The 72089-nt window shown below is 37.6% G+C and overlaps 2 protein-coding genes across 2 annotated transcripts; both read left to right on the forward strand.

Annotated features, from left to right (window-relative positions):
• Positions 1–27399: 27399 nt before the first annotated feature.
• On the forward strand, positions 27400–31603 carry LOC111894317 (uncharacterized). The gene is made up of 5 exons (XM_052770010.1): positions 27400–28411; positions 28512–29408; positions 29773–29843; positions 30939–31046; positions 31345–31603. Exons 2-5 carry the CDS (start codon positions 29295–29297, stop codon positions 31385–31387), a joined length of 336 nt encoding a protein of 111 aa, XP_052625970.1. The 5' UTR covers positions 27400–28411; positions 28512–29294; the 3' UTR covers positions 31388–31603.
• A 4517-nt stretch (positions 31604–36120) lies between these two features.
• On the forward strand, positions 36121–38178 carry LOC111894315 (ethylene-responsive transcription factor CRF2). Its single transcript, XM_023890397.3, has one exon. The coding sequence runs from the start codon at positions 36808–36810 to the stop codon at positions 37876–37878; it is 1071 nt and encodes a 356-aa protein (XP_023746165.1). The 5' UTR covers positions 36121–36807; the 3' UTR covers positions 37879–38178.
• Positions 38179–72089: the final 33911 nt, after the last annotated feature.

Genomic DNA, 72089 nt, shown 5'->3' on the forward strand with positions numbered 1-72089 from the left:
TATATCATTTTATGGAAAAAAGGTACTTAATTAGCTTAATATTTCAATTTCAGCCATAAAATACATGCTCGGAGGGAAAAGGAAGCGGAATTGGCGATTGAAAGCTTGGATCTTGAATTTTGAAGAAGAAGGATGTTGCTGGACAGCTTGACCCATCGTTAGTGTTTTGGCCATATCTCATGAACCGTAACTCCGATTGACGAGATTCAAAATGTTCTGAAAACTGGACACAATTTTGGACGACTTTCGTGTTTTGAGAAAATGTTGATCCCGAAAAAACTCGACGATTTGGGCCTAAACTCGACGAGTTTTGTCAGAATGTTCCAGATTTGATGATGCCTTGCCGTACACGCTGTATACGCGGACTATCGAAAAAAACTCGACGAGTTATTCTTAAAAACTCATCAAGTTGACGCTGTTTTCAGAATTTATATATAGAAACTCTTCTCATTCGAACCTTGACTTTTGCTGGAGGCTAGCTGCGACTTTTGAAGACCAGAAGGGTTCTTGGAGCCGATATTTTCGAGATTTCAACATAAGAGACAATTTCAAAGAGAATCAAAGGCAAATAATCATTCTTCTTTTCTTAATCTTTGTTTTGAACCATGTTTAAATCATTATATTTTGATTTTAGATTATTACTTGTTGTAGATATGAGCTAAAAGCTTTTTTACTTCTGTTTGGATGAGATAATCTTATGAACATGGTTTGATTGAGTGGTTGAATTAATATTAATTTGGTTATTCATCTTGTTAAGCTTATTAAAGATCCTTATGTATTGGTAATAAATGTTTTTAGTTAACAAATAAGTGATTGAGTTGCATGAATATCTTCTTGATTACTTGATTCATATAGTTTTATGAATATAAGATTGTATGCCTAGGAATAGTGAATATGAAACTAGGGTTAACTATAAAATATGTAAATCAATGTGTGAGCATGTGTGATGAACATCTATACATGAGTTGATTGAATTGAAGAAATTTGATTAACTATTATTATAAGTCTTGCTTGATACGAACTGAACACTAGGAAACTTGTTAATTTAATCACTTGATCACTGTTTGAATTAACTTGTCTACTAAAGGATTGGTAATAATGAACATGAGCCCAATCACATTAGGAATCAGTAACCATTGACATATTAATTCATTGCACTTGCCACGAAATCAACCATAGGAATAAGGGAATCGAATCTAAACATAAGTCTCTTTTATCATTGAATCTAGTTGTCCTTTCTTATTCTTCTTAGTTGTTAATTGTCTTTGCTTGAGTTTTAAAGTGCTTGATTAAGTTTCTAGTCTTGAAAAACTAGAGAAAACCCCCTCTTTTATTAATTGTTTTTAATTAGGTAATACTAGTATTTAATTTGATTGTTACCGTTCCCTGTGTTCGATACCCTACTTGCTTAAACTAAACTACTATCGATAGGTACACTGCCTGCGTGTGTTTGTTTACATTTGAGTTTGTTAGGATTAAAACTGGTTTGTTTTAAACACATCACGGATCTATAGACAAAGATTATTCATGGAATCAGCTATTGATGGGGTGTTGTCTTGATGTTGGTGGTTCGGGATCTGGCAGTCAGTGGTCATGGATTGTTTGTGTGTTTCGGCAATGCGATGTAAGTTTTCCTTACTGTACTAACAGGGTTGAAGGCACCAATGCCGACCCTTTGGTTGATATCCTGATATTATTGCTATGCCGAGTACAAAATAAATATGCATGAGTATGCTAGATATTGATATGCTAGTATGGCAGATCTATAGGATTGCCTGTGATATTGTCTGATTATCTGTATAGGATATTATTTGTTATATGTTTCACATATTATGTGGGTTGGGTTGAGGTTGTACTGATTTGTGTTGTAGCCAACAAACCCTGGAGTATTCCAGATATGAGATGAGGGCCAGGGAGGGCATGCCAAACTCATACCGAGGACTCATTAGCATTCCAGATATGAGATGAGGGCCAGGGAGGGCATTCCAGACTCATGTTGTGGGCTTAGAGGCAATCCAGACCTATTCTGAGGACCTAGTAAGGGTATTCCAGTAATGAGTTGTGGGCCTAATGGTCAGGATTATTCATTTAATCTATTTGTGATACTCTCGGTAGGGACGTGCTGATGGGGATCGGAGAACCCATAAATTAGTTGGATTTGATAGGGAACGGCCAAGGGCCGTTGGGAGTGCCAGTCAGGTATCAGAATGAATTTGTAGAATGTGTGCTTTGTATTTTTGTTTATTCACAAGTTGTAGTAAGGGATCAGATGAAATACAGAAGTTCTTGGTTTGATCATCTTCTTTCGTCGGTTCGAAGGTTGGTAATGGCATGGCAAAGAGTCAAATGTTATACTAAGGTTTTGGTGTATAATATGGATTCAAATTGGAAAAAGTTCGCTATCGACCTGTTTGAGGATCTTTTCTGTATGATTTGTGGTATCTTCAGTCAGAAACTTGGGGTGGATTCATGGACGGCCATTTTGGGATGGATTATAGTGGAAACTTGTGTTAGGAATCACAAGTGTATCCGTGTGAGGCATGCACTACGGAGGTCAGAGAGGTAAAGTGGAGAACCTTTTTGGTTCGAGGTGCGAGCTGCGAGTTCCAGGCGGAAGGTGCAAGGTGATGGGTTTTAGCCATAAGAACTTTCCTATGTGCGCATGCAAAACCCTAATGCTTAGATCTAGGCTTTCTAATTAAACATGCTTTGAATCCAAGACTTCTACTGACTATTTAGGAATAAGAACAATGATAAAACAGATCTAGAATCATACCTTTGAATTCCTTATTGCGCTTGTTGTCTTGGAGCTTCTAGAGTCACAATTGTCACTCCTCTAATGGCTTACAAACACCAAATAGCAAGGAGGATGATTTGGGAGAGAGGAGAGGGGAGGAAATTGGCCAGGGTTTCTATGCTTTTGATGAAGTGCCGATTTCCCTTGGCCATAGGGTCTATTTATACTTGTAGACTCCTTAAGGGTTACAACCTAAACCCTAATTGGATAATCTTCTCTTAAGGCTATCCAAATCCATTCCTTAGATAACTCTTGGACGATTTGAGCTATCCTTTAGCTTCTAGAATCCGCCCAATCCATATCTATATGGATTTACAGTCTAAAGTTTAACTATCAAACAATTGACAGTTTATACCGTCTTATTTAATTAATCTCTTTAAGTCACCAAATTAATTCCAATTAATTCTATGACTTATATTAATCAAATAACAATATTATTATTCTTTATATTATTCTCATAATATATTAATAATATTTACTCTCTCTTAATAAATCATCCTATCAAGTTGCTATGGTGAAGGCAACCCAAAAGGACCATGCACAACCGGGTCAAATACTTGCCTAATATAGTTGCAGCCTTAGACATTATTCCAACAGTCTCCCACTTGGATAAGTCTAGTAACTATATGCACAAGTACAATTCGGTTTGCAATCGTAGCTCTCAAAGACGCTGTCAAACTTTGATCTAATTAATCTTGTCCTTTAGATAAGGGATCGTACAGTCCTCTGTTAGATATCATGCTGACAATCCTATGGAATGGTTAGTCAAGCATTTAGGTTTCTCGATCTCTGATTTATTTGACATAGAACTTAATCGAACACATCAATTCAGTTTTGACCGGGCCCGACACATAAGTCAAATCAAATCATCGAGCGGCCGAGATATCGCTTTTACCTTCTTAGATAAAAGTTACAGATAAACTTCGACTTATATGCATTACTTATTCATTAACCAACTATACACAACAATGTGTTTTATAACACCGAGTTACTAATGCGTTTTCGCATTATCAATGTACAAATAACAAACCATATATCTAAGTTTTAAGACTATATGATATTATCGTCTTGCGATCACCCTTTTATATCATATTCCATAAGGTGATTCCAGCAAGCGCGGGTTTGTTCCAATGCTCAAAACTAGTTCATAAGAACTCATGAACGTTGCAGCAACCCATTGCTATGTCTGAAACCATTTAGACAATCTACACACCAATTCATGACAATCTTCATTCATATCTACTTCCAACATATGAACAATTGTGGACAATTTGAACAATTCGATTATTCCCAATAAACTCAATTATTCTGGAAGTCAAAACATGCAAAGTGAAACAATAGTTAAACAATTAACATAAGATAGTAACATTACTCATAAATGTTAATTATATTTATCTATTACACGTTTCTATCACTATCTAATCTATGCTAATATCATCCTTCAGCCCAATACTCCTAGCATGCTGCAAGTGCTTAACCCTACTCAGTCCCTTCGTAAGCGGATCTGCTGGGTTATCTTCTGATGATATCCTCTTCACTACGAGTTGTCCTTCTTCTACACGATGTCTAATGAAGTGATATTTTCTGTCGATATGTCTTGATCTACCATGATTCCTCGGTTCCTTGGTCAAGGCTACCGCTCCTTCGTTATCACAGAAAATCTCCATGGGCTCCTTTATGGCAGGTACAACTCCAAGATCACCGATGAAGTTCTTCAGCCATATTGCCTCCTTCGACGCTTCGCTCGGTGCAATGTACTCTGATTCGCACGTTGAATCAGCTACGGTTTCCTGCTTGGAACTCTTCCATGTCACTGCTCCTCCATTCAGGGTAAAGACCCAGCCCGAATGTGAACGGTAGTTGTCCCTGTCGGTCTGAAAACTGGCGTCACTATACCCTCGCACCTTCAAGTCGTTACTCCCTCCGAGGACTAAGAACCATTCCTTCGTCCTCCGAAGGTACTTAAGGATATTCTTCACCGTAATCCAATGTGCTCTGCCAGGGTTCCCTTGATATCTGCTAACCATGCTCAAAGCGAAGGCTACATCAGGGCGAGTACAAGTCATAGCGTACATGATTGAGCCAACTGTGGAAGCGTATGGTACTCGGCTCATTTCTGCTATCTCAGCTTCGGTACTCGGACTTTGAGTCTTACTCAACTTGGCATTACTTTGTGTCGGTAATTCTCCCTTCTTCGAGTTTTCCATACTAAAACGTTTTAGTACCTTCTCTAAGTAAGTATTCTGACTAAGTCCAATTAGTCTCTTACTTCTTTCTCTTACTATCCTTATTCCCAAAATGTAGGAAGCCTCTCCGAGGTCCTTCATAGCGAAGCACTTCCCGAGCCAGGACTTAACCTCCTGCAGAGTCGGGATGTCGTTTCCTATGAGTAATGTCATCGACATATAGAACGAGGAAGCTTACTATACTCCCACTGGCTTTGACATATACACATGATTCGTCTCCGCGTCGTACAAATCCAAACTCTTTGACTTTCTCATGGAAGCAAAGATTTCATCTACGAGACGCTTGCTTAAGTCCATAAATGGACTTCTCAAGCTTACACACTCTATTCGGATGCTTCGGATCCATAAACCCCTCTGACTGAGCCATGTAAACATCCTCAGCCAACTTTCCGTTAAGGAAAGCGGTCTTAACATCCATTTGCTAAATCTCATAATCATGAAATGCGGCAATAACTAGCATCACTCTAATAGATTTAATCTTCGCAACTGGTGAGAAGGTCTCATCATAGTCAACTTCGGGAGTTTGAGTAAAGCCCTTCGCAACCAATCGCGCTTTATATGTGTGTATGTTTCCATCCACGTCGGTCTTTTTCTTGAAGATCCATTTGCACCCAACGGTCTTACGTCCGGGCACATAATCAACCAAATTCCAAACTTGGTTGTCATACATGGATTGGATCTCGCTATCCATTGCCGCTTTCCACTTCGCAGACTCCGGGCCTGCCATGGCTTCCTTATAGCTATTAGGTTCATCAAGATTTATTAGTGTACCATCACTAATATACGTGTCCCCTTCGGTAGTAATATGAAAACCATAAAACTGGGGATGAACTCTAACTCTATCGGAACGTCTAAGAGGTAAGGAATCGTCAATAGGTTCAACCGGAGTTTCCTCCTCGGGTTGAGTGCCAGCGGTAGAGGTTCCTTCATCTATCGACTCTTGAATCTCTTCAAGCTCGATTTGCCTCCCACTGTCTCCTTGGCCTATGAGTTCTCGCTCTCGGAAAACTCCTCTCCTCGCAACAAAGACAACATTGTCCTTCGGTTTATAGAAGAGATATCCAAAGGATTTCTGCGGGTAGCCGATGAAAATACATTGCTCACTTCGAGGTTCGAGCTTGTCGTGAGTATCTCATCTTACGAAAGCCTCGCAACCCCAAACCTTGATATGTGCCAACGAGGGAGCTTTCCCTGTCCACATCTCGTGAGGTGTTTTGGAAACCTTCTTAGTAGGGACTCGGTTAAGGATATAGGCGGCAGTCTCTAAGGCATACCCCCAAAAAGAGATAGGTAGTGAAGCACGACTCATCATAGAGCGAACCATATCCAATAAAGTTCGATTACGCCTTTCTGCCACACCATTCAACTGCGGTGTCCTAGGAGGCGTCAATTGTGAAACTATTCCACACTCCTTGAGATAATCGTGGAATTCAAGACTTAGGTACTCTCCTCCTCGATCGGATCGAAGCATCTTGATTTTCCTGCCCAATTGATTCTCCACTTCATTCTTGAACTCTTTGAACTTTTCAAAAGTTTCTGACTTTTGCTTGATTAAATAGATATACCCATATCTACTATAATCATCGGTAAAAGTCATGTAGAAGCGGTTCCCATCCTTCGTGGTTGATCTAAACGGTTCACATACATCGGTATGTATTAGGTCCAACAGACCCTCACCCCTTTCACATGTACTCGTGAAGGGTGACTTAGTCATCTTTCCAAGTAAACAAGACTCGCACGTGTCATCTTCCCTAAGGTCGAATGACTCCAACACTCCATCCTTTTGGAGTTGGGCTATGCGTTTCTTGTTGACATGTCCAAGACGACAATGCCACAAGGATGCTTTATCCATACTAGTGGAAGAATCTATGTTCAAAACATCATTTCCTAAGTTATCAACAATCATAACAGTTTCATAAATTCCATTACATGGTATAGCTTCAAAGTAAAAGACACCATTTAGATAAGCTAAAATAGAACCATTCTCATTATTAAAAGAAAATCTAAAACCTTGTCTATATAAACCATGAAATGAAATGATGTTTCTAGCCATTTCTGGCGAATAGCAACAATTCTTCAAATCTAAACACAAATTATTCCTAAGCACTAAAGAATACACTCCAATCTTAGTCACAGGCGATGATCTTCTGTTCCCCATGATTAGATTGATCCTTCCTTGCTCCACATCCCTACTTCTTCTTAGTCCCTGCACATTAGAACAAATGTGGTAACCACAACCGGTATCAAGAACCCAAGAAATAGCATGATTAGAATCGTTAGATTTAATTGTGTATATACCTACGAAAGATGGCTTGATCTTTCCTTCCTTTATGGCTTGCAGGTACTCTGGGCAGCTTCTCTTCCAATGTCCTATCTTGTGGCAGTGGTGGCACTCTGCCTCCTTCGGGTTAGGCCACGGCTTAGCGGGATCAACTTTGGTCCCACTAGAAGAGGCACCATCTCGGGCTTTAACCTTGCGATAGTTCTTAGATGAAGCCTTCCTCTTCTTTCCCTTTCCTTGACCAATAGCCAAGACAAGAGCAGCAGGTGGATTGGGAGTTGGTGCAACAGACTTGTCTTTGAAGTTGCTCTCAGCGACCCTCAATAGAACTTGGAGTTTCCTTAGGGTGACCTCCTCTTTTTTCATGTGGTAGGTCATCCTAAATTGATTGTACATCGGAGGCAAAGAGTGAAGCACCATGTCGATTGCCAAGTCTTCCCCAAAGTCAACATTTAACTTGCGAAGGCGGTCGACATACCTTTGCATCTTTTGCAGGTGCACGGTAAGCGATTCTCCATGACCCATCTTAGTGGAGATCATGTTAGTGAAAATCTCATAACGCTCTTGTCTCGCGTTCTGGTGGTATCTCTCCAATAAGTCTTCATGCATCTCGTACGGGTACACGTCCTCGTAGGACTTTTGGAATTCAGAGTTCATGGTGGCTATCATGATGCAATGTACCTTCGTTGCATCTCGCTCATGAGTTTCAAAAGCGGTAACTTCAGCCGGAGTAGCGATTTCAGGGTTGATTTTCTCGAGCTTCTCATCGAGGACATACTCCTTATCCTCATAGCGAGCAATGGTGTGAATGTATCTTATCCATTCGCTAAAGTTCGTTCCATCGAAGGTGACCTTTTGGCAAAGGCTCATCAACGTGAAAGAACTAGCAGCAGCGTTGCTAGCGTTCGACATCTACAAATAGAAAGGACAAAGATAGATTAGAATAAGAATCCCTAATTATCACCCAATAAGAAAAATTAGGGCTAGGATCCAATAATAACATTTACATACTAGAAAAGGGATGCCGTAATCTAACATGCAAATAAATTGAAGGTAAGTGAATGACGATTCACTAATTCTCCACCACAAAACCTAACTATTAGTCCTAAATGTTTTGAGAATTCCTAGGTTCGGATGAGATTCATTGAAACTATTCAATTGCATGTTTAAATCTCGATATGCCCCTCTTGTTTGTGACTGGGATACCGAGGATCACAAAGCGGGTGTGAATTACCATGCAAATTTACATGGTGCCTACATTATAACGATCACCTATTCGATGTGCCGGTAAACCACACACGCTCCATCGAACTATGATAAACAATGAATCACCCTTTGCCACCTTTGCTTAGAACCAATTAGTGTGCCGGTAAACCACACACGCTCCACTAACTTCTTAGCAAGGGTGCAAAGTGTAATTTCATGGGATTGCATCAATTCACTTTTCCTAAAGTAACTAAGATTGGGAAATTTTAAAAATATGTTTAGTTACTTTGTATTACTTATTATACTTTTAATGAGAGGATGAGGTTGCCCTATCCTACCTGTTCGGCTAACGACCCTCCACCGATCAAGCAAGCGGTGGGTGTGAGTGTACACCCACTAAGCGCCATTTTATAGGCCGCAACCTTATACCCACCTTATAGATCGGCTTCGTGAATGAGGCCTACTAACGGTAAGACTAGCATTTAGTTATACATATATATATATATATATATATATATATATATATATATATATATATATATATATATATATATAATTCTAGTAATATCATATTAGTATAGGGTTGTATTTTAAACCTTTTAAAGCTAGGGTTTGAAATTTAAATTGTCTAAATTAAAAACTTTTAATCACAAAATATAAATTTCAAAACTTGAGGGCAAGTTTTAAACATTTAAAACATGGAGGATCAAATAACAAATAATTTCAATTAACAATTAATTTCCTAATTATCTATATTTGATTTATTCAAGATTTCTTTCAAGATAATTACCAAAATAATCAAAATAATTAATTAATTATCATATAAGGAAATTAAATATTTTATTAGTTGATAAATATCTTTAATTAGATCAAGATTATAGTCATATATATCAAAAAATCGGATTAGGGTTGATCTAATATGATTAAGGTAAGTTTCCATAAGATAATCATGAAGAAATCCCGAATCTGGCCATTCCTGACGCTTGGACTCGCCGAGTGCACAAAGGGACTCGCCGAGTCAGGCCAACTCACCGATTCCACTTTGGAACTCGCCGAGTCCATGACTCAGAAACACAAAAAACGAATTTTGCAGTTTAGTTTCAGACAATTAAGCAACAATTCAATGAAAACCAAGCTAGGCTCTGATACCACTGATGAGTTTTAGCCATAAGAACTTTCCTATGTGCGCATGCAAAACCCTAATGCTCAGATCTAGGCTTTCTAATTAAACATGCTTTGAATCCAAGACTTCTAATTACTATTTAGGAATAAGAACAATGATAAAACAGATCTAGAATCATACCTTTGAATTCCTTGTTGATCTTGCTGTCTTGGAGCTTCTAGAGTCACAATTGTCACTCCTCTAATAGCTTACAAACACCAAATAGCAAGGAGGATGATTTGGGAGAGAGGAGAGGGGAGGAAATCGGCCAGGGTTTCTATGCTTCTGATGAAGTGTCGATTTCCCTAGGCCATAGGGTCTATTTATACTTGTAGACTCCTTAAGGGTTACAACCTAAACCCTAATTGGATAATCTTCTCTTAAGGCTATCCAAATCCATTCCTTAGATAACTCTTGGATGATTTGAGCTATCCTTTAGCTTCTAGAATCCGCCCAATCCATATCTATATGGATTTACAGTCTAAAGTTTAACTATCAAACAATTGACAGTTTATACCGTCTTATTTAATTAATCTCTTTAAGTCACCAAATTAATTCCAATTAATTCTATGACTTATATTAATCAAATAACAATATTATTATTCTTTATATTATTCTCATAATATATTAATAATATTTACTCTCTCTTAATCAATCATCCTATCAAGTTGCTATGGTGAAGGCAACCCAAAAGGACCATGCACAACTGGGTCAAATACTTGCCTAATATAGTTGTAGCCTTAGACACTATTCCAACACAAGGTCATCACGATGGTGTAATTAAAGACTATTGGGGTAGAATGTCCCTGTTTTCCAGGTTCTGGGAACCGGGTGGCTGGACCAGGTGAGAAACTGGTAGTCTCAGCGACGGTTGAGGAAATCTTTGTATCCAGGTTTAGTGAGGTGTCGCGTTGGATCAGAAGATTTGGGTGAAATGCAAGGGTAGGTCCCTGGATCTCGAGTTATGATTTTAGACCCGAGTTATGTATATAATGGTGTTACAATCTAGGGTATTCCATCCCGAGGATGACCGGACCCTATGATCGATGGGACCTGACATGTTTGGCATTCCAACCCGAGGGTTGATTGGGCCAAACATGTGCATGATACGAGGGTATTCCATCCTAAGGATGATTGGACCCGTCGTAGGCGTGCCTGGTATTCCAGCCCGAGGCTGATTCGACCAGGTACGAGTGCTTGTGCTTGTGAGACGATTCTTATATGTATGTTGGATCTGGAGTTAAAGGAAGCATTGTCGTGTCGGCACTTATGGGTTCACCTCCCAGTTTGTCTGCCATTGTTCATTATATCCTCGGAAATTTTGTCATCAGTATTAGCTCTCTCTGGAAGGATTGTCGAATATCTTTGTCTAGTAAAGAGTTTTTGGCAGCAGAATATGATATGCATATCAATTTTCTGGTAGGAACCTCAAGTTTCTAGGGTTGTGTAGTCCGTTTAGGGGATAAAGGGAATGGAATTAACGATGACTATTATGGGCGCTCTGTCAGGGATTCATAACAAATTCAAGTTTCCAGGTTGCTAAATTTCAGGAAGTAGGGTTGTTTTGTTGCTTGCGTTTATGGATTCGACGCCCTCGGATTGAAAAGATCTCTTTTGGACTTTAGTCTCCTTCGAAGGTTGACGAGTATCATGGTCGTAGATGTGCCCTCAGGATGTTGGGTTGTCGGAGATGGTAAGGAGTGATTTTGAGGACGAAATCGAATTTAAGTGGGGGAGAGTTGTAACACCCCATCTTTCAAGTAACTTGAAACCCATCCCTTGGACTTGGAATTGTGTCATTTTGGCCCTTAGTTTGGAAAGAAGTGGCAAAGGGAGGCCCTAGTGGAAAAAAGGATGATTTTGGGAACTTGAGAAGTACGTTAGGCATACATGTGAGTATGCTAAGCGTACTAGGGGGTGCCCTAGTACGCTGGGCGTACACATATGTACGCTAGGCGTAGGAGTGCCAGGATGAAACCCTAATATTTAGGGTTTGGGTGGTATATAAGTGTCCTTATGAGCTCATTACCCTTTATCCTTCCAAACTCCATCGTTTGAGTCGTTTTCCCCAAACCCTAGTCTCTCTTTTGTGTGTGAGAGCTAAAAGTGTGCCTCTTGGGTAGTTGAAGAAGAAGTTAGTGCATTAAAGGAATTAAGGAAGGGATCAAGCTTGTAAATCTGGAGTTTTGATCTTTTGGGGAAGCTTCAAAAGGTATAAAGTTCCTACCTTTGTGATTATATTTCTTGGATCTCATTTGTGTTGCTTTTGGTATCCTTCTTGTCCCAAAGAGTGTCATTTTGTGCATGCTTTGTTTTGGTCGAGTTAAGCTGTCCTTTCAGACCATAGGATGGGTCTTAAGGCATAAAAATGAGGTCCCTTGAGCTAGATTGGTCCTTAGTTCTTTGTAGGAGGTCTTAATGGATTAAGACCATTTATTAAGCTCTTTTTTGGTCGACTGAAGTCTTAAATCTTGAGGCTTTATGGTTCTACAACACATTTGAGTAGTGGATCTGAACTTTGGGCTTAAGTGCTTAAGCCATTAAGCACTAATCACGATTTTGGCCTTTACGAGGGTACACCCCGCGTAAGTTTTGTATGTCCTGCGTTCAGAGTCAACCACCCCAATGGTGGTCAATGTGAGGCGAAGTACGCCCAGCGTACCGAAGGAGTACTCCCCGCGTACGTCCTCTGATTGGATTTCAGACTTGGGCTTCGGGTATTAGGCCATCTGTTGGGCCTTGATGCTTGGGGACCTAATGGACTAACTGGATAAGTGTGTTTTGGACTAAGTAGAGGGTCAAACCTTTGCATAAGGCCCGATAAGGAGTTGGGCCCAATTTGGAAAATTGGGCCAAGTGTGGGCTTGAAGTATTTTGGGCTTTTGGATCATGATTTGGGTTTGGCTTGCATTGGGTTGTGATGGACCGTCTAAGAATTCATGGTTTGGGCTTTTAGCTTGCTGGATCTTCTTGAGTGAAGGCCATTAGGCCCAATTTGGAAAATTAGGCCATAATTGAACTTAAGGAGTTTATTTTGATATTGGGCTTTTGTCATCTATTTTGGGCCTTGGCTTTGGGACGAGCTTGAGGAAGGGTAAGAAGGTCTTTTACCCTAAATTGGACTCATAGTATGTGTCAGTGCCTAGATGTTAATAGATTGTCATTGTGGAATTTGTTAGTACGGGTGTGATAGCGGATCTGCAGTCAGAGATTATTCACGGAATCACCTATTGATGGGGTGTTGTTCTTATGTTGGTGGTTCGGGATCTGGCAGTCAGCGGTCAGGGATCGTCTGTGTGTTTCGGCAACACGAGGTGAGTTTTCCTCACTGTACTAGCAGGGTCGAAGGCACCAATGTCGAACCTTTGGTTGATATCCTGATATTGTTGATATGCCGAGTACATAATAGATATGCATGAGTATGCTAGATATTGATATGCTAGTATGGCATATCTATAGGACTGCCTGTGATATTGTATGATTATCTGTATAGGATATTATTTGTTATATGTTTCACATATTGTGTGGGTTGGGTTGAGGTTGTACTACTTTGTGTTGTAGCCAACAAACCCTAGAGTATTCCAGATATGAGATGAGGGCCAGGGAGGGCATGCCAGACTCATATTGAGGACTCATTAGCATTCCAGATATGAGATGAGCACCAGGGAGGACATACTAGACTCATACTGAGGGCACATTAGCATTCCATATATGAGTTGAGGACCGAGTGGTATTCCAGACTCGTACTGAGGCCTTGAGGTTATTGGAGCAATCCAGATATGAGCTGAGGGTCGGGAACGACATGCCAGACTCAAACTGAGGGCTCATGGGCATTCCAGATATGAGCTGAGGTTCGGGTAGGGCATGTCAGACTCGTATTGTGGGACGGGGAGCAAGTCATACATAATTTGTGGGCCCAGGGGGCAAGCCAGAATTATGTTGTGTTCAGCGGTAATCCAGTCTGTTAGCTGTGGACCCATTGCATGTTGTTATTTGTATATGCGCTATTGTTTCTGTGTTGGTACTTTAGGGGAACTCACTAAGCTTTGTGCTTACGGTCTTAATTCATTGTTTCAGGTGCTTCGGATGTTTAGCAAGGCGAAGGCGTAACCGTACACATCCTCGCGTTTTGGATTTATGGTTTCTGGGAAACTCTAATAATGTGAATGTTTTTGAAAACTATGTGTAAATGATTTCGGTTTTAAATAAATGTTTTGGAAACAACAGTTTTGTAAACACTTCTATAGAAAAAGGATTGTTTTGGAAAATTTAAATTTTGCTGAAATTTTATGGATGTTGAAATGAATAAATAAAATATGCTTGAAGTTTGGATGTTTCTAGGCTTGAAGTTGGTAAAAAAAAGCATCTTGAGGTTTAGCAATAATCTGCGAGACTGCCTTCCCACCCACGCAATGATCTGCGAGACTGTTCTCCCACCCACGCAATGATTTGTGAAACTCCATCCTCACCCGCGCAACTCTACGAGGGTACCCGCGTAAATATGCCACTTCATAAGAAAATTCCTAGCCATTTCATCTTCTTCCTTTTCACGACCAAGTTTTCACCCATATGCATTTAGGCGGCCAAGAACTCCACCCATGCATCATTGCGTGACCCCCGTTTTGTTTACTACCATCCTCGCAGGCCTTCACCACCATGATCCCGGTATGATCCTTCCTTACTCTCATCCTAAGCATTGAGGACAATTCTTGATTCTATGCTTGGAGTGACGTTTATCTATTATTTTGTATGCATTTAGGTTGTTTATAGTTTCATTTAGAGTAATTCATTTAGGACATTCAAAAATAAGTTGCATAAAAATTCCAAAAATATTGCATATGTTATTTCTTTCTTTTCAAAATTTTATACTTTTTAGTTGCATGCTAGCTTAAGTCTTCATGCATTTTTGTTCTCTCTTTTCTTCTCATCCCTACAGGTACCATAGCGTCGAGTCATAAATCATAGATTGGTCTCGGGTCTTGATATGGGATTCCTTTTTTTGGATAAATGGGACACACTTTGAGCCTCACATAACAATTTGAGACTACTTGTATGGGGTCATATTAGGTAGCTTGATTGGGTCTAGATGCGGATGGAAGTGGTTAGTTAGGACGACGTGTGCAAGCAAATATTAGTCCGGTAAGGTATTTTAAGACATCGAAGATTTGCATCTTTGTTTTAGGGGGAATACCACTTTGTACTCCCGAGTCTCGCCTGAGCCTTGATTAGTTAGAATGTCACCACATTTTTAGGATAGGTAAAATTTTATAGGGGTCTAGAGTAGATAATTTGATAGGTTTTGTTCATCACATCACATTGATGAACTTTGAGGCGGGTCCCCTAATTCACATTTTTGGGACCAAGTTTTTTGGTAACACCAATTTTTTGATTCATATCCCACATTTTTAGTAGATCTTGAAACATTGTTAGTGATTATTAGGTGTTCACGTTAGCCTCCATGTATTATTTCATTTTTACATTATTGGAGTGTTTTGTTATATGGTAAAATTTCTTAGACCTTCCAAGAAGAAAGACAAGAAGAAAAAAACAAAAAATGAAGAAAATTGGAAAAGCAAAGAAAAGAAACAATAAAGGAAGATTCAAGAAATGCAACAAAGAAAAACTAAACGAGAAAAGCAACAAAAACAAAGAAGAAAAATGAAGACAAGAAGCAACACAAAAAGAAGAATCCAAGTTAAAGCTCTCTCTTTCTCTCTCTCTCTCTCTCTCTCTCTCTCTCTCTCTCTCGCTCGCTCGCTCGCTCTCTCCTCACAAAAAACACATAAAAACAAAAAAGGAGAGAAATAAGAAAACAGAAGATTGAGCAACAAAGAGACTGAAGACCAAATAACAGAAGCTCAAGAATGAAGATTTAGGTTGAGTAGATTTTTATTTTATTTTTATTTTTGATTTTGGTAATAAAAGGCAATGAAGGTGAGACAGTAGAATGTAAAGGATAGTACAAGGGAGAAACCCTGAAGCCGGATGTTTTCCTGGACTCCGTGCTGAAAAAACCCTATTTCATTATGATACACTTAGCCCGACCAATGTAGGAACCATCGTGTATGAAGATGCGCCTTTCCTTCATGCATTATGGTTTGCATTGTTGTATAGTGCCCCTACTGGGCACATCCCCATGTTTCCTTTGTCTTGTACACTCTACTGGTTGCCAACTTCAGACAGGGTCTATCCGCTTTCAAGTGGTTCGAGAATGTGATTTTTGGCTCTAAAGTGGGGAACATTTGGAAGATATGTAGGATCCATGCAAGACTGACTTTGACCATGTTGAGTAATGTTGACCAAGTTCTATGTAATCTTTCTCTTTCATTTTTAGCTTAGCTCATCCCAAGTTCATTTTAGTGTTGTTATTACTTGAGAACAAATAAGGTTTAAGCTTGGGGTGATTTGATAGTTTATTTTATTTCCTTTTCTTATGGTTTATTTTATAATTTTTAGCCCTTTTTATTAGTATTGCATTGAATATTCTATGTCATTCTTTTTCTTTGATCGTATCGGGTACTTTCTATTTTGCATGAGGTGTTTTACAGGCTTTTGGAATCTCGATGTGGTTTCGGTTTAGCTTGGAGATGGGCTTGTTGCGTTTTCGAGGCATTATCGAGCTTTCCGGATCCATCAATGAAGAAGTGAGATTAAAATGTTGAAGACTTGGATGAAGTGGATTTATGAAGATGGCTCGTGGGCTCTTTTTATTGGGCTTAGACTATCCATTTGAATCTTGAAGATGATTAGATGAATTTGAATTATGTGAGGTGTGAAGGGGACCAAGGGAATCTTGAGTAGTGGAGAAAAGAGCCAATATTGTTTCAACACCATTTGCGAGAAGCCGAGAATGGAGTCTCAATCGTGCAAACTTGCGAGGGTACCCGCGCAACTATACACTTTGGGGCATTTTGATCATTTTTCTCATCATTTACCTTGGGGGGTTAGGTTTAGCAGCCATACATCGATTTTTCCACCGTTAGAGCGTCGTGGAGACGTTTTTGGAGATCTAGAGCTACATTCTTCTAATCCTTCTAGTAATTGCTAGTTTCTTGATGCAAAAAACACTTTAGTGATTGTTATCTTGTTTCCATGAGTGGCTAATCTCTATATTTTGGTTTACTTGGGATAAAACCCTTGGATATTTATGGGTTTTGAAGGATCCATGCCTGATTTTCATTTATCTTATGTTGATGATTCTAGTTCATAATTCTTATGCTTGTTTAATACTTTGATCATGAGCTTGGTACTTGAATGAGAAATTGTTGGTTTATTTCTTTGGTTTAGCATTTAATCATTGAATTTTGTTAGAATACGCACTTTATGATGGCATAAATCATCTCTAGATTATCATGAATCTTTTATGGGTGTGTAAGCATTGACATCCTCTAGGAATTGGGGATTCCTTTATTATTAAGGCTAATCAATTTTCTTAGGTTCCATTGCTTCAATTGAATCATTGATTTCGATTAAGAAGGTGTGTTTTGGGATTCCCCAACCTCCATACTACCTTTGAGGAATCTTCGCATATCGTGCTTCATGATTGTTATAACCAATTTGGGATGAATGATAAGCTTGCATATTGAATCCTAATGATAAACACATAAATGGCCATTGTGTTGAATTGCCTTGGTTGACCAATTTTCTCCAATATTTGAGCATCTCACCATCTTGCTTAGTTACAAGTATTTTCGTTCTTCAAGTCTTCTAGTTATCAAACAATCACAATGTTAATGCATAAAAAGTGAACCTCTAGTAATCCGACCCAAACAAGATCCAAAGTCAATTCCTAGTCTGAGAGGTGAAGAGTTCTAAAGATTGTTTGAATCCGAGATAACGACGTTTCCAAATTTAGTTGATGTGATTGAGTTTTTACAAGCATTAAATGCTTTTTTCTTTATGTTGATTGAACAATTCTTGGACCAAATCAGTAAATCTTTTAAGTGTCAGATTTGTCAAACACTTAATATTAACTAGTCCAAAGAATGTTCTTGGTATGTACCTTGTCTCTCCTTTAATATATAAGGAGATGTTGTTTCATGTATGAAATAATAAGAAAAGCAAGTAATCAAAATATTCTCTTCACATCAATTTCGAACTCTCTTGCAAGTCAAATCTCTTTCACTTATGTTCTACTTGTTCTTAAATTGTCTTTACTTTGTTTATACTCATTTACCTTACTTAGATATTTTGTTGAACACTTTGTTGAATATCATCTTCAAGTCTAGACTGGTTTACCAGACTTGACTGGACCAACATATTAGCAGCAGACATCGTTCTTAAAAGTTAATTCAAGGTTTAAGTTTTCAAACTTTGTCCGCGCATTGATTTTTTTTTTCACAATTGGTATCAGAGCTTGAGTAGTTGTCCTTTGAATCCATAAGAACATATTATAACTGATCTGAGATTACCTTGGTATCTCAATCATTTCTATGTTCAAGATAAAAGTTCTTCTATATACCTCTTCAGCTCAAATACTTTAACTTAAATGGTTGCTCCTAATCAAACTCAACAAATGTATTCGATGCAAATAACAAATAGCATGGGGTGCCCTTCTCATGCCCTATTCTTAGTTGTTGGAGAGTATGATACTAGAAAGTTAGGATGTAGAGATTTTTATTTGGAAATGGAAAAGGTGAAGAAATATGGAGGTCTGTAAAAGAAGGTCCTCATGTTCCGGTTAGACAAACAATTAGAGATGTTGCTGCAACTCTCATAGGACAAGAAGATCCACGTCCAACACCTCTTACTGTTGCAGACATTGAAAAGTTGCATGATGATCGGATTGCATTTTCCGAGTTGGTGTTTGTTGTTCCTCTGTCTCTCTTTGAGCACATTAAGTACAAATCTACAAAAGAGATTTAGGAAACTCTTCAGGACCTGTTCGAAGGGTCCAAGAACACGAAAAGATAAACATCCAACTTTGTTTTTCAACGATTTTGATACCTTCACCACTACTCCAGGTGAATTCTTATCCTCGGCTTCAAATAGGTATCGAATTATTGTGAACAATATGATTGCACGAGGTATAATCAGAACTCCTCTTGAGTACAATCTAAAGTTTATCAATAGACTCGGAAAAGGATGGGGAACATCAAGTCATATCTTTAGAGTAATGGATCTCTGAAGAAGCTGAAGCTTTATCGACTTTTTTACTAACTATAAGGCCATGAATCTAAAGTTGCTCAAACGTTAAGAAAATTGTCAGGAGGTCCTCTTGTCCTAGTTAGTTGTGTTAACCCACTTATTTCGAACCCATCCGTGTCAGTATCCTTCTGAACTATCCCACGTGTTTCTCCTATTCAACCAACTTTTCCTACTCCACCTACTCCACCTATTCCGAACCATTCATAAAATCATGATCTTAATCCAGTTGATTCTGAACTTTGCTTTCAAAAAGAGTTTGCACTATTGTCTATGAAATACAAGCGTCCATGGAATCACATTCATAAACCTTATCAAAACCGATTCAAGCTCCTCATCAAAATAATCCTCAACCATTTCCTAAACCTTCAGAGAACCCACTTGCTTTCCAACCCAACATGTCTTCATCAATTCACTCGTCAGAATCCCATGAAATTCCGAAATAAAAAAAAAACCCAGGGTAGTTTATCAAGTGTGGTCTTGGTAACCATTTTGCCAAATAATGTTTGGCTGAAACCTCTTAGAAGCCGAAGGTTAAAGATTATGCATATTATGCTTGCAGAGCTCAAGAGCTGGCAGCAAATGAGAAAGCTTTTGTTACTACTGTGTCAAGAGATGTTGAAGAGCATTGGTCTTCTGGAGATGAGGATAAAGTGAGAACTAGAAGGAATTCAGACTTTCAAAAATTGACCCTTCTTATTGTCTCTAAGGATTCACGAATTCCTACTTTTTCTAGTCATGGAAAATTGGGCTCCAACTCAAGAAACTCAAGTAAGAAATTAATTCTCATTATGTTAATCTACTATGTAAATGTTATTCTTTCAATGTGTTGTTGTGTTATGTTAGTCTTTGAATGTTTTATGTTGATGTATAAAAGTACATTGTTATTCTATTATTCGGGTTATAGAATCCTACTACGGTTTATTCGGTTATATTAGGTCCTTAATCATCTAGTACATGTTATTTGGGTTAATCAGGTAATATCCGAACCGAATCGATTAATACTTGAACCGAACCGAACCCATATTGGTTAATCGATTTGGTTTTCAGTTCATGCAGTTACCCTTATTCGGGTTCGGGTCGGTTTGGTACGGTTTTGACCCGAATAACATCCCTACACTGTTGAGCTAATGTAACACCTCAAATTTTAAACCATTTTTTTCATTTTTAAATTACCAAAATATTGTCCATAAACCAAGTCATAAAAAACATAAGTGTAAAATACAAATCATCATCACAAAATATTAGAGTATCACAAACTGCCCCAGTAACAAATCTCCTAACGAGTATGTACAATCAGACCTTCGCCTTCCTACGATCCTGAGAAGTACCTGAAACACATATATCAACAACTATAAGCACAAAGCTTAGTGAATTCCTCAAGATACCACATACAACACAACATAAATAAACAACTACGAGTTATCAGCAACCCTGGGGAGTATCAGCAGTCCTAGTGGGCAACAACATGCCATATGGGTTAGTAGCTACCCTAGAGACTATCCGCAGTCTCAGTCACACATAAACAACATAACACAAAATAACAATTAGACCCAACCGTTCATCACAAATACAACTATTCTACCACACATATAAGAATAAGTTAGGAGACTCACCTAATACTGATGACAGATAAATCTCGCACCCGAACTACCAGAAGTAGACTCCGCCTAATAACACAATAATTAACCTTAATTAATAAATAAGGTCCATAACTCAACTCGGGAGTCCAAATCCCACAACTAAGCCTCTTAAGAGCAAAAAGAGCATTTTGCCCCTCCCATGATCTAAAACCCTAAATCTTGACCAAAGGTCAACGACTGTCAACAAAAGTCAAATGCCCAGCGCATATGTTGGGGATACTCTCCTCCTATGTAGGTCGTACTCGGAAATCAGGCGGGATCGGGGTCACTCTTGGCTATGTTGGGCGTAGCCATTAGTACACGAGGTGTATCCCGTCTGACTCCAAATATCACTCCAAAATGGTCTTAATTGTTAAGACATGCATCCAAACATATATTTAACCTTCTTAGAATGTCATAATTCATAAAGTACAAAACTTTAAGCCTTTGCATGGATGAAAAGAGATTAAACTTTAAAACTCTAACTTAATCCATTGTCAACACTACCAAACTCTTGAATGGCTAGAAAGGGGCCATCAAGCAACCATTTTTATGAATCTATAAGACCTAATATGCATGAAAGGACAACTCATATGCTATGGAGTGCTCCATACTCACAAAGGTCAAAGCTTTTGGGAAAAAAGCTCATAAAAACTCATCTATGGAGATTTAAAAGGAAACACATCAAGAAATAAACTTTATACCATCAAAAGAAGCACAATGTGAAGTAGATTTTTGGATCCACAAGCTTGAAAACACCACCACCTTCTTCACTAGTCTTCTTCTTCAACAAAAGCTCACCAAAATCACCACCAAGCTTCAAGATCTTCACTCACAAGGAATACACTTGAGATTAGGGTTTGGAAGGGCGAAGGATGATTACGGGAGGTCCAAGGGTGACTTAATGTCTTTAAATAAGGGTGAAACCCTAAAATTTAGGGTTTAGAGAATAGGCTAGTACGCATGGCGTACCACATGTACGCCCAACGTACTAGTCTGGCTTCTGCGATCCCGGCTTCACACGAGTACGTTGTACGTACCCTCATGTATGCCCATCATACTGGCTGAAAGGTGGAACTTAACCCACAAGGAACCAAATGTGCAAACTTTGATTAGGTCATGGGCTAAAACTGAAAATACCTGATAATCGGATGTTACAGCGAAAACTTAGAAAAATTGTAACTTCCTCTTACAAAGTCAGATTTGGGCGTTTTCTATATGCACGCTCTCAGTTTTATGATTACTATGGTTTTCATTTAAACTACTTAGGCTAATAACCAATCTATCTCCAATTTACTATTTACGACACTCGATGTCGTATCGATTTAATTGCGAAAGTTCAAAGAAGCATAACTTCTTCATACGAAGTGTGATTTCAAAGTTCTTTATATGCTCGAAATCCTTATCACATATACTATAACTTTGGTTAAGATTATGTATCCTAAATAATATTCTATCAAAACTTCATTTTTATCGATTATTATAATTTAATTGACTAACCCGAAGTTGCAGGTGTTACAATTATCCCCCCCCCCTTAGGAAGATTACGTCTTGGAATCATCAGAAAAATAGGGCTGGTCGAATGACTCCACACGTTACCTTTCCATCCTAGGTGCTAATCATAATTACTATGTCTTTCCAAATGAGTTTCTAACTCTTGGACATATTGACTATTGGCGATGCTCAATCCTACGCCTGCTCTTTTTTCTATATTCGATCTCTATTAGAGGCTCCTGCTCCTTCTAGAATTGACTTAACATAAGATAAGGTCTTTACTTTGATAATCGTATCAGACCGATGCACCATGTTCTAATGACATCTCATCGTTTGATGCAATGTCCAGATTCAGGTCTCTTTGACTCACACTCTAGTACAAAAAATACCTTCCTTCATGATATAATCACATTTTAGCATGTTGCACTTCTAGCTATACGCTGCTTAATTTTAACGACAATCATGATACTTTTATTGATTACTTTAATTGTCTTTTCCTTCAATCTAAAGTCGGACGCTACGTCAAAATTTCTTCGTGAATTAGTCGGACTCGATTTGATATGACCGCTAAGGTCGGAATATTTATCTTCGTAGTCATTACCGAAACAAAGGTAATGACGGAAATAAAGAAAATAACTTAACTACTAGTGTCTTAGTAACCTTGTGACTTTCTCCGATCCAAGTGCGAGTCCTATGCTTCCAGTAGTATAGGCCTATACTACCTTGCACACCTACTCATACTTGTCCCAAGTACTGTCTTGCAGTTTGCTAAGTTACCATAAAAGAAAGCCATGCAGAACTTGATACATTGAATAAAGTAATTTAGGAAACTGTATTGCTTCATAGACGATTACATTGTTATTTCAACTTATCCTACATCACGCCTTTATACATAGGTTACATAGGATAATATTACTTTCTTGTCTCCTTCATTCAAATACTTTCGACAAGCAGCTCCAAATTCCCGCCCTCTTGCTTCCTCATCAAGTATGATGTGGTATGCTCTGGCCTTTGCCTTTGGCGACATATTTGGCTTTGTAGCCCCTTCATTCGTTGGACAGTCTTGTTTGAAGTGTCCTTCTTCACCACACTTAAAGGAAACTTATTTCTTGGCCAGTCATTCATTGGCATAGTGACCAGTCTTCCCACATTTAAAACAGGTCATCACTTCAGATCATTTGCCAAAGTGCTTCCTTTTGAACTCGTCACTCCATTTTGCTTCATTGTTACCCCTAGACCCCTTTCTGTTGGGGTCGGACTTCGATAACTTATTCTTCTTTTCAAATCATAAAGGTCCCTCCAACTTCCCTTTCTCTCCTTTCTCTGCTCTCTCTAGACCCTTATCTTATATCTGGGTCTCCACGTTTCTAGCTACCCATATGGATGCTTTCATAGTATTTGCTAGCTTCATCATTGGCTCATAATCTTTTGGTAGTCCCATAGCAAACTTGTTTACCTTGGAAAGTTCAGTTGGAACCAAGTTAGGAACTACTTCATCTTTTTCTGTAAAACTTGTAGCGTACTCGCAGACGCTCATCTTTCCCTTTATCAGATTATGGAATTCGTTGTTAATCCCCATAAGATATTTCTCTAAGCAGTACTACATTTTCAATTACACTAGAAAGTCTTCCCAAGAAATCATACTAGCTTCTCCTGCATGGTATCAACCAGTAATTTCCACCAACTTAATACCCCAACCATCAACTATCTGACCGCGAGAATGGTCTTCTGCCTATTGCTATAGTAGCAACTCTCGAACACCATCTCCATTACAGAGATCAAATCCATGAATTCTACCACTGTTGGGATTCCATAAAGGCTCGGTGGCTTGGATGCCATGAAGTCCTTGTACTTGCATCCACCCCCATTGTTTCCTCCATTTGGTTGGTTTCTTCTAACCACTTTTGGCTCGACTTAGCTAACAATCCGGATGTATTTCCTTCCTTTGACTTTTCTTCTTCTAGATCACATTGTGTAACGGGTACAATAGGTTTATCCTTATTCCATTAAAGTAAATGCCTTGTCTCTTCCATCTGAAGATCTAACATTCCTTGTATCATTGCCAGCGTGATTGGCTCGGGTGGGGGTACTGCCTCTGGTTCACGCTCTATTATACGAGGCTCAAGTTGTCAATTTTCCATTACCATTTCCTAATCCGCTTCGTATTCCCACCAAAATGTTATGTACACCAAAGCAATGTTTAGTGTATCGAGACGAGAATATAGATAAGGAAGGTTTAGACGAATAGTTCTTTTTATCACTCTGAAAAGTTATATGCCAGTTCTAATAACGTAATTAAACATTTAGAAACCTGAACACATAAAATTTCCTAATTCTAGGTCGGAAACAGACTTTAAACCTAATACCATCAATTTAGATATGCCACCAAAGGCATGCTATAATACAAACCATTTAGCACATAAAACAAGTTAGACATCTTGTCCTAAAGTGAATTAGTGCGTGTTTCAATTCAGTTGTACTACCTGAAATATAATAGACATACATACATCTCACAATCATCGCTTAGCATTCTAAGTTTAAGTCTAGAAATCCTCTAAAGTTACTAGTTCACTTAAACTAATGCTCTGATACCAACTGTGAGATCCCCGAATTTCCACGACCATTTTAAAACTTTTTATGTATACTTATTTCAAACATTTGTTATTACATAATTGGTCACAAAATATCCTAGACATGATATAATATCAAAATCCAGGCATTTCAGAAGAAAATTTTGATTTTATATTTTGAAAGTCTGGGATGTCATAGCTGATACAAAACATAAGCATAAACAGAGCTTACATTAATTACACTAATGATTTACATCCCCTTTAATCTCTCAGCATAATGTACCTTCGTATTGTTATCTATGGTATAAGGAAACTTAGTAGGTCAGGTTGGAAAACCTAATGAGTACATAGGGATTTCAATCCCACAATGTTATATATATATATATATATATATATATATATATATATATATATATATATATATATATATATATATATATATACACATACACACACATACCCCTCATATAAGCAATCTACCCCATCCCATCGATCCTCACATACTATTCCTATCCATACTCTCGAATTATCCTCACATACTAATCCTATCCATACTCTCAGATTCAGAAACGAATGGCTTTACCTAATCCATATTCTTAGACCAGGAGTAAATAACTATATCTAATCCATAATCTCAGATCAGGAATGAATGACTATCTCTAATCCATACTCTTAGATCAGTGGCAAATGACTATGTCTAATCCATACTCTCGAACCAGGGACAAATAACTATGCCTAATCCATACTCTCGGACCAGAGACGTATGACTATGCCTAATCCATACTCTCGGACCAGGGGTGTCAAATGCTACTCCCCGTTCATATCTCGTATGTACTCTTAAGAAGATGCTACCCATTATCCAACTTAATTAAACTTAAGCCTCTTTCGTACATCTTTATATTATCTTGGTAAGACTATAATGCTCAACTCCTAGTACCAACTCTACTTAGGCAACACTATCCTACTTCAGTGTATACAAAGTATTTGGGTATTAATAAAACTTTATCCTTCTCCTATTGATACTTATATTGTTTTTATCATGAAATACTTGATATATATCTTAACACATATAGAACCATACTTGGTTCGCATATCATATATTATCAAATATGTTCTTAACACATATTCCAGGCAATAAGCATATTTCTCGCATATAAACTGTTTAACAAATATTTAATACTTTAATTAATAATTGTTCTAAAATTATGTTCACGAAATGGACTATGCACTCACTTGATAAGAGTGGATGCCTCAGAATTTGGGCAGAACTTCGTCTTGGTATTTTTTATTTTTCTCTAACGTGACCTATGTATGAATATCAGTAAGTCTTAGTTTATCATTTCTTATGACTAATGATAGTCTAGATTCCTCAACAATCCCAATGTCAACATCAAGATCTATCAAGCAATGAACAACTAGGTAGGATCATATTGGAGGTAGGGTATGTATGGTATACATAGTATACTATTTGAAAATCCCACTTTAAACACCTCACTAAATCCAACCTAGACATCATCCCTGTAAGTAGATCAATCAGTATAACGACTTGACATCATTGATGAATCTTAATTATAGGTTCATACACTACAAAAAAAGACCCTTTTACGACGCGCAAACCACGACACTCATTGATTGATGTTACGCAAAAGAGAGTGACATTAAAAAAGTGTCATCTCTTCAAAAATTTTAAGGATTTAGGTCACTCATTATTGCGTGCCCTTAAACTAGTGCCATAAGGAAAAAAAATAAAAACACGGAGGGTGCTGTATGTTAAATGCGCGCCCTCTATAAGTCTCGCTTTATAATTTTAATGAACACGCTTTTAGTAGATAGGGGGAAAATGAAATCCCAAAAAAGTTAAAACCCGCCTATTGCGTGTCCTCCTTCTCCTTCTAAAATCATGGTTTAAGAACCCTAATAGAATTGGTTGTCAATCCTTCTTTAAGAAAATCGCAGGGAGTATTCATTGTAGGGATTTTTTTGAAGAACACACAACACACTATCAGCCTCACCAGTAACCTCTGTCTCACCTCACCTCGTCGGTGAGCTCAAGCTCACCTATCCACAAATTTAACTACGATTCCTTAAATCACCCTAAACCCTACCCTTTCTCTCTATTCACGATCCAATAATTGCCGAAAAGAAGATCAACGAAGAAGACCAACTGGTTCGAATTTAACTACGATTCCTTAAATCACCCTAAACCCTACCCTTTCTCTCTACTCACGATCCAATAATTGTGGAAAAGAAGATCAACGAAGAAGACCAACTGGTTCGATTTATCCCTAAAATTGATACAACTTCTCCTAAATCTAACTTCACTCCACGCTCTGAGTTTGTTTTCTTCCTAATCGATGCATCCACCTTCTCGTCTGCCCCCCTCCATCAGGTTTTCTCTCATCTCTCTCCTTCAGAGATGAAGATTCTCAGAGATGTGAAGGGAGTAACCAAAGGAAACCCTCAAACTACTATGATTGCACAAACACTTATTCTCCTGCGACTTTAGGTAAGTCTCTCTCTCTCTCTCTCTCTCTCTCTCTATATATATATATATATATATATATATATATATATATATATATATACACACACACACACATACACACACAACCTGCAATGTTTCTTTGATTGCTAATAAACAGGTTGGGAATGCTTTTGTTCATCAGTACTATCGTATACTGCATCGGTCACCTGGGCTAGCTCATAAGTTCTATCATGATAGCAGTAAAATTGGTCGCCTAGAGGAAGATGGTACTATGGGCGTAACTACTACCATGGATGTATGATATGTTTCTTCATCTTTTTTATTCATAAGTTATGTGTTTAAAGTCATTCCTTTTTTCATGTCTGATCTTAATCTAGTTCCTGATTTGCAGGAAATCAATGCTAAAATATTGTCCCCTCACACAATCTTTCCTTCTCGCCCCTCAAGACAAAGGCTACTTTGTTTTGAATTACATGTTTTGTTACATGGATAAACCTAAACATAATGAAGTTTCCACTGAGGATGTTGTGGTGGTGGGTCCTGTAATCCTTGAGCAAGAAACTGTTGTGATACCAGAAAATAACATCATTGAGGAGGAAGCTCCTGATTCTGATGTGACAGAGGAACCTCAACCAGAGTATAACATCATTGCCTCATTATTTAGATTGCAACCATTTTACATTTCTTTATTTTCATTGAATAGAAAGGCTAGAAGAATAATAGTAAAAGCATAACTTTGTTTTAGAAGGGATAACACTAGTTGGGTGCTGAGTGGTAAAAAGGTAGCATGGCATTTGGAATTAAGCTTTTAGGATGATCTTACTATCAAACACTTACTTTTTCTTCTCTCTAAAATCTAAATGCATACATGATGAAGATTGATGATGGCATTGTAAAAGTTGGTGAAAGTCATTTGACAAAAATCTTGCATTGCAGCAGTTTTAGAGAAACTTCTTGAAATGACAGCAGAGGCTCACTTTCTGGTATGAAGATTTATATTAGTAGAGTGATTTAGCTGATTTTTACTATAAAAGATATTATTATTCTCACTAATTTTCTATTGTAATATGTGGGATGTAACAGCTGCAGAACTATGAAAAGGTGGTTCAAATGTGTGAGAAAACACTTCCTATGTCAGGAAATAATTATGCTAATAATATTAACATTTCAAATGAGGGGCAAAAACAACAATTGAAGCTTTGGAGATGGCATATGATAGCTAGGTCCTACTTTTGAATGGGTAGCTTTGATATGGCCCTTGCATCCCTTGAGAAATATGAGCAACTAGCTTTTGATGAAGTTGTCACAAAATTGGATACCTTAGGAGAAGATTCCTACAAGGACAACACCCTAATCATGCAACTTCTTCATGATAACCTCACCTTGTGGACTTCAGATATGCAGGTGAGTGTTTTACTTCAATATTTACTATTTCTATTTTTTGTAATTTTTTTAATCAATCTTTCATACATTCATACGTAATTGTTGGTTTGAAATAATGCAGGGTGACAGTGATGCAGAAATTAAAGAAGAACTAAAGGCAGATAAGTAACAAAACTCCCTACTCAAGACCTGTTTATGGTTTGTAGTTATTTGCTTTCCAATTGAAAATGCTCTACTTGTTGCGAGTATCAACTCTTTAGATTTAGGAACAAATATTATAGTTGCAGTTATTTGGTAAATCATATATATGTTTAATTCTTATGTCTTGATTGTATTTCCAATTAGTCTCTGAATTGGAATGATGAACCAATAGAAGAACAAGAGGAATTGAATCACCTTCATCAATTATTGATGGCAGCACTACCTGACTCAGGTATGTTGTTTGTTTAATTCTTATGTTTTGATTGTAAATACTCCACTTAGTTAATCATTTTTGGTTTTTATCAAGAAACATAAATTTTTATCAGCGATAAATTCAGGACACCCTTTTGTCCCTTACCTTATGGTTTTCTCTGTAGAAACAACAATATATTATCTAAGAACCGAACTATAAGTACCTACTCAGTGCTGAGATTTTTTTACCAAATGGTTATAGTTAAAACACACATAGAAAAAGAAATGGATATATGATATATATCCAACAAATATACTTCTCTGTTTGCTTCCTATATGATAATAATGACAACCGATTTGAACATTAAATTACAATATGAATGAATCTTTAACGCGTCTTACCCCAGGCAAGTAAGTTTCTTTTTGCAAAACATGTTCCTGCACTCCCAATAAAACCCAGTACTAGTTAGCTCAAATTATGATCATAGAGTGAGGTTCAAAACAGAGGCAAATGGCACAAAAGACATTGTGTTTTTATTTTTATTATTATTATTTTTTTATTTTGACACCGCATTATTTTTTGGTAGGTTGTAAAAAGTTGAAGACACTAACACAAAACATCCAGGTCATGTATTTTTCTTTTCTTTTGGTGGTTGATGTGGTTTGATCACCACTCTTATCACAACATCAAAAACAGATTTTACATTTTTTTGTCAAGAAAAAAAATTGATTAAAAAAAAGATAATTGTAAAAATAATTAAATTTAATGAAAATTTTCATACCTGTTGCATTTTTGAGCTGCATTCAATGTAATTGATAATTGTTGTTTTTATTATGGGATGGTTCATGCAATGACCTCCAACATTATGTTGCATTGGGAAGAGACACTGTATGTTCCGATTTTCCACTTAATAGTTTTTCATTTTGTTGTTTAAATAGATTTTTTGGATCTAAATATTTTCTTTTCCATTTTTCGTGTAATTTTACAGTTGGAAGTTGCTACAGTTAACTTAGTTGTTGGGGAGAAACCTTCTGATGTTTACTCAGAGATTGCAACAAGGTATAATGTGTGGAGAGATTGTTTTATACTTATTTATTATACATTACTTTTTCCTTTTTGACTTTTGAAGTCAAACATTCTTATCTTTGACTTCAAGTATAAAGAACAGATTGAGGTTAGAAGTTGATTCAAAGGTTATTGGGCTAGTTTGTAACTTTAGTCTTAGGGTGTTAAAACTAAATGTGTCACTATAAGCCAAAAGTATAATAAACCCTTCTAGATAACCATATTTAATATATTATATAATTTCAATGTTAATTTGCAAATATAAGCATCATAAAATGTACCTGTGCGGTTTTTATCGGGACTAGTCCAGGATGATCTGCTAAATAACGTTTATCCTCACGAAGATCTAAAAAATAATTGAAAAAAAATTCTGAATTTTCATACATTTTGTTGTAATGTAACTAGTCGTAAGTATGTCTGATAAGCCCCCAAATTTCTGTTATCTTTTTGGCCAGGGGTAGAATGGTCTTTTCTGGTATTATCGTTGTTATTGGTTGTTTTGTTAGTGGGAACAACACCTGATTATATTGGTTGTTATTCACTTTTTTTTGTTTCTAGTGGTAGTATATATAGTCCTTTTGTTTTAGAGAGTCCGTAGCTAAGAATTATTATGAATTGAACTTTGTTCTTTCTTGGAGATACCCACATCTCGAAAACTGGGAATTATCTTAATATCATCACGTAATTCTGTTAGATCAAGGGTTAAAATGCCTGGAGTTTATGATAGATTCAACAAGGGTCTATCAATGTCGTTTGTTTATAAAAGAAAGAGGATAATAATATTACCACTGATGAAAATGAATGGGACAAGCTTCTAGTCAGGTATGCCGTTTGTTTATTATATTATAGCATCCTACATTTAATTTCTTCTTATTAAGGCAAAGGCATTGTATTTTAGAATATTCTACCCAATTACAACAGTGTCATCCTAATCCAAATACAGAGGAGTTTTTTTTATTTTTTTATTTTTTTATTTTTTAAGTTAGAGAGATTATATATTAAAATTACAATGTTGCAAAGAAGAAATAAATGGAAGTACATTGCTATTGTTTGAATGTAGTCATTACTGTGATTATTGTGGATGTTTAGATCGGAGAAGTGCCAAAGTGAAGAGGAAGCAACTCTTGGTCGAGGGAAAAGGGTAAGAAAAGTTGTTTCCTGTAGGGAAGTATATCCCCCCTTCACCCAACAGATCAGGTACCTAACTTTCTCTTTATTAATTATTATTTTTTTTCATTATTTATATTTGTATTGTAACTATGACATTATACGAATATTGAACATAAAGATAAAAATTATTCCATTTTTGGGCATATAATATCTCTATCTAATATATAACCATGTTGACATTCATGTGCGAATTAATTATCTCTTATTTTTCAGAAGTGATTTGAACACCTTCACCTTGCCATATTATGATTTAAAATTTCAATGTTTTTATTATATCTACAGAAAGGTGAATAATACTATAATATATATTTTATTATATCTACAGAAAGGTGAATAACACCAACATTAGAGTTTCATTGGGTGATTGAAGGTGATGTTGGTTCTTGAAACGAGACTCAAGACATCATATTTTGGCATGGCTAGAAGCTTTGGAGGAAACGAGACTCAAGCAAAAGTAAACACACAGAGAGTTGTTGACACATAGTAAGCTAGATGATGCAATTGTATATAAATGAGTTCATTTTTTATAATATTTACTCACTATTGGAATAATTATTTGTATTTGACATATTAGTGAAATGAATTATCTTGTTATTTATGGTATTTTATTTTGTATTATGAGATTTTTAATGTATTATTTAATTTGAAAATTAGTAAATCTATAAATAATATTTTTTTAAACATTTAAAATTATGATACGCAATAAAGTGTGTCATCTTCATTTATGACACGACCTTTCTTGACAGGGGCTTTCTTGATACACATTGCGTGTCATTAACACACGCGTCGTAAGATTACGACACGCAAATTTTTTTTGTCGTCTTCCTTTATGACAAGGCCTTCCTTGATACGCATTGCGTGTCGTAAACGCGCGTTGTAATTGCACGTCGTAAATGAGCGTCGTAAATGCGCGTCGTCTATACACGATGCGCAAAAGCGCGTCATCTCTCTTTATGACAGGGCCTTCCTTGACGCGCATTTGCGCGTCATCTGAGCCTTTTACGACGCGCAATGAGCGTCGTAAAAGGCTGTTTTTCTAGTAGTGATAATAATGACTATAACTATAAATAAAAGTTACACTTGAATAAAATAAGTGTAACTTAACTTACAGAGCTTTCTGATGAAAACTGGGAATTATGTGGGTGGAACTTTGTCATAAGAGCTTTTAATCGTTGGTTATCTGACACCGCAATGCTTCGCCGAAGACTAAAAACTAAGGGAAATTGGGCTAATACTGATAGAAACTCGAGAGAAAACTGTGGAATAGGTGTGGGATTGAACTGGAAATCGACTGTTATTTATACCAAAAAAAGGTAGGTGCGCACCGCACACCCTGTATGTACGCACTGCGAAAACGTTCGGAAGGTTGACGTGTCAGTCATATAGCGGTGACACGTGGCGAGATCTTAGAGGTTTCCAGAGGCGCGTCATGCCCTTTGTCTGTGCGCGTGGTTGCGCGTAGATTTTTATAAAATCTTAGAAAATTTATATCTTCTTCATACGAGCTCCATTTTCGACTGGTTTTATATCTACGCATAACTATCAACAAGATCTATAACTTTCACTTAGACTCCGTCGGCTAATTTTCACTTTATTTTTAAAGTTATATTTTTAACATGCTTAGATTGTTAATGTTCGTTTCATACCTCTCTCATCGGACGTCCGTTCTCGACTGTCTTCATATTGACGGATTCCTATTAGCGAGACATTTGATTCTTGTTTAGATTGTTTTTCCTAATAATTGACTGTTATGAATTTCGATACTAGTATTGCACACTGTTGCGCTGAAACTTAAAAAAATCGTAATTTCTTCTTACGAAGTCAGATTTGGGTGTTCTCTACATGCACACTCTCGGTTTTATGATTACTATGACTTTTGTATAGACTAATTAGTCTAATAAGCAATCTATCTCAGATTTACGATTTACGACACTCGATGTCGTATTCGTTTCATCGCGAAACTTCGAAGAAACATAACTTATTCATACAAAGTCGGATTTCAAATTTCTTTATTTGCATGGAATCGTTGTCACATATAGTATAAATTTTGTTAAAATTATTTATCCTAAATAATCTTTTATAAAAAAAGTTATTTTTATCAATTATTATAATTTAATTAACTAGCCTGAAGTTGCAAGCGTTACACCTACAAATTGGATTTACCGAAGGAGCTCGGCCAAATTAATTGCATTTTCCATGTCTCTCAACTTCAAAAGTGTTTAGATGATGATGCATTTGTGGTGCCATTGGACGGTATTTAGGTTAAAGAGCGCCTAAATTATGTGGAGAGATCGGTAGTTATCTTGGATAGAAAGACGAAGGCCTTGCACAACAAGATGGTGTCATTCGTTAAAGTGAAGTGGCAACATCAGAAAGGTTCAGAGTGGAATTCGGATCCTAAGGCAGAGATACATGAGCACTTCCTAGATCTGTTTGTAATTGTGGATTTCGTGGATGTAATCCAATTCAAGTGGGGGAGAGTTGTAACATCTATTTCCAGGTATTGCTCTTGACACCCAACCATTTTAGTTTTAAGGGTTTTTTTATTGAATCTAGGGGTACAGCGACATGGTGATGAGGCTCACCACGGCGTGGTCGTGCTCTATAAAGGAATGTGTGTTTTTAATCACCACGACATGGTTATGAAATGGCAACGTCGTGGCGGAGGCAAAATGAGAAACCTTAAGTTCGGGTCTTGAGCCCTATTTAAAAAACTTTATGAATAGGGTTTTCTCTCAACTCAACCTCCATCCCTTTGAAAGAAACCCTATAATGTGTGTATGTGTGTGTTCTTAGTGAAAAAGTATGTGTTCTTAGCCTTTCAAGGTTCCTTAAAGAAGGAGAGGGTGATGCAAGCATGTGATGTGACTTTTTGTTGTTGAGGGTTGCTTCTACATCAATCCTTAGGCTCCAGAAGGTAAAGTTTATACCATTCCATTCTATGGATTTCTTATGAAGTGATTAACTCCCATTTTGGCTTTTGGAAATGAATCCTTGAAGTTTGAAGCAACTCCAGGACCTTGGATAAGAATTATGCGAGTTTTTCGACCTTATGAGTTTTCTAGGTCACTTGGTCCATTTTTGAGTTAGGTTTTAATATTTAGGCTTTTAGAGGTTAGAGAAGAATGGAGGCTAAGGTTTTCTCTAAGTCAAAAGGGTTTTCTCTAAGTCAAAAGGGTTTTCTCTTAAAACTCACAAGATCAACAATGGAGGCTAGGGTTTTCTCTAAGTCGAAAGGGAGGTGATGGAGGATGAGGGAGTGCAAACCCTAGCCATCATCACATCCCTTAAATAAGGCACAGAACCCAAAAAATTAGGGTTTTGCATACTGGCCGCCACCACGTCGTGTCCAGGAACTTGCCACATTGTGGTGTGCACAAACGTTGTATGTTTCCTTGATCATGACCATGTCGTGGTGCATCCTTCACCACACCGTGGCCACCACAAACCCACACCTTTAATTCTTTAATTGCCATAAAAATAAATGAACAATTTACCTGAAACAAGTGTTAAATACACATCATCCCACAATCTTATGATTTGAGAGAGATTATGTTTCGATACTCTGATTCTTATAATATGTTATGAGACAATGTTTTTGACGACTCATGGTTATTTAGAAACTACTTTTATTCCACTAAAATGAAAAAAATTACTATGATTTTTTGGGACGTTACATTTTAACGGGAGTAATCTAAACAAAAGTTGTAGTAAACTCAAACACGAACGTGTAGATATAAAGATCGTTAAAATCCGAAATCGTATGAAGAAGTTACGGCATTCATAACACAAGACCTAAGCCAAACCATAAAACTTAAGCAACCAAACAGCCAAGGCCACGGTGACCATAAGCATCAACAACCCTGAATTGACCGAACACCTTATTAATGATTGTCCTACGTAGGATGTCGTGAGTAAACCTGAAGAAATCGGTCATAAATATTGAATGCGTACCAAAAAAAACTTATTTTGCAATAGAAAAATATAATGACTAAATGTGTAAAAAGTGAGAAATATATAACTATATTAAGTCATTTTTTCCTACTTATTTGGAATAGTCGGTAATAAGGATTGGGTGTTTATAATTTAAACAAATTAAAAGGATAAATATAAATTAAAAAAAAAAAACTGAGTGATCAAATATATACAAATCAAAACGAATATTACATTTTAAGTCATTATCTTTATTTTTAGTGCAATTTTATAGAACATAGAGTTATGGAACACATAATTATCGTATATTTTGAACTTAAATTTGAATTGAAAATTTGATTGATATATATAAACCGTTTCTAATTTAGTCAAAATATTATGAAACTATAATGATCTTAATTATATTTTAAAAGAATAAATATATCCGTACTATAAGTTTTTAAAAGTTAGATCGATTGTGAAATCATATTTGATCAAGAAGCTCTTTACAAAAAGTTGTTAATTTTCATAGTAAAACATTTTAAATAAAATATTCAAAGGAAGTAAAAAAATAAAAAATAAAAAATCTATTATAATAAATAAATATAATTTATTCCATGTCAATCTTTAATTAGTTTTGACAATTGTTATTTTATAATAATTTTTAAATAATATATATATATATATATATATATATATATATATATATATATATATATATATATATATATATATATATATATAAAGTATTAAATATAATAATAAATTACAATTAATATATTTTCTTTATTATTTATTTTAAAATTTTATTTAAAAAAATACTTATTATTTATATTTTAAAATTTTATTTCTTTTAATAAACTCATGGCCGGTTCAAACGTATATATGGCTCGGGGCGAAAAGAAAAAAATGGGCTCTAAAGACAAATATAATAAAGATTAAAAGAAATATAATTTATTTTTCATTATAAACGTGTTCAATTAGCAATAATAAGCAAACCAAATTGTTTATTTTTTAAGCTAGTTTAAGTTTGAACCAATTTTAAACCATAAAAATCATTTAGATAATAATTTTTTATATATATATGCACCACATAACCCACAAATTTTGGACCGTAGAGATGTGGGTTCTGAGCGGTCGTTCGGGTTGCCACTATCTGGATCGGCCTTGAATAAACTCATATTTTACCAAGTGAATATTAATTGGGGATTATTTTTTAAGATATTTAAAAAGCAAGTAAAAATTCAGGGTGGCAGGATCCTATAAAGAAGCAAGCCGGGGATACCATTTCCGTCTTCACGGCACTTTTACACACCTTTTATCCTCCTCTTCTCTTCTGCTCTGCCTCTGCATAAACCCTCACAGTTTTCTCTCTCCAAACTCTAAAACCCACCGGAAAACTGATACTTTCAGCCTCTTCTGCTGTTCCTGCTGTACGTTTGTTTCTGCGTACCGGAAATAGCACAGTCAACGACGACCTCTGCCCTGCTCTGCCCTTCTCTTGCGATATATATATATTCCTTGATTCCTCCACCCTTCCTCTCACACTTTCTTTTTTCCGGCAAAAAGGAGTTTTTCTCCTTTCTTCTCACTCTAAACCCGCCTTTAACTCTCTCTCTCTCTAGCATGTGTTCTTCTCGGCAACTTCTTCGGTATTACCATTCATAACTTTTTCAAGCGTTCTCTCTCTTCTTTTTTCGCAACTTTATTTCCCTTTGAGATTTTATCGATGACCCTTTAATCTTCTCTCTCGCACGAGTATTCCAACCTCTTTATTCTTCTATCGTTAACGAATCTACGCTTTTTCAAGTCTCTCCATATAAATTCATCGTCTTCTTCCTTTCAATGTCAATCTGACCAAAATCTGTTGCAGAGAATGGAAACCCCAGCTGTTTTTTCGTCAGTTAAGTTCACTGAACATAAAACCCACATTACAATGCTGAGCAAGTCCTTGTTAACCACCAAAGAAAAGGCATCCAGTCGACGGGATATCTCGGAGGCGAATGGTGCGGTTGCTGGACCTAGAGTTGTGAGGATATCGATGATCGATGAGTATGCGACTGATTCTTCCGGAGACGAAGAGGAAGTTTTCTTTGGCCGGAGAAGAGTGAAGAAATTTGTTAAGGAGGTTACGATTAAGCCTCTTTCCGGCGACGATGTTAACATTCACTGTAATAGGATTGGAAACGGAGATAGGAGCGTGGGAAAGACGAAGGTCAGTCGGAGGAAGAATCCGGATGCTAAATGTGATGCGATGAAGAAACGGTTAAAGGTTAGTTCCGGTAAAAAGTTTCGCGGAGTACGACAGAGGCCTTGGGGGAAATGGGCGGCTGAGATTAGGGACCCGACTCGACGAGTTAGGCTGTGGCTTGGAACTTATGATACCGCCGAAGAGGCTGCAATGGTGTATGATCACGCGGCGATACAGTTGCGTGGTCCCGACGCGCTGACAAACTTCACCGTTCCACCACCGGTAAGTATCCAGTTAACAGACAAGAAACTGTCGTCCGTTGACTCCGATTACAACTCCGGCGAAGAATCACAAACCAACATCAAAGCATTATCACCGAAGTCGGTCCTTCGTTTCTCCTCATCCTCCACCGACGAGTGCGTTGCCGAGTCGACTCAGCACAGCCCTTTACACGATACCATCAATGAACCTTCAGTACTTACAGACACCACCGCTTCAGTCTCCGAGAACTTCTCCGATTTTCGGCCATTCGACGATCCTTTCTGCACCACCGATCTGTTCGACTTCCCCGATTTCGTACAAGACATTTACGACCCGACAAGCTTTTCGGGAACCATGCTTCATGGATCCGGACCATCCGACGTATTCTTCGGGTGTGCCAACGATTTCGGGTTCGGATCGTCATCTTGGCCCGCAGACGATTTCTTCACAGACATTGGCGACATATTCGGATCGGATCCTCTCGTTGCCCTTTAGATAATTGGATCCGGGTCACTTGCTGATTATCAATTTATTATTCAGCAATTTTTTGTACGGAAATATTATTTGATTTTAGTCTTGAAGCGTTTATATGTATAAATATTTTAGTTGGAGAACTCCGTTAACGATAAAGTTAAAGGTAACGGACGAGTTAGATTTGATATAACGGCGTTAAGCCCATATGTATTATGTAATGTAATGCAAGGCACGTGTCATAACACGTGACCCGCAAATGTTAACTACTATGAATTAGGTGAAGAAATGAAATGGAATGAATGCTATATGTTTTATCATGCATCTTTTTAGCTACGTCTATTCAATGCTTAGAATTTTGTACCACATTTAATACATGTGGTACATCACTTGGACTTTTAAGTGCTTTATTAAATATTTAACCATTTTAAAACCATTGTATCTATCTCTTTTGTTCTATATAGAGTTCATGCAAATATTCAATGTTTTGTTTGTGTTTTAAGAGGATTGAGGACTTCTTGGACGACAAGGTTGGGGCACCTGAAGTAGAGGTGGTCTTCAATGTCATACTTATATAATAATAAAAAAACGGTTAATAAATAATATTCATCTAACACATATACACCTATTTTCTTTTAAGTGATAAACATGTATTATTCTTTTCCACTTCTGTTTCAGCAGTGAAGTTATAGTTATATATATATATATATATATATATATATATATATATATATATATATATATATATATATATATATATATATATATATATATATATATATATATATATATATATATATATATATATATATATATATATATATATATATATATATATATATATAGGGAAGGGTTATATGGAAAATAAACAATTAGGGCCACACATGTTGGAACCAATGAAAGCATGATAACACATCACATTGGAATAACTACATAAATAACTTCCATAGTACATTGCTTATGAATGAAGAAATGGACACGTGTCACTTGATCATTGGTTCCAGCATATGTTGCCCTAATTGTTCATTTTCCATTGAACCTACTTTTATATATATATATATATATATATATATATATATATATATATATATATATATATATATATATATATATATATATATATATATATATATGATTTTTCTTGCATGGGTTATACTTGGGGTATGTTTTGCATGCCATAGTTTACAACCCATCTTTCATTATTATTATTATTATTATTATTATTATTATTATTATTATTATTAATATTGGTAAGATAAAAAAAAAGTTTATAACCTAGTTTTCACACTAGTTTTTCAAGGAATTTATGAAACAAATTGATTTTTTTTTCTAAATATTTCATTTATTAGTTATAAAAAATATTCTCTCCATGTTTATTAATTGAAAATAATATTATTGGAAAATATAAAGATTTAACTTTGGTTATTGATTTTTTGTCAAGACTTTATTTATTATTAATTTTTTTTGGAAATGGAGCTTTTTTCTAACCTCGATTCTAGGTCACCTTTGGTGTACCAACTAATCCACAGTTACAAAAATAAGGTTATGTCTCATGCCTTGGAGCCAACCTTCATGGCTACAACCTAATGGGCTAAAATTTGAACAATATGTTATCCGTCATATTTTTTATATGTCTTATCAAATCATCACAACCCAAGTGTTTAACACTCTAATGTTGTTAATAATTGCATTATTTATTTATTTATTACTTAGTTCAACAAGATATATATTTTTTCATTTCGTCATTTTAAAAGAATATAAAGTATCCAACTATAGATGCATATGTTTACAAATTTATCTATTTATTTATCAATGGTGATCGATCGTGAATTTAATAAACATAATCTAGTAAATGATTATTTGATATAAGTCTTTATTAAAAATCATTTAACAATTTATTTAAAAATATTTGCATTGTAAATTTACAATATGTGTTATTTTGAAAACTTAAAAAAACAAATATGATACCATGCAGAATATGAGATTACAAAACATATAAGGTTTTTACATACATATTTATATTTATGTCATTTTAAATGTCTCAACTAACTTATTAGTTAGTTAGTTAGGTTTTATGAAACATCATTATTCATTAGCTAAAATAAATCATTCAAGTATTAACTAAACTATCGGCTATTTTGTCAAACATAACCTCATTGATTAAAATATATTAAATAATATAGATGTTTTAATATTATTATGTTTAGGATTGAAAAATTTACCATCACGATTTCTTATATGATACCCTTGAACCATCACCCCGATATCTTGACCAACCCACTACACCTTACACCCTTGATAATCCTCGACCCACCACACCTCCACCTCATTTCTTCCCCCCCCCCCCCCCCCCCCCCCCCCAACACACACACACACAAAAAACCTCTCATCCTCCCCACTTATCATGGGCTTCTAGTACGTATTACCCACCCGCCTTTATCACTACCTTACTTAGTTACCTACCCACCCTACCTTCTGTTACCATTGTAACCATGCCACCATCACCCTATCGCCCGTCATCGTCCCACACGATGGCCAAATGTGCCACAAGTGATATTAGGAACCCTATCCAACACCTAAACCTAAATGTCGCCTTACTCTCCATCAATAGTTTTATAAACACCACAGGATCCTCAATGACATAAAGCCATACAATAGAAATATCATGCTCTTATTTATAATGCTACATGGATGATCGATATATGCTTGGTAGAAGTCAACGTGATGGGTTCGATGTGGTTATTTAAGAAAAAATAACATGGATGATCCTCTTGCTCGTTATAGTGTTCGACTTCTTGCTAACGACCACAATCAATAACCATTTATCGATTGTGATGATACGTTCAACCCCAGTATAAAGTCGGATACTTTACATAGTCCCATGCTTGCAATTTCCATGTATTGATTGACTCACCAACTAGAAGTGAATAATGTGTTTCTTTACGTTCTTCTTTAAAATCCTAGATACATGCACCAACTATAGGCTTCAATAACATAAAAAACAACATATCAGATATTATATAGTAAATAAAACAAATACTTTCTAATATTATCTCAAGCATATACACACACTCTTCTTTTTAAGTGATAAACATGTCTTTAATATTATCTCAAACATATACACACACTCTTCTTTTAAGTGATAAACATGTCTTGTTCTTTTCTACTTATGTTTCAACACTAAGATTATATATATATATATATATATATATATATATATATATATATATATATATATATATATATATATATATATATATATATATATATATATATATGTGTGTGTGTTATCTTTTGGCTTTGTTTTGCACCTCATTTTTAGTTTTTTCAGTTGTCAAATTTACAAGATCAAAATTAGCTTCTAAATTAGTTATCTAAAACTCGTAGTAGTTTTTCAACAAGTTTATAAAAGTATTTGAAAATTTACTTCATATTTGTTATTTATTAATTGTAAAAATATATTCTTCTTATATTTTTATTGAATATATTATTATTAGAAATATAAATATTCAAATTTGGTTATTGATTTTTCAATTTTTTTGTTAACTCTTTACCTTTACATTGTTAATGATTACATTATTTATTTATTACTTAGTTCTATAAGTATTTTTTTTATTTCATCTTTTCAAAATAATATAAAATATTCAATAATATATATAGTATCATAAAATAACACTATAATAGATTAAAGTCATTTGATATTAAACATTTATTAAATATTGTTTTACAATTTATTTTATAAATAATTACATTATAAATTTACAACATGTGTTGATAAAAAAATATCATTTTAAAAGCTCAGAAATTTTAGCTACTTTATCAACCATAACATTAAATTGATTAAAATATATCAAACAATATATGTTTTTTTAACATTATTGTGTTTTGGATTGAAAATTTTACCTTCACGATTTACCTACACAATCTCTTAGATGATTAAGTTGAATCGTCACTGTTTCTTCATCAATATCTCGACCACACTCAATCCACCACACACCTGTTACAACCCTCGAAATACCACACCTTCACCTCATGCTACCTAGTAGCCCCTATTCAAACTCCCCCCTCACCTTGCTCACCAACTTTATCAATATCGTGCCTGAATACCAACCCTTACCCGACCTTCTATAACCATCATAGGTATGCTACCATCACCCAATCATTGACCATCTTCCCACCTGATGACCAGATGTGGCACAAGCGACATTATGAACCCAATCGAACACTTAAACCTAAATATCACCTCACCCTCCCTAAGTTGAATTTACAAACACTACATGATCCTTACTAACATAAAGCCATGCAATAAGAGTAATGTTCTTATTTCTAATATTACATAGATGCTCACCCATGCCCGGTTGGAGTTAATGTGGTGTGTTCAATATTGTTATACAAAAAAAACATGTATAATACTCTTTCTCTGTATAAGGCTCGAATTGTTGCTAATAAACAAATTAATAACCATAGACTAATTGTGATGAGACATATAACCCCACTGTAAATTTGAATACTATTCATATAGTTCTTAGTCTTGCAATTTCCATACATTGGTTGATTCACAAGCTAGATGTAAAGAATATGTTTCTATACGTTCACCTTCAAGATACTATGTACATGGTGTTGGATAAGGTGTCTAAGTCCGTAACTATATTTGGTATGTACTTGACCCGACCCGGCCTGGTCCATTTGGGTTGCACTTCACTGAAACAATTTGTATGGATAATCTTTTGAGATTAGTATATTTATGATTTATTAATATATTATAGGTTAGAATATATTAATATGAAATCATATTATTTAATTAGTATTGATCAAAAATTAATTTGGAATTAATTTAGTGATCAAAAGAAACTAATTAAATATGAACTCTTATATATATATATATATATATATATATATATATATATATATATATATATATATATAATGAGCCAAAGTTCATTTGGGATGGGCTAAGCTTTCATGGATAGTCCATGGAGTTTTTAACCCATGGATCCTATGGAAATGAAAGGTCATGGGTATTAGGGTTTACATGGATGTAATCCTAATCCACCATACTATATAAAGAGGTCTTTGGCACATGAAATGACACTAGAGTGTGTGATAGGGAAGGTGGTCCGATTTCTAGTGTGCATTACTATTCTCTCAACTTTTCCAAGTTGTGTGGTGATTTGTGATTCTACTTGAGGCATTCACATCATTGGTGCTAGGCTCTCAAAACTCCAAGCAATCAACCACAAGAAAAAGGTATGTCATTCTACTAGATTTTTATGTTACAAGTACACCATAACATGCTAGTTAGGATGAGATCCTTGGAAAAATCAAATTTGCATGTATATTAGAGAAAACATAGATCCAAGATTTCTAGGGTTGCATGTACACCATAGGAGTGTTAGAATGCTCAAAACTCTTCAGCGGTATCAGAGACTAGGTTTGTTATCATTATACTTGATGCAAATTGCTGAAAAAAGTCAAAATTGTGCTCACTGTTTAGTGAACTCACCGAGTCCATGGGGGGACTCGACGAGTCCAAATGAAATCTCATCCTACTCGACGAGTAGGTTCTTGCACTCGGCGAGTAGGAGGCCCTGTGTGCAGAATTTCGAGTTTTGTTGCTGGAATTGGACTACGATCATTACCCTAAACTGTTTTTAGATTGTTAAACTTGTTTTTGAAGTGGTAATGATTGTGATTATCCAATTTCAATGATAATTATCAAAGTTTCAATTTTTATTGTAACAACGTGAAAGTTTAATACAAAATTTTCATTTTTAAAATGCATACTTTTCATAACACTTGTAAAACAATCTCATTTGTTCAATTTTCTAAACATAACTCCATATTTGAATAATTAATAATCCAGGATCCTCAAAACATAACTCTTCCTCTAGTGTGTACAATCAAGTCAGTGCCGTCTCGCTAACCTGAAAACCTGAAACACATAACACATAACACTGTAAGCACGAAGCTTAGTGAGTTCCCCAAAATACCACATATAACACATACTAGCCACTCGAGGCTATAACCCTGTGGACCCTCCGGTCCTAACTCTGTGGACCCTCTGGTCCTAACTCTGTGAACCTTCCGGTTCTAACTCTGTAAACTCTGGAACATACACGTCATGAATCACATAGAAATAATGTAGTGTATCACAATCACATAAATAGCATACAAGATACTCTGTCATATAACTCTAATTACCACGCTAGGTAAATTATAGTGAGAAGACTCACCTCGGATGAAGAACAGCTCCTATAAACACTGCTGCTACGCATCGGCCTCTAACTCTGTGCCAAACCCACAATAATCTCAATTAGAAGCTAAGTCCAACCTCTCACTTATTGGGTCTAAAGATAGACCAACTACCAGCCCATTAATGCCCTAAGCCCATTGGCCCCACCAAGGCCCAATAATAAATGGGCCCTCACACGGCCCAATTCCCAAACAAAAAGACAAGCCCAAACCAAGGGCCCAAAGCACACACATACACTTCTCTAGTCCAAGACTCTATTACATGAAGTCCAAACTCTCGGCCCAACACTCAAGGCCCAACACAATGCTTAGCCCAAAAACCCTAGAAGGAGTTACGCGAGGCGTACCCCCTGGTACGCTCAGTGTACCCAAACACTCAAGAAACTGATCGGGGACCTCAACCCAGTATGCGGGGCATACTGGAATTATGCGGAGCGTACCTTCAGTCTTGCTTAATCCATTTTCTAGGTCTTAACCCACTAAGACCTTAACTCAACTCTTGGATCTGGACTTCCTAACATCTCTTACTCCATAAAGTTAACACCTTTAAGCCTTTGCATGGCTGATAAGGTCACAACACATAAAAACTCTTACTTTCTTAATCTAAAATGCTCATAACTCATGCATGGGTAGATTCACACGATCAAGGCCTTATTTTTATGGTTCTTCACCACTAGAAACACTTTAAAGGACAAGTTATTAAGCTCTGGAGTGCATCAACTCATAAAGCTTCAAGCTTGGGACGAAAAACCCTAAAATGGACCCTAATATACACAAAACAAAAAGAGTGGGAAAGCTTGGAGCTTTATACCTTCAAATGGTGCTCTAGCCCCAAGAAAGCTCAGATCCACAGCCTGTTCTTCAACTTCATTCCCTGCCATGCTCCTTCTTAACTCCCAGAAGCCCACAAGAACACAAACAAGCTCATCATGGCCACACACATGCTCAAGAACGGATATTAGGGTTTGATAGGGTTTAGTAACTGAGGAAGGTGGCCAAAAATGAGACCATCTCTTTCTTTATATAGGGACACTTCACTTAATTAGGGTTTCCTTTTGTGCCTAATACGCCCAGCGTACTAGGTGGCTCTTGCTCAAGGAACACACGCATCTGTATGCTAAGCGTACGCATACCTACGCCCATCATACTTTGCTGACAAAATTCTCAACTTTAGGGACCTATCTTGCCAACTCTATAAACTTCCATAGCATCTTCGAAATGACTTGAATTCCAAAAATCCTCCTACCTACGGAAAGGTAATGAGATGCCCTATGTTTTCTAGCAACTCGCCTCAACCCGAGACCTCCTAGCCTCTGACTCGTGGCCCATGAACCTTAATTATGGATAATCTGAAACCGGATGTTACTTTTCTCCCCCACTTTAATTAGATTTTGCCCTCGAAATCACTCCGTAACCCCACATAGATCAAACCCTACTAGCCGAGAAGCACCACCAAAGGTCCTCAAACCAAACGACAATCACTTCCAAAGATACTCGATCCCAACAAGAACTCCTGACCCGAAAGGGGCAGACCTAACTGCCGCTACGGTACTTAATCTGAATCTTCAGAACTTGAAAACTCTTGCGATCTACCTCTTGCCAGACCACCCTTGAAACATCACCCTGTTAATCGCCCACCGACTAACAGACTCTAAGAACACTCAAACAACCCTGATTCCCTGATCGATCCCGACCACAATCTCAAAAGGAATAGAAAGGTCATAATCCCCTCCTTTCTCCAGGGCTTACTGCAAGAACGATCATCAGGATTCATCAAAGAGAATGAACCCCAGACTCTAATCTCGGACACCAGAAAATGATCATGCTTGCCTGAAAATATTCTCTGACCTCTGTCAGCCCAATAGATGAACCTCTAGTTCACCCATCCCATAACCAGAAGGTCTTACTGATTTCCCATCTTATAATAACTGTCTCCACTCTTAGTGACACACAATTCACGCCGTTCGCTTTCCCTCAAGCAAACACTACAACTCTACTGAAGATGGAATCACCCCTGAACTCTGTTGATTACTGCCCAATAGTCCCATGCATCCCGCTGCACCTCCCGAACCAAGGCTCTGACCTACTCAGGTCTAAGACATCAGATGACGAACAATACCCCTCACATGGAACCCACCTCCGATTCCAGAATCTCATCTCGTCTATCCAATACACCACAAGGACTCAACTCAACTCGAGAGTTTGGTCTGACCCGTAGTTGGAACCACTTGTCCCAATGACCCATTCAACTCATGACTTGTGACCTGTAACCCATGCGTACTTCACTTATCCAATTCCTTCGGATTGTGATGTCCACACTTTACTTAGAATATAATGATTCCCAATCATTAAGGAGACCCTGGTCTCACCCCTGGTCCGACCACCAGGCTCCCAAAAACTCATGAGTTAGGGCTATTCAAGCCTAAAACTCTTCCGTGTCATGCTCTGATCAAGAGTGCTTCATCAAAAAAGCCTCTCGCTAACTAGTGCGTATTACGGCTCCCCATAGCATCACAACAACCTCCTACTGACTAATGAGTACTACGGCTCCCCGTAGCGTCACAACGCCCTCCTTCTGACTAGTGAGTACTATGGCTCCCCATAGCATCAAAACACCCTTTCTATGACTAGTGAGTACTACGGCTCCCCATAGCATCACAACACCCTCTCTCTGACTAGTGAGTACTACGGCTCCCCGTAGAATCACAAAACCCTTTCTATGACTAGTGGGTACTACGGCTCCCCGTAGCATCACTAAACCCTTTCTCGGACTAGTGAGTACTATCGCTCCCCGTAGCACCACAACACCCTCTCTCTGACTAGTGAGTACTACGGCTCCCCGTAGCATCACTACACCCCTTTCTCACGACAACACCACACTACATCCACTGACTCGTGCTCCGTGGACTAACATAGATAGGTACATACACATTTGTCCCTATTTATGCATCACATACTTTGACAGCAACCGTAATGACAACACATCCTGCCCTTCTGGAATCCACATTCCTAGGAATCCCTCTAGATGACAATACCCGAGGGCCCCCCACTAGAACCGTAGGTACTTGATACTCCATTTGCCGTCTCAACTCAAGACCCAAATAATTCTGAATTCAGGACATTATACTCGGATACATCTGAACACCATCACAGAACATCAAGATGTCCCGCCACAACCACCGATCTCGTACTTATGGCATCATATACAGATAACTCAAAGCACTCCCTCAGAATCTCATAACTATCCTTCCTTTCCACAACGCGCAACTTCGAAATATTCCTACCATCAATTGAAATAGGGAGGAGTCAACAATGACTTGGAACATGTTGATAATAATCCGAAACTCCCTCCTACAATGCTCAAAACTCAAGCAAGCATACTCGTAATGGCCTGGAATGAGTTGCAAAAACCACTTCTACATTTCCCCAACTGCATAACAACCCAAACCTTGGATCAGAATTCTTCCACCGCCGAACTAACCCTACGAGCCAACCACCTTGAAGAATTTCCTATCCATCACAAGGTCTCCGATCGATGGCCACTTGCCGTGGAGACATTCATCCTTTACCAAACATATGCCACATGCATTATCTCGTTCTGTACCTCGCTTCAAACACCAATAACCCTGATCACTTGAATCCACACCGCAGATCTCTATATCCAGATCTCTAACCGATCTCGACCAGATCTCTGATCCTCTCAACAAAATTCCCGGTCCTCCCCCACTTAGGGTTTGAACCATCACCAATTGGTGCACCAACAGTCTATCCCACAGACTGTCTCCACCAGTAACTTCGCACCCAATCCCGCATGGTGCTATGCAACGCTCGATGATCTCCTTGACAGAGATCAACAACTCCAAGTACCCGAATCTCATAAGAAATCTTCAGAACTTACCATTGTGACTGCCTCTAGTCATTCAGAATCTCACATCATACCATTACCGGACCTCCCAAATATCCAGTATTAACCCTGACTTATAATCTGGAAATAATGAATTATCATGCTCCTCATCCTCGACTTCTCGCCCAATGCTCCGACATGTCCCTTATCATAAGAGTAGAAACCACATCTCCACTCTCTATACCCATCAAGGACAATAAGAGTCACTGCCCTGATATACTCCTCTTGATCGTCCCATGTTGCAGCTAACACATTCCCTACTATGCTCAAATAGGGTGTATCCTGGTCCTTGACCATCTCAGTCCCCACTGACAACCTGCTCAGGCTATATCATTCCCTTATGACAGACTTACTGCCAGATACTTTGATTGAAGATCATCATCATTGCGATCCCATAGGGCTCACTCCCAACTCAGAAACCGAAATCTCAACACCTCTTACGTCTCCCTCAAGAAACGAAAATAGCACTACTCGGGTCACAAAGGTGACATCTCTACTATCGACCGACTTCCCAGCTCAGACCGTATTCTTCCCTAACGCACCGTCCCTGCTCAACTCTGATTCTTGGGACTCTACTGGCATATCACCAACAATCCCTTGGAGCTAAATCAATTTCCCTATCAAGGGATGCTCCACTAAAACTCGTTCATCTTGGTCTTCTGGACCTATACTCTTTCACATCCGACCTTGGTCTAGATAATCACTGCGGAATAACCGGTAAAACCAGAAGCACTAACCGTCACATATCATGGTAATCGAATCATGATATCTCCTCTCAATTTGCCACCAATTATGGTACTCGAACCATGACACCACCTTTTGATCTGCTTCCAATCATGGTACTCGGACCATGACGTTACCTCTCGATCTGCTACTAATCATGGTGCTCGAACCATGACATCACCTCTCGATCTGCTACCAATCATGGTACTCGAACCATGACATCACCTCTCGATCTGCTACCAATCATGGTACTCGAACCATGACATCACCTTTCGATCTGCTACCAATCATGGTACTCGAACCATGACATCACCTTTCGATCTGCTACCAATCATGGTACTCGAACCATGACATCACCTCTCGATATGCTACTTAGAACCTCTGGAATACTCCCTGCATCGAGTATGGGTCCTCTGCTTTCAATAGTACGGGCCCATACTACCTGCCACATCTACCCATACTCTCTACACAGACCACTCCAAATTCCCTAAGTAGCTGCTCAACCTTCTCGTCACCAATGACAACATGCGTGCTCTCTCCCCAACAAAATGCTCTACTTTGTCAGCGTACTTATCTGACTAAGGCCACTTCCTAGGCTCTTCCTAGGTTCTCACACTTCTTCGCCATCAGCTGCTGAGAAACTCCTTATGATGCAAGTCATCCTCCTCCTAAATATCTTCACATTCACTTGGTAGCTGACTCCCATCATCGGGAGTTCCACCAAGCACAAAGCAAGCAGCATTCGGGCGTCAAATAAACACATATAACCTGCTCTAGGTGATAAATCCACTAGCTCTACTCATACTCAAAAGATATCACCGAACTCTGCAACTCTACCCCCGCGGGTGTCTAGGTACTTTCTCGGTAGGCTTCACAAATGCTCATCCAGGTATCTCTCCTAGATTACTCCTCTACCCAAATCCCTCTCTACATAGGATTTACTGTTGGATACTCTTTACTTTGCACATACTCGAAAGTGCATCACAGATAACAGCAACTCCTAGGCTAAGGCATCACAAATCAGGCCACTCTAGTCCTAAAATATGAAATACCTAGCCTATCTCTAGCATGCATAATATCTCATAACATATTTCAAAACACAAAAGTAATGGTATTTTGGGAAATCACTGTTTTGGCTCTGGCTGATTGTACACACTGCTCTTTCCGCTTTCTCTTAGAAACTCTTGCTCATTTTAGAAAAATCATTTATTTTGAAAATTTTCCTCATCTCCTCAGTTTGAGTCCAGATATACCCGAAGGTACATCCGAATCCCACAAACCAAGGCTCTGATACCAACTTGTAACGATGTGAAAGTTTAAAACAAATTTTTCATTTTTAAAATGCATACTTTTCATAACACTTGTAAAACAATATAATTTGTTCAATTTTCAAAATATAACTCCACATTTGAATAATTAATAATCCAGGATCCTCAAAACATAACTCTTCCTCTGGTGTGTACAATCAAGCCGGTGCCGTCTCGCTAACCTGAAAACCTGAAACACATAACACATAACACTGTAAGCACGAAGCTTAGTGAGTTCCTCAAAATACCATATATAACACATACTAGCTACTCGAGGCTATAACCCTGTGGACCCTCCGGTCCTAACTCTGTGGACCCTCTGGTCCTAACTCTATGAACCTTCTGGTTCTAACTATGTGAACCTTCCAGTTCTAACTCTGTAAACTCTGGAACATACACGACATGAATCACATAGAAATAATGTAGTGTATCACAATCACATAAATAGCATACAAGGTACTCTGTCATATAACTCTAATTACCACTCTAGGTAAAGTATAGTGAGAAGACTCACCTCGAATGAAGAACAACTCCTATAAACACTGTTGTTACGTGTCGGCCTCTAACTCTGTGCCAAACCCACAATAATCTCAATTAGGAGCTAAGTCCAACCTCTCACTTATTGGGTCTAAAGATAGACCACCTACCAGCCCATTAATGCCCTAAGCCCATTAGCCCCACCCAGGCCCAATAATAAATGGGCCCTCAAACGACCCAATTCCCAAACAAAAAGACAAGCCCAAACCAAGGGCCCAAAGCACACACATACACTTCTCTAGTCCAAGACTCTATTACATGAAGTCCAAACTCTCGGCCCAACTCTCAAGGCCCAACACAATGCTTAGCCCAAAAACCCCTAGAAGGAGTTACGCGGGGGCGTACCCCTTGGTACGCTCAGCGTACCCAAACACTCAAGAAACTGATCGGGGACCTCAACCCAGTACGCGAGGCATACTGGAATTACACAGCGCGTACCTTCTGTCTTGCTTAATCCATTTTCTGGGTCTTAACCCACTAAGACCTTAACTCAACTCTTGGATCTGGACTTCCTAACATCTCTTACTCTATAAAGTTAACAACTTTAAGCCTTTGCATGGCTGATAAGGTCACAACACATAAAAACTATTACTTTCTTAATCCAAAATACTCATAACTCATGCATGGGTAGATTCACACGATCAAGGCCTTATTTTTATGGTTCTTCACCACTAGAAACACTTAAAAGGACAGGTTATTAAGCTCTGGAGTGCATCAAATCATAAAGCGTCAAGCTTGGGACCAAAAACCCTAAAATGGACCCTAATATACACAAAACAAAAAGAGTGGGAAAGCTTGGAGCTTTACACCTTCAAATGGTGCTCTAGCCGCAAGAAAGCTCAAATCCACAGCCTGTTCTTCAACTTCACCCCCTTCCATGCTCCTTCTTAACTCCCAGAAGCCCACAAGAACACAAACAAGCTCATCATGGCCACACACAAGCTCAAGAACGGATATTAGGGTTTGAGGGGGTTTATTAACCGAGGAAGGTGGCCATAAATGAGACCATCTCTTTCTTTATATAGGGACAATTCGCTTAATTAGGGTTTCCTTCTGTGCCTAGTACACCCAGCATACCCCCTAGTACTCACATCGTATTAGGTGGCTCTTGCTTAAGGAACACGTGCATCTGTACGCTAAACGTACGCATACGTACGCCCAGCGTACTTCGCTGCCAAAATTCTCAACTTTAGGGACCTATCTTGCCAACTCTCCAAACTTCCATAGCATCTTCGAAATAACTCGAATTCCAAAAATCCTCATACTTACGGAAAGGTAATGAGATGCCTTATGTTTCTAGCAACTCGCCTCAACCCGATACCTCCTAGCCCCCGACTCATGGCCCATGAACCTTAATCATGGATAATCCAAAACCGGATGTTACATTTATATATGTTTGTGTGATTCTTGAAATTTGTTGATATGAATGTTCATGCATTTGAGTTTTAGTAGATCATAGGAATTATTTGCAAATTGTTTGTTAGTGTAATTCTTGATCTAAATGCCAATTAATGGACTCCATAACTTGTCCTCAAGTTATGGAATTCCAAAAGTCTTTTTTTAAACCATTAAAACTTATAAGTTATAGAAATGAAAAGTTTTGAATAGTTTCAAAACTTGCCCTCATGTTTTGGAATTTGTAAAGTCTCTCACACACACTTTAATTCCAATCCATAGAAATTTAAATGTTTAAAATTCAACCCTTATACTTTATAATATTATAACTTAGTGTATATATATATATATATATATATATATATATATATATATATATATATATATATATATATATATATATATATATATAAGATCAAGTCAGTCTTACCGTTAGTAGCCCTCGTTCACGAAGCCAGTGTATAAGGGGGGGGGGTATAATGTGACAACCCGAAATTTCCATTCTGAACAAACCATATCAAGCCAATAGAAATTAGAACAATTATGGTGAAATTCCAGACTTCGGGTATAAGTTTGGCAGTTTTTCAGGATTTACACTTAAGGAGATATCAGGAGAGTGGATGCACTAGGGTTTTGTGCCACACTGTTATTTCAATACTCTAGGATATTAGAGTTCATTCCGGGAATAAAAATATTTTCTGCCAAAAATCCCAGGACTATATATAGAAATCTGAACCAAAATAATTCATTAGTTACATTTGCAATTAGAAAAAAGCCAAAATTCTCTCTCACGGATCTTCGGGTTTTTATCCCAAATTGTGAGTACTTCTATCTAGTTATATTATATAGCTTAGATTGTGTTTTATAACATCAAAATCGGACCAAAACCCCAAGATTTGGGAGTTTACCGCCCAAGAACACTTGGGGAGTAAACTCCATTTTAAGGGCCAAAAGTGTCCCAATGTCCCTCAAAGCCTTGGAGCTCAACCTAGGGACTACCTTTACATGTTTAGACCACCAAAACAATTAAGAATCAAGGGTGAAAGTGAGTTCACGGCCAAGGAAGTTCTTGGGCCGTGAACTCCATTTTCAAGTGCCAAAATGCCTTAAAAACCCTCCTTAAGCTAAGAGACTAATTTGGGCACGTACCTAAATGACTTTAGGACTATCTAACACACTTAGAACACCAAGAGTAAGGTGTTCACGGCCCAAAAGGTTCTAGGGCCGTGAACTCCATAAAATGGTGCCAAATGGTGCCATAAACTCTTCTAAAGCAAACTACAAAAGCCTAGTTTAGTTCCTAGTTAATTTAGGGACTTGAAAACACCATAAACATCCTCCCAAGGTATATTACGGCCGTAATCTCCAAGGGAATATGGTCCCAGGGCCGTAAACTCCTAAAAGGAATTATATTATTGTGACATCCCCAATTTTACGGTTAGAAAAGACCGATTTGTCTATGCTTTGTTTTATAAATCAGAGTGATCGTTTAAAGAAAACGGTTGCGGAATTTGTTCCCAAAATAAAATATGATAACCATTTATCAAAACATTTTTCGAAAAGAATGTATTTTCATTAAATAATAAAACCTCGGGATGTCATGTTCGTTACAGACCAAAAGCATAAACAATATAAAATAGATCTTACAATAGTTATTTATAACTACTGATCTATAATCCCAAAATCTCTTGTCAAGTCCACCAACTTATACCCTTGTGCCATTACCTGTAATGAAAAGAAAACTGAGTGGGTCAGGCTTGGGAGCCTAGTGAGCATATAGGGTTTTCAACCCACAATAATATAATTATTATATGTAATCAACAAACAATCAACCCAATTACCCATCCCCATTATCCTCTCAAGGTTTCACCCTAAGAACCAACTATCCTTCATTCATTTATTCGTAAGGAATTGGCACGAATTCCATTGCTGCCAAAGTTTATTTATCAAGTACTAAATCCATAGTTATCAGACGCTAACTCCATAGTCACCATGGTTCACTTAACAAGCGCTAACTCCATAGTCGCCAAGGTTTACTCAACAAGCGCTAACTCCATAGTTGCCAAGGTTTACTCAACAATAGGCGCTAACTCCATAGTCACCAAGGTTCACTTAACAATAGGCGCTAACTCCATAGTCACCATGGTTCACTCAAAAAGCGCTAACTCCATAGTCGCCAAGGTTTACTCAACAAGCGCTAACTCCATAGTCGCCAAGGTTCATCAAATAGGCACGCAGTCACATCGTCGCCAAGGTTTATACAATAGGTGCTAACTCCATAGTCACCAACAATTCCATCTACCTATGTTCTACCCAACAATTTTGTAGATATAAATACTTACACAGTTTAAATCATTTAACACCTGTATAAAACTCCAATTTCCATGCCCATCTCAAATAGACAAATAACATATAAACACATAGCACGTATTTCATAGCCAATACCTCATATTTATGTGTTAGAAGAAAGTAACTACCCACCCACACATATAAACAACAATATACTTAATACACTCAAACCATACTTGTATTATTATCATGTTTATGAAAGGTAGTATACACTCACTTGATCAGAAGATGATCGGACAGCACTACGACTTGCAGAAGTAGTATTCTTCGGTAGATCTGGAAGATCTCCACAAAAATCGAACTTCTTGCGGGCAGAGCTTCGGCTCGGGAACCGCACTTCTCGGGATCTTCGGGATCTCGGGACTTGCTTCGGGGCTCGAGAATAATACCGGGGCTTCGGGGTATTTCTGGCATGCAAATCGATGCAAAACGGGAGAGAGAAGAGGGAAAATGAACAAAAGAACCGGCTGCCCTCACATCCTATTTATAGGAGGCTGGAGCCTCGGAGTACGCAGGGCGTACAGGCGTACGCGGGCGTACGCGTCCGAATTCGTCACTGCATGCGTCATCCGAAGAACTCGAGTGCGAAGGTCGTCATGCTTCGCTGTACGCGGGGCGTACTTCGGATGAGTCCGATGACTCGCCTTCAGATAATACCGGGATTTAATAATTAAATTTAATTATTAATTCATTAATAAACTTCGAAAATTCATATCTTCTTCATACGAACTCCGTTTTCGACGTTCTTTATATCCACGCGTAGGTGAGACTACGCTCTACGACTTTCGTTTAGACTCCGTTGGCTAATTTTGAATTTTATTTTTATTATTTATTTTTAATAAGTCGGGAGAGAAAATTTCGTTATAAATTCATAACTTCTTCGTCTGACGTCCGTTTTCGCCTAACTTTTTATCGCTTCGATACCAACAATGAGATCTTCGATTCTCGTTTAGATTGCTAAGGCTAAATATCACTCTAACGTAAATTCACTTTTTACGTCGCGCTGTGTCATGCCGGTTCTGTCGCGAAACTTCAACAGGTCATAACTTCTTTGTTATAACTCGGATTTTGGCGTTCTTTGTATGCACGGAAACCTTGTAACATATACTACAACTTAGTTAGGATTATTCATCCTAAATAATATTCTATCAAAAAGTCATTTTTGACGCTTATTGTCTCTAAATTGACTAGCCCTGATCTACGGACGTTACAATTATCTCCCCCTTAGGATGATTACGTCCCGGAATCATCAACGAAATAGGATTCGTATACTGACTCCATTAGTTATCTCTCCATTCAAAGTAATAACCTTGATGGGTCGTATCCCGATGACCTCTCATCGTAGTCAGACTCAATTGATATGACCCCTAGGGTCAGAATAACAACTATCTTACTAGACATTACCGAAACAATGGTAATGACATACTTGAATAAAACGGAATCAATTACTAGCTTCTTGATAACCTTGTGACTTCCCCTGATCCAAGCGTGAGTCATGTGCTTCCGGTAGTATAGATCTCTACTACCATTCACACCTACTCATACTCGTCCCAAGTATTGTCTCGCAGTTAACCAAGTCACCATACATAAATCATATAATCATTCAACACATCAGATAACAAAACCAGGGTTTATATTAATTCTTGAAACTATTACACAAAAGTTCAAGTTCACCCTATACTATGCCTCTAACAGGCTATGCTTCCTGATACAGACTTTATATATTAATATGAAGTCTTCATCTTTTAATCCTCCCATCCTTTTCTGCTTCGTTGAGGAACATGTTGAATGCCCTTGGCTGTGGAGGTGTGTTTTTCTGTGGGCAGTCTTTAGAAATATGACCTTCTTCGTTACACCTATAGCACACCTTCTTGAGGGGTGCGCACTTATTGGCGTAGTGCCCTATCTTCCCACATTTGTAACAAGTCATCTCCTCGCTACATTTCCCGAAGTGTTTCTTCTTACACTTCTCACACCACTTAGCTTCATCTCTTCCCCCAGATTTTGAGAATTTACTTTCTTTGTCGATTATTGAAGAACCTTCACGTTTCCTTTTCTCTCCAACTTCAGCTCTTTCCAGACCCTTTTCTTTTATTTGGGTCTCAACATTCTTGGCTGCCCAGATGGCGGCTTTCAGAGTGGTTGCTTGTTTGACTATCGGACCAAAGTCCGCTGGTAATCCATTGGCAAACTTGTTGACCTTGGAAAGTTCAGTTGGAATTAGGTGTGGTATAAGCTTCATTTTCTCCGTAAAGCTCGTAGCGTATTCAGTAACGCTCAATTTTCCTTTCTTTAGATTCTGGAACTCATTGTTGATTTCCAGAAGATCTTGCTCAGAGCAGTATTGCAATTTCAGTTGCACCACAAATTCTTCCCAAGACATCTTGCTAGCTTCCCCCTTAGGCATCGAACCAGCCAGTAACTTCCACCAGCTCAATACTCCAGATTTTAACAGAGGGATTGCAAGAGCGGTCTTCTGTCTGTTGCTACACTCGCAACTTTCAAACATTGTCTCCATTTCGGAGATCCAGTCCATGACTTGCACCGGTGTCGGGCTCCCAGAAAGACATGGTGGTTTGGATGCCATAAAATCCTTGTACTTGCATCCATGTCCATCATTTCCTCTATCCTGGTTGTTTTGGCGAACTATTGGTGGGTTGGCTTGACCAACGGTCCCACTATAGTTTCCTCCTTCAGACTGACCTCCATTTACTTCGGGCTCTTCAACTTGAATTGACAATTCCTCGCGATTCTACCTGATCAGACGTCTGGTTTCTTCCATCTGATTATTCAACATTGCCTGGATCATCACTTGAACTCCGGCCATTGTCATTGGTTCAGGCGCTGCTGCTACAACAGGTATTTGTTCAATCACTGGTATTTGATTCCTGTTTTCATCAGCATTTCCAACTCCACTCCTCGTTCTCACCATTTTTGATCTATACACCGAATAAGGTGAAATTAGATCCTTAGTCACAATAGATATTCAAATCATCCTTATCACTCCGAAACGTTTACATGTTAGTTCTAATATCGTAGACGCACGCTTAGAATCCTAAACACATAAGGTTTCCAGATCCGGTCGGCAACAAACCATAGATCCGAACAATTAACATCATATATGGCAAACATATAACAATTAGCACATAATAGTAATTTAGGCAATTTTCCTAAAATAAAATAGTGCCTGTGTCAATTTAGGTGTACTACCTAAAATATAATGAACACAATCAACTCACAATCATTGCTTTGCATTCTAAGTTTAAGTCTAGAAATAAATCCATATTCCTAGTTCGCTTAAACTAATGCTCTGATACCAACTGTGACATCCCCAATTTCACGGCCAGAAAAGACCGATTTGTTTATGCTTTGTTTTATAAATCAGAGTGATCGTTTAAAGAAAACGGTTGCGGAATTTGTTCCCAAAATAAAATATGATAACCATTTATCAAAACATTTTTCGAAAAGAATGTATTTTCATTAAATAATAAAACCTTGGGATGTCATGTTCGTTACAGACCAAAAGCATAAACAATATAAAACAGATCTTACAATAGTTATTTATAACTACTGATCTTTAATCCCAAAATCTCTCGTCAAGTCCACCAACTTATACCCTTGTGCCATTACCTGTAATGAAAAGAAAACTGAGTGGGTCAGGCTTGGAAGCCTGGTGAGCACATAGGGTTTTCAACCCATAATAATATAATTATTATATGTAATCAACAAACAATCAACCCAATTACCCATCCCCATTATCCTCTCAAGGTTTCACCCTAAGAACCAACTATCCTTCATTCATTTATTCGTAAGGAATTGGCACGAATTCCATTGCTGCCAAAGTTTATTTATCAAGTACTAAATCCATAGTTATCAGGCGCTAACTCCATAGTCACCAAGGTTCACTTAACAAGCGCTAACTCCATAGTTGCCAAGGTTTACTCAACAAGCGCTAACTCCATAGTCGCCAAGGTTTACTCAACAATAGGCACTAACTCCATAGTCACCAAGGTTCACTTAACAATAGGCGCTAACTCCATAGTCACCATGGTTTACTCAACAAGCGCTAACTCCATAGTCGCCAAGGTTTACTCAACAAGCGCTAACTCCATAGTCACCAAGGTTCATCAAATAGGCACGAAGTCACATCGTCGCCAAGGTTTATACAATAGGTGCTAACTCCATAGTCACCAACAATTCCATCTACCTATGTTCTACCCAACAATTTTGTAGATATAAATACTTACACAGTTTAAATCATTTAACACCTGTATAAAACTCCAATTTCCATGCCCATCTCAAATAGACAAATAACATATAAACACATAGCACGTATTTCATAGCAAATACCTCATATTTATGTGTTGGAAGAAAGTAACTACCCACCCACACATATAAACAACAATATACTTAATACACTCAAACCATACTTGTATTATTATCGTGTTTATGAAAGGTAGTATACACTCACTTGATCAGAAGATGATCGGACAGCACTACGACTTGCAGAAGTAGTATTCTTCGGTAGATCTGGAAGATCTCCACAAAAATCGAACTTCTCGTGGGCAGAGCTTCGGCTCGGGAACCGCACTTCTTGGGATCTTCGGGATCTCGGGACTTGCTTCGGGGCTCGAGAATAATACCGGGGCTTCGGGGTATTTCTGGCATGCAAATCGATGCAAAACGGGAGAGAGAAGAGGGAAAATGAACAAAAGAACCGGCTGCCCTCGCATCCTATTTATAGGAGGCTAGAGCCTCGGAGTACGCGGGGCATACGCGTCCGAATTCGTCACTGCATGCGTCATCCGAAGAACTCGAGTGCAAAGTTCGTCATGCTTCTCTGTACGCGGGGCGTACTTCGGATGAGTCCGATGACTCGCCTTCGGATAATACCGGGATTTAATAATTAAATTTAATTATTAATTCATTAATAAACTTCGAAAATTCATATCTTCTTCATACGAACTCCGTTTTCGACGTTCTTTATATCCACGCGTAGGTGAGACTACGCTCTACGACTTTCGTTTAGACTCCGTTGGCTAATTTTGACTTTTATTTTTATTATTTATTTTTTACTAAGTCGGGACAGAAAATTTCGTTATAAATTCATAACTTCTTCGTCTGACGTCCGTTTTCGCCTAACTTTTTATCGCTTCGATACCAACAACGAGATCTTCGATTCTCGTTTAGATTTCTAAGGCTAAATATTGCTCTAACGTAAATTCACTTTTTACGTCGCGCTATGTCGTGCCGGTTCTGTCGCGAAACTTCGACAGGTCATAACTTCTTTGTTATAACTCGGATTTTGGCGTTCTTTATATGCACGGAAACCTTGTAACATATACTACAACTTAGTTGGGATTATTCATCCTAAATAATATTCTATCAAAAAGTCATTTTTGACGCTTATTGTCTCTAAATTGACTAGCCCTGATCTACGGGCGTTACAATTATGCCATAAACTCTTCCATAGATCAAGCCATTAAGTAGAAATGCTTATTAGGGCCTTATAGAGCATCAAACATCAAATGGTGACCTAAGTATAAGCTTACGGCCTTAAACTCATGGGTTTACGACCGTAAACTCATTTGGTAGTTCCATTAGGGTCGTGAACTCCCTTATGGAGTTTTTCTTGAGCCCTACACACAATAGCTTCCCCAACAAACACTTAGATGCAATCCTAGAGGCTAATAACACTTGATAAAGGTGTTTAGAATGTCCTAGGGTGCCTTGACTTGTTTATTAGTTGTTTATAGACTAATTTGTTACATATTTTTCCTCGATTTGGATGTGGTCTGATAGGATATCGGGTACCCGTCCGAAGGTCGTTTAAATATTAGTTATATATCATGTATACATATATGGACATAATAGTTCCTTTCAGTCAGTTCAGTACCTTTAGGTAGCAAAGGCATACGTTCATATACATTACATTACTATGAGTACATATACAACTATACTAGAGGAAGAACATATACAACTATACTAGAAAGAGAACATATACAATGATACTAGAAGGAGTAGCGATACATTACATATACATAAATACATTGACAAAATTGTGATCCTGTATCGGAGCATGACTTAAATGTCATGGCCCGAGTTGTAGCCAGAGTCTCTTGGAGGGAGAGCGTGAGTTTGCGTATAGATCTATACTGGATTGACTATCCTACACCTTGCTGCTAGCTACAGCCGGACCTGCAGGTCTGCGGGTGCCAAACGTCATTTCTTTTTACGACCATACGTATGTCGTTGTTACCAGTCAATAGTATGGTGCAATTAATCACATGATACCTTAATATAAATCCGGTTTAAGGTAGTTAGTACAACAGTAGTTCCTATAATACAACACTACAGTACTACATTAATTTTCCCTTTACATATATTTAGTGATCTTTTCACTTAAACATTAAATGTAAAAACTATATTTTGTTAATGATAGTTACACTCGGGAATATTACACACTTTTACAAGAAACGAACATTTAGAACAGTTAAGTCTTGGTAGAAGACTACATTGAGAACAGTTAGGTCTTGGTAGAAGACACCCTTTATATAATAGTAGGAATCATAGGGATTTCTAGGGTTTTTCAAACGTTTACAGTTGTTTTACAAACATTTTTACACTTACCGTTCATATACATTTTCCATATTTACAGTTCATATACATTTTCAATACTTACAATTCATATACATACAAATTCTTACATACAAATTAAGACACTAAAATACTTATGATCTCACCAGCTTCAAAGCTGATACTCGCTTTCAAAATTACTTGTATCCTCAGGTCATCTATAGACAGGTACAAATGCAAGGTTTAGAGAAGATGGAGCTCATTCAAGACTCATCTTTCATTTTGATTTATGCTTTAGTGTCTTTTATAATTTGACAGAACACTTGTATAATAATTATATTATTAATGCAATGGATGATGTTGTTGCTTGTTTACTACTTTACATTGTTGTGATACTGTACATGACGTCCTCCGCCCCAGAATGTTTCCGCCGTTCTTGGTTTTGGGGTGTGACATATAAGGTTGTTGCCTATAAAATGGCAGCTTAATGGGTGTCCACTCTCATCCACTGCTTCCTTGACTAGTGGAGGGTCGTTAGTCGAACAGGTAGGATAAGGACTACAATTCTCATTAAAAGTATAATGATAAGTATAAAGTAACTAAACCATTTATAAATTCTCAATCTTAGTTACTTTAGGAAAATGTGAATTTGGTGCTAACCCATGAAATTACACTTTGTACCTTACCAAATCGTTAGTGGAGCGTGTGTGGTTAACCGACACACTAACATGGACTCATAAGAGTGGAAAAGGGTAACTTAATGTTTATCATAGATTGGTGGAGCACGTGTGGTTAACCGACACATCGATTAGGTGATAAAAATTAAGGGTACCAAGTTAATTTTCATGGTTATTCACACCTTGTTTGTGATCCTCGGCATCCAGTCACAAACTTGAGAGGGCATAATTGAGATTTAAACATGCCATTGAAAAGTTTAATGAATCTTAAAAGATCTAGGAGTTTCAATCCAATTGAAACCTAATTCCTATTTCACTTTTCAAGGTGGAAATTGGTGAATCGTCATTCGCCTACCTTAAAATATTTTATAGCTTGGATTACGGCATCCCTCTTCCAAGTTATAAAGTATTGTGTTGGGTCCTAGCCTTAATACTACATTTGGGTGTCTTATTAACGACTTTGTATCTAATCTAAACTTGTCTTTCTTCTTTTCAGATGTCTTCCAACAACGCTTCTGGATCAAACCCTATCGGCTCCTTCTCTCTCATGAATCTTTATGGGAGAGTCATCTTTGATGGTTCCACTTTACTAGGACGTGGAATATGTCCTCGATAAGAAGCTGAGGGAGATCAATGAGTCTACTGCTACTCCTCAGGAGATCGCTGACTTCAGGAATCATGGGAGAGATGCCACTAAGGTGGCATGTATCATGTTGGCCACAATGACAAATGAACTCCAAAAGTTGTATGAGGACTTTTACCCTTTTGAGATGCACATGGACCTGATGGAAAGATACTATCAGAGTGCTCGTCAAGAGTGGTATGAAATCATCTCTTCCATGATAACAACGCGAATGAAGGATGGTGAGCCCATCACAGGCCACATGCAGAAAATGCAAAGGTTTATGGACCGTTTAATAAAGTTGAATGTGAACTTCCTTGAGGAGTTGGCTATTGACATCATACTGCACTCCTTACCTAATTTTTATGATCAATTCCGAATGACCTATCATATGAACAAGGAGGAGGTCACACTCAACAAGATTCAAGGACTTTTGAAGACCGATGAAAGTGGTCTCAAAGGTAAATCATTTGTTACTAATCCTACTCCTAACACCGCCCCTATTTTGGCAATCAGGCAAAGTAAAAGGAAAAAGAGGAAGACCCCTTCGAAGGTTACCAATGGAAAGTCTCTTGATGGCTCATCTTCGAGTGGAACCAAAGGTGGTTCTGTCACTCCCTCTTCCAACCCAAAAGAAGCTGAATGCTTCTATTGTCAAGATAAGGGGCACTGGAAACGAAACTGCCCCAAGTACCTACAATACGTTAAGGATGGGAAGGTTAAACCTACCCATGCATGTATTTACACTATATTGTCTAATAACTCACCACATACTAATTCTTGGGTCCTTGATGCAGGTTTTGGTATTCACATATGTTCTGATTTGCAGGGCCTAAGAAGAAGTGAGGACGTGGAGCACAGGAAGATAAACTTGATCATGGGGAATAGGAAATCTTCACTTGTCACTATGATTGGAGTTTATTCTTTATCTCTGAGTAGTGGGTTAATATTAGATTTGAATAAATGCTATTACTCGTCTGAAATGGCGAGAAATATTATTTCTTTTCACGGTTTGTACAAACAAGGATTTTCTTTTTCATTTGATAATGAATGTGGTGGTATTAATGCTTTTTATAATAATGTTCTTTATTTTAAAGCATTACCTTGTGATGGTGTATATGAAATTGTGTCGGTTGTAGACGACTTAGGAAATAATGTATTGCATATTGATTCTTCCACTAGTTTGGACAAAGAATCCTTGTGGCATTGTCGTCTTGGACATGTTAACAAGAAGTGAATATGCCAACTTCAAAAGGTTGGAATCTTGGAATCATTTGACTTAAGGTCAGATGATAGTTGCGAGTATTGTTTACTTAGAAAAATGACTAAGTCACCCTTCACTGGTACTTGTGCTACGGGTGAAGGTTTGTTGGACCTCATACACACAAATGTGTGTGGACCCATCATAACCGACACAAGGGATGCTAGCTGCTTCTATATGACTTTTACTGATGATTACAGTAGATATGGTTATATCTACTTAATCAAACATAAGTCAGAAACCTTCGAAAAGTTCAAAGAGTTTAAACAGGAAGTGGAGAATCAGCTGGGCATGAACATTAAGATGCTTCGATCCGATCGAGGTGGAGAGTATCTTAGTACAGAGTTCCTTGACTATCTTAAGGAATGTGGAATTGTTTCATAATTGACACCTCCCAGAACACCACAACTTAATGGTATGGCTAAGAGGCGCAATCGAACCTTGTTGGACATGGTTCGTTCCATGATGAGTTGAGCTATGTTACCGATCTCATTTTGGGGGTATGCCTTAGAGACTACCACCCATTTCCTTAATCTAGTCCCTACCAAGAAGGTTGCCAAAACACCTCACGAGATGTTGACTGGGAAAGTTCCCACTTTAGACCACATCAATATTTGGGGTTGCGAGACTTTCATGAGACGTGAGACTCACGACAAGCTCGAACCTCGTGGTGAGCGGTGTATTTTCATCTGCTACCCACATTATTGTTTTGGTTACCTATTCTATAGACACAGTGAGAATGTGGTCTTTGTAGCAAGGAGATGGGTCTTTCACGAGAGAGGATTTATAAGCCAAGGAAACAGCGGGAGGCAAATTGACCTTGAAGAGCTTCAAGAGTCAAGTGGTGAAGGAACCTCAAACCCTAGCAATCAACTTGAGGAGGAAACTCCTGTGGAACCAACTGACGAGTCTGTACCTCTGAGGCGTTCCACTAGAGTTAGGAATCCACCTGAGCATTACTATGGTTTTCATATTACTGCGGAAGGTGATACATTTATCAGTGATAATACACTGGTAAATTTGGATGAACCTAACAGCTATAAGGAAGCCATGGCATTCCCTGGATTTGTGAAATGGAAAGAGGCTATGGACAGCGAGATTTAGTCCATTTATCACAATCAAGCTTGGAACTTGGTTGATAATGTATCGGGCCGTAAGACATTCAGCTGCAAATGGACCTTCAAGAAGAAGATCAACATGGATGGGAAAGTGCACACTTATAAGGCGCGACTGGTTGTGAAGGGCTTCACCCAAATTCAGGGAGTTGACTATGATGAAACCTTTTCACCACTAGTGAAAATTAAGTCTATTAGGGTTATGCTAGCCATTGCTGCATTTCATGATTATGAAATATGGCAAATGGATGTCAAAACCGCTTTCCTTAATGGAAAGTTGGCTGAAGATGTTTACATGAGTCAGCCAGAGGGTTTTGTCAATGCAAAGTACCCTACTAGAGTCTGCAAGCTTGAGAAATCCATTTATAGATTGAAACAAGCATCTCCCAGCTGGAATCTTTGTTTTGATGAGAAAGTCAAAGAGTTTGGTTTTTCAAGAAGCGAGGATGAGTCATGTGTATATGTCAGAGCTAGTGGGAGTATAGTTAGCTTTTTGGTACTGTATGTGGAAGACATCACCATGGATTTCATCACAAAGCTTCCTAGAACTGCACATGGAGTGGATTCGATTTGGGTCATCATGGATCAGTTGGCCAAGAGTGCACGTTTCATCCCTATCCAGAAGAGTATATCGGCTGAGAAGCCAGTCGAGATCTACATACGCGAGGTGGTGGCATGTCATGGAGTGCCAGTGTCGGTTGTGTCAAACCGAGATATTCGCTTCACTTCCAGATTTTGGAAGTGATTTCATGACGAGATGGATACTTGTCTTCACTTCAGTACAACTTTTCATCTTTAGACGGATGTGCAGAGTGAGAGGACGATTCAGACTCTAGAGGATATGTTGTGTGCATACGTATTAGATTTCGTAGGGAGTTGTGATACATATCTTCTATTAGTGGAATTTTCGTATAACAAGAGTTACCACGCTAGCATAGACCGACCTCCCTTTGAGATGCTCTACGAGAGGAAATGTAGGACTCCAATCTGTTGGGGTGAGGTAGGTCAGAGGGTCATGGGGAGTACTGAAGTGGTACTCAAGACTACTGAGAAGATCCAGCAGGTCTGGAGCAGGCTCCAGACTGCTCAGAGTCAGAAAAGGGCTATGCCGACAATCACCGCTCGGACCTGGAGTTTCAGGTATGGGATATGGTTCTCTTGAAGGTGTTCCTTGGAAAGGTGTCATCCGGTTCAGGAAGCGGGGCAAGCTGGGCCCCAGGTACATTGGTCCAATCAGGGTTTTGGCTCGGGTAGGCCGGGTTCCGTGTTGACTGGATCTGCCAGACGAGCTTAGTCAGATCCACGTCACTTTTCATGTCTCCCAGCTGCAGAAGTGCTTAGTGGATGGCTCCGCAGTTGTTCCCTTAGAGGATATTCAGGTGGACAACCGCCTGAACTATGTCGAGAGGAAAGTAGAAATTCTTGATTGGAAGTCGAAAACCTTGAGGAACAAGGTTGTACAGTTGGTGAAGGTTCAGTGGATGCAGCACAAGGGGACAGAGTGGACTTGGGAGCCAGGGGAGGAGATGAGAGAGCATTATCCAAAATTATTTGAGTCAACAGACGTCGAGGACAAATTCAGAGACAAGTGGGGGAGAATTGTAATGCCTGGTTCCTAGTACGTATTAACTTACAATTCATTCTATTTATAGAGCAACTCGATGAGTTGGGAGCCCCAAACTCGTCCAGTAGAGATCAAAAGGGCCGCACATTTTAAGTGACATACTCGATGAGTAGAGATCATTTAGTCCCTAGAGTCCAGATCTATGACCTCATGGTATATCTTGAAGTTTTGGTTGTTTTTGGAACAAGACCTTAGCCTTTTTAGGTTAGGGTTAGAGCTTATTTCTTCTAGAGTGGGTTTTTTATGGGTATAGTTGGAAACTTTACCCTCCTAGATGTATTTTCGGCCCATATATGGAATATGGGACAAGGATTTGAAGACTAAGAGCTTAAGGCATTAAGAAGGGTTAGCATACTAAAGAACTCGACGAGTTGGGCTAAAGTGTACCGATTCTGTTAAAAGGAAGAACTCGACGAGTTGAGGGAGGACTCGACGAGTTGATTCGAAAAGGCATGATTCTGAGATTTATGGGAACTCGACGAGCTAAAGGATAAATCGACGAGTTGAGTCAACTCAGAGTGTTGACTTTGACTTTGACCTTGCCTTTGACTTTGACCATAGTTGACCCTAAAGGGTTATGAGTATGAAATGGTATCTAAGGGGTTGTTTAGGGTCAAGGAGTGAGTAGATCTGATTTCGGGAAAGAGATGTTTCAGCTAGCATGCGACATTAGAGGTGAGTTTTCGTCCTGTTTGAATGGTTCGAAGGCACCAATGTCAGCCCGTATATATGACTGTATGTATTTCGGACTAAGTTCCGATGTCGGGCTGTTCCCGATGAATTTTTTATATGTTTTTTGGATTACGATCCAATGTCAGGCTGTGCCCGAGGAATGTTTGTATGCTTGATGTCTTTTTGATTCTTACATGTGTCTGTATTTGTAAGTTTCCGGCTTTCGGTCCGATGCCAGACAATGCCCGAGGAATGTTTGTATGCTTTCTGAATTTCGGTCCTATGCCAGATAGGGCCCGATGAATGTTTATATGTTTAGAGTATGTGATTATTCTATATGTATTGTTTATATGTATTCCGAGCTTTTCTCGATGCCGAGCGGGGCCTGATGTCAGACACTGACCGATGCCGGGCGGGGCCCGATGAAGGGGCAGGGCCTACGATATGTTATTATTTGATTTTGTGATTATGTGTATGGTGTGTGGTAGTTTGGGGAGAGTCACTAAGCTTTGTGTTTACAGTTTTCAGTTTTGGTTTCAGGTACTTCCGGTAGCAAAGGAGGAGCTCGGGATGACTGCATTGCACACACCATGATGTTTTAGCCTAGGATGTTTACTCTGATATATTTGACATATGTTTTTGATATGGATACTCTGATTGTGATGTTTTGAATACTTTAACTTATGTTTTGACGGATGTTTGATAACTATGGTTTTATTTAATAATTACAAATGAAATTTTTGGTCATGAATTTTGGGATTTTACAGAATGCGTCCTTGTGTAGCCCTCCAAGAAAAGCATAACACCTCTATTGGGATAACCTGACACCAACTGATCAATGGAAGATTAGAAGAGCGTTGTGCAGATAGGTCCATTTTCCCTCTGATTGCTTCTATAGTGAATCTCCCGTTCGACGTTAGCAAGCATGTCCATTCGTCTTGACCAGGTCGTAGTTGACATGAAGCAATGTCTTCATTTAACCTGTTTAGCTCTGTGTAGAATCCTGCAACTAATAGACACGATTTCCATTCCAAAACATTACAAGTATTCGAGATACGAGATGCAACATATGAGATACAACAAAACATGATTTACATAATTCTAAAGCATAAAGTTATGATGTTAATTATTAGTTAAGATACACATATAATGGGGAAATTGAGTAAACTGACCACTTTATAATGCTATTTTATATAAAATAAGCACATATTTTTTTTATTTACGTAAAATGACCTTTATGCCAGGAGTGACTTATTCCGGACCTGAATTTTGTATTCGGTAAATGGGTATAGGATTCGATCTGGTAATGTAGTACCCCTATAAATAGCATTTTGAACCCATTTTGGACTTCATTTCGAACTCAATCATTTTAGACTCCATTCTAGACAACATTTCGGGCACAAATTAAATTGAAACAATGACTTCTTCTAGTAATGAAAATGTTCATTTTTTATATGTGAGTTTTGATTATCTTTATAATTTTATGTCTTTAATTTAGGTTATGTGTTAAAAGTATATGTTATATGAAATTAAATAGATATTGTTTGTTTTCCTTAGATTTTTAAGCTATTATAGGATTACATGTAGTTATATGTGTACACTAGATCAACAAATCTTAAAAATATTCTAATTCTAACTTGTATGGAACACATTTCGAATGTGTAGAACATGTCCATGATGCATAGAACACATCCGGAATGTTGATCCGTAATTTGGTTCCAGAATGTGTTGATACATAATTATGTTCCGGAATGTCCCCAGAACATATAATTAGGTCTGGAACATACACCAGATGCCTAATTAATGATTCTTTTGACTTTAGAAAGTTATAGACTATAAGGTAAAGTAAGATACATACAATTTTAACATCAAGATTATGTTCACAATTAACAACATTTAAACGCCTCATCTTATGGTATGCAACTGCCCGAGGTATAACACCTGGTATAGGAAACCGACTATATTACTGTTGGGAAATGTCTCCATGATCCAAGTCTACGAAATTAAGATGTCAAACAAGTAACCAACATAATAATTTTCAGGGGCGTGTCAACCAGTTTGGGGGCTTTAAGCGAACCAAAAAATTGAGCCCTTTGGCCTTTGCTATATTTAATGTTATCAACCTCCATCCTTTATCCGAGCTTGGTACTGACAATAATACACTAAAAAGTATATAAATGGCAGAGAATAGAAGATAATGGAAAAATCAAAAATGAAAATTCAAATTCTTTCCAAGTACCAACCCTATGTCTCTGAATTCTGAAAATGAAAAAAAATTAAGTCCAATCCAACTAGAATCATTAGTATACACGTGACATGGCGTAAATCAATGTAGGGATTGTGTATTGTGTATGTGATATTTGGATAAAGTGCATTATGTATGGAAAAAAATTAAGTCCTGTCCAAATAGAATAAAGAAATAACACCTATCATATTCATATAAAATGCATTATGCTATATGTATGTGACATTTGAACCTGAAATCTTTGGTAATAATTTGCTCTTCAAATAGATATGATAAGGTGCACTAAAGTACGATGTCTTAAACTCTTAATCTACCAGACTACCATAATCACAAATGATGAGCTAATGAAAAACAGGAAAACTCAATTACTCAAAAGTTAAAACTAGAAGATAATCAAGTAATGGAAATTGGAAAACTTAAAATTGGAAAAGTGGAAAACTCAGTTACTCAAAATTCAAAAAGTGGAAAACGATCTAAAAGGACATATGGTTTTAGACTTTCAGTTGAGTTACGGCCTAAACGAGAATCACTAAATGTTTGAATCAGAGAATGGAGAATGCTGATAATTGTTGGATGCGTTTGTACGTTTCGGAATTAGAAATCAGACTTCCACCCTTTTAGTTTTCAAGAATCGAGATTGGAGGACAAGAGGAGAAGCCGAGAAGGAAGAAGAACACTTGAACAAAAGGTTGTGTTTTTTATGGAAATCGAATAGCCGCTCCTCAACTCATGGAATTGTTGATTATGGCATCAACGTTCCTAACAATCGACTAAAGAATAAGCGAATAAGCTTTATAATCTGGGGCCGTAAGCCTTTGCTTAGTTTTAAAAAAAAAGGTAAAGTTGGCCTTGATAATTTTACAATACTTATTGCTTAAAAACTATTATGAAACATAGATGACATACCTTAAATGCATAGAAAAATCCTTACACCGTATATGTATGTCTACTACCGACTTTTGGCTTTGTGGGGTTCAAATGCCCCTTAATCTTATCAAAGACAGTACACAACTGTTTGTAAGTGAAATCTCATATCACTTTATCCCATGGGAACCTATGTCAACAATTACACTTAATAATTATATGTATCATTTCATATAATATATATCATATAAATAACTATATACTAGTTAAAATCGTCTAAATTAAAGAAGAGTGCAAGAATTTATTCACTAAGTGGTTGTCGAGGGTATTTCCCCAAAATCCCTGCTCTAGGATATACAATAGAGTGTCACACCCCCGACCACCGAGGTACGTGATGTAAATTAGTGAACATACATTGAACAATACAAATATAATCTTATATTATTACCAAAATAGAAATTAAATTGGCATTAGTTATTGCTAGATCGCAACACACGCCTAGCCATTCGGCGTTTACAAAGACATAGTATAGATATGGAAAGGCCTCTATGCAAACACTTCCAACATGTTAATAAACCTGAGAATACATGCATTATGATATGTCAACAAAAGATAGTTGGTGAGTTCAATAAGTTTGGACACAAAATATTTTTATAACTAAAAGTGTTTTATAAAATTTATCTGATGGACTAGCTTTTATAAAATATGTACTTTTCTATCAAAAGTATAAAATAAATGAGTTGTAAAGTGTATCTGGACTTATTTAGAAATATGGTTTGTTCAAATCCAAAAGTAAAAAATTTGGAAAAATACATATAAGTAAGTCAAACTTATATCAAATTTTACGATTCCCATGACCAAAATGCATTTTTATATATGGATTTTAAATAACAAGTTATATAAAAATAAGACGTGTCACCCATGTGAAAACATAGAACAACCAGCTTTACACTTGAAATTTCGTACAATCAATTTAATAGTTTATATGTAGAACTCTTAAGTTTCAAGTTATAAACTTTGTATGATTGTGTCGTCGTATTAACTAAGTGTTATCTTACTTAATTTGGGAACCGACACTTAATCAATAGGGCATAATCCTCCCATATAAACCTAGTGTTTCATGAAAAATTGTAGGTTTTTATATATGAATTATTAAATGTAATTTAATAAACATTGACCAATCATGTCGTGATGTTAGTTAAGTGTTATATGACTTAATTTTGGGTAATGAGACTTATCATGTTGAGTCAACAACTATCCCATTACATACAATATCTTTCAACTAGTATAAGTGAACAAAACTCTTGTATAAATCCAATATCAATTATATGCGATAATGAAACAAACTTTGGGGTCTATAATGACCTCATAATCGACACTACAACACAAGACCTCTACACCAGCAAAAAAGGGGGCATGCTAAAAGCTCCCCACCAATGCTTTATCAATGCCGTAGAGTAAATAAAATAGAAACTGTAACACCCAGAATCTGGAAGATTAATTGTGGAAATAAATTCCCATTCCAAGGGACCAATACATCGAGTTGATGGTGGGAAACTCGACGTGTTGAAACAGGTGCAAACAAAATGATGATGCTGCTAAAAAGAATTTCAATGCATGCTTCGCAGGTATATTTTTTTCGTCATACTCTACTGGCTATCATACTGTGACAACCCGATATTTCAACTCTATGTAATGACCTAAAAAGTCAAGTATTGTAACCACTTTTGTGATAATGAAATTAACTTCGGAAATAAAATGTCCAAAAAGTTTCTATTTAATTTTCTACTATGTTTGATGTCATTAAACCGTGATCGTACGTAAAAAGGACGCCCAAATCCGACTTCGTATGTTGAAGCTATGATTTTTCCAAGTTTGGCTTAGCGACAGACAGCTAAAAACTCGAATCGGAGATCAAACGACTTTTGATCGGAATGACCTAAACGAGAATCGAAGGTCTCGACAATGGTATTTCAGCGGTAAAAAGTATGGCAAAAACGGACGTCAGATAAAGAAGTTATGAATTTCTAACGAAATTCTCTTAACGCGACCTTTTAAAAATAAATAATAAAAATAATTTCAAAATTTGCCCCCGAACGTTTCCGCCGTTCC

This window comes from Lactuca sativa, chromosome 3 (genome assembly GCF_002870075.4).
Source record: "Lactuca sativa cultivar Salinas chromosome 3, Lsat_Salinas_v11, whole genome shotgun sequence".
Classification (NCBI taxonomy): Eukaryota; Viridiplantae; Streptophyta; class Magnoliopsida; order Asterales; family Asteraceae; genus Lactuca; species Lactuca sativa.

Bases quoted from the DNA above. Each gene is read 5' to 3' on its own strand.
- LOC111894317 (XM_052770010.1), top strand. From the start codon at position 29,295: ATGGCACAAAAGACATTGTGTTTTTATTTTTATTATTATTATTTTTTT. The intron at 29,409-29,772 runs GTCATGTATTTT...GTAATTTTACAG, and splicing joins CACTAACACAAAACATCCAG to TTGGAAGTTGCTACAGTTAA. The intron at 31,047-31,344 runs GTACCTAACTTT...TTATATCTACAG, and splicing joins CCCTTCACCCAACAGATCAG to AAAGGTGAATAACACCAACA.
- LOC111894315 (XM_023890397.3), top strand. From the start codon at position 36,808: ATGGAAACCCCAGCTGTTTTTTCGTCAGTTAAGTTCACTGAACATAAA.